Source organism: Lissotriton vulgaris, chromosome 3_1, assembly GCF_964263255.1.
Source record: "Lissotriton vulgaris chromosome 3_1, aLisVul1.2, whole genome shotgun sequence".
In the NCBI taxonomy this organism is placed as follows: Eukaryota; Metazoa; Chordata; class Amphibia; order Caudata; family Salamandridae; genus Lissotriton; species Lissotriton vulgaris.
In genome coordinates, this window is record NC_141689.1 from 482,576,593 (window position 1) to 482,648,681 (window position 72,089).

Here is a 72,089-nt window from a genome sequence, read left to right on the forward strand (position 1 = left end):
TCCTTTCAAGATCGGAATGTGAATTTGTTTCCATGCCTAATAGTTTGGCATAGGTGGGTGGAAAGAATGCTGATGGAACTCTCATCCCGTGAGCGACTTCCTACGATCGGTGTCTGAATTCCTATAAGAATATCTTAGGCGGATCTTTAGGAAGAAGGCATATAGTTCCATTTTAATATTGAAGGCATTAGGCTGATTAGTAGGCACAGAAGCTAGTCCTTTAGACAATAATTTTTGTTCATCCTCACTTAACTCATATGATGAAATATTCACCTCTGGATTATTGTTCTGGGACACCAGTGCGTTGTTATCGTGGCCTACCATCTGTAGACCTTCCGGCGGGTGGAAATTTCCCTGTGGTTCTAGGGTTGGAAGTGCACCTGCTTGGGTCTTGTTTTGATAGCATAGTTCTAGTTTCTTGACTTGTCGCGTGTCCATGGCGAGCTGCACTTACCCGAGCTGCGGACCTTTACACGTGTGATACCCTCACAATCTTAGCACTAATAGACGCTGGTACATTCTCACAGTACAAGATATGGAATTTCTTTTCCACTCCAGACTGAATGCTCATACTATTGCGATGCATGCCCAACGCCTGTGCCGGTCTGACTCACGCCCGCCACTAGCAATAGTTTTAATTCACCACTATTGGTTTTTACTACTAACCCCATGCCATTGCGGACATATGCACTAGCTGGTTTCTCCTTTCCACCTAGATTTATTCCAAGTGCTACCCTTTATTAATTCAGGCATGACAACTCTTCGATAGAATTTCGGGACTACCCTGCCCGCCAGAGAAGAAATCTTTTGATAGATTGGGACTTTGTACACTACATACGTACATTAAGTAAGTGTGTAGTGGTCCTTTCAAAATCGGAATGTGAATTTGTTTCCATGCCTAATAGTTTGGCTAACCGTCACCTTTAATACACAGGTGACATCTCACTCCTACCCTACAGTGTGCCTTGGAGAGCCACGGAGACCCCCTGCTCCACGATTGATTTGTGAGAGACCCTCCCACCCCAGCACTTATGGTAATATTAAGTAACCCTGACCACCATTTTGGGACTCTGTTTTATTTTTTCAGTTTGTAGTTAGGTAATGACACACCATGCTTCTCTCTTTAGGTGCCCCCAGCCCTTACCACTTTTCACTTGTCCTGAGGAAGACCCCGCAAGTAAGGTTTAAGATACCTACGGTAAAAGGGGTCGAAACGTCGACATTATAACACTTGCCAATACCCAATCAACAGTAATGAATAGACTGTGACCTCATGTGTTATATGGCAAATATGTATATAATATGTGTACTTTGACCATCCAGTATATGAACAATATATACCAGAATTGCTTGTGATACTTTGTCACCACCACAAACTTTCTCTCCCACCACCTACCATCTTTGCTTTTTCTCCCCCCTTCTCTGGGCACTTTTCATGTGAATTTTGTTACCTTGTTAGGTTTTCCCTATGATTTATTCTCTGCATAAAATGCATATTTCCAATGTGATTAAATAACATTGTTAGAATATTATTGTGTTTTTTCTCATTTAATACTTTGAATGTAATTTTTTGATGTGTTTATTTATCCCCTCCATGTGAAAGCCACCAATACACTGGGACCACTCTAATATATACTGTCTAACACCCAGGTACCAGTAACTCTGGGTTTACCCTTTTTCCTGTAACTCCCTGAAATAAGAGAACACGTGTCTTTGGTGACATTACCTGAAGATCCTATGAGCACAGCTGTTTGTCATGCAGAGGGAAATGGAACAGGCTTCGGTACCATACTTGCTCATTAAATAGGGGTACATTTCTGCTTAATGCAGTGTGGCTGGAGCCAGAACAGCAACAAACCACATGTGTACTTGGTGGTGCTTGGAAATGAAGTCGCAGCCCTTGCATACCGGGCTGAGGGTTAGAGTGTTGCTGCTCAGGATTAAATGAGCGACTCTAGTCCTGGAAGAGCTAATGCTGGGACTGTGAGTGATCACATGATTGTGGGAATGCATAAAACTCCAGAAGAACAAACTCCCACCAATTAGTAAAACGGCCCTTCAAAATACAAACACGGATAAAGGGAGGGAGGGCGAAGGTGGGGGGGGTAAAGAAGGTACGGACAACCGGAGGGTGGGCGGGGGTTAAAGAAGGCACGGGGTAAAGAAAGCACGTAGGGCCCGATTCACAGAATGAACTTAAGACTCAATCCTAAACTTACTACTATTTTGGTATTCACAGAATGCACTTACTACTTTTGGCATTCACAGAATGCACTTACTACTTTTGGTATTCACAGAATGAACTTACTACTTTTGGTATTCACAGAAGTTAGGATTTTGTCTTAAGTCTGTCTTAAGTCTGTCTTAAGTTTGTCTTAAGTCTGTCTTAAGTCTGTCTTAAGACAAACTTAAGACAAAATCCTAACTTCTGTGAATACCAAAAGTAGTAAGTTCATTCTGTGAATGCCAAAAGTAGTAAGTGCATTCTGTGAATGCCAAAAGTAGTAAGTGCATTCTGTGAATACCAAAATAGTAGTAAATGTAGGATTGAGTCTTAAGTTCATTCTGTGAATCGGGCCCCATGGGTGGGAGTTAGGGTGGGGGTGTAAAGAAGGCACCACGGACTGAATGGAAGCAAGGCACGTCGTGCCTGGAGAAAGGGAAACATGATAAAGAAAATGGTGCTTAAAGACTAAATAACAGGTACCGTGTAACAACCAAAGTAAATAAAGGCCAGTCGCCATGGGAGGTGACAAATGAAGACAAGGCTGCACTAAGGAGGGACTAACAAGCCTATTCATGAATCAGAACCAGCATTTAAGAAGGACAATGACACAAGCCAAGGTAAATATGGGCGGAGGGGGGGGGGGGTGTTTAGCAGGGCAGCTCGACCTAAAAAGCACACTTTCTGGAGCAAGAGGTTGCTTTCTGCCAAATTTGGTGCAATTCCGTGAAGCAGTTGGGGCTGTAGTCATGTTCAAAATCCCTACAGGAATTAACCTGAGCAAAACCCTTTTTCGGATGTCACCTTTTTCTCAACCTGGCTTGACAGATCACCCCGAAACTTTCTAAAAAGCAGTTGACGTGAGCTTCACACTTGTTTGGAAAATGTCATGAAGATTTGTCAAACACCTCCAAAGATATAGGTGACTGACAGTATATGCATTTATACATATACATGATATGGTTGGTTGAGTGATTACTAACCACCTGAAAATGTGCATATTTGTCTTTCTTTTCTTCCTCCCACAGAAGTGTTGACCTGTTCCTTTAGCTCCAGGATACCATTCAGGCTATGAGCAAGGATTATTAACAGAATTTATTTGGAAGTACAGTTGTTGAAAATCTTTATCTGAATGAATACATTGAGCACCATGTAAACAGTAAGTTTATTGTAACTTTCTTTTCTTAAATAGAATGTTCATTCTCATACTTCCATGGACCATACTGCATATCAGGGGCGTCATTCCACCACTAATTACTACGTGGTGCGCATGACCTTTTAAAGGAATTGCGTTTTATAACAGAATATTTCCTCTCTGTGGTAAACTGTGCTGCTCAAAAGACATAAAGAAATGTTTGCGGTTTACAGAGATTCTGTCAGCAGCTTTATTTTTAGACTTTGTGGTATGTGACCACTTCACCATAGTTAGTTGATTCCTCGGTTGAATGTGAAAAATGCATTTATCATAAAGGGAAGAGGAACAATGTGTGTGTATAAACTGTGTTTCCTTGTACGTTGCAGAAGTAAAACAAGAGAATGTCCGCTTAAAAACAAAAAGCAAATACATGTAACTTTATTTCGAAACCATTAGTAGCATAAAACACATATATTGGAACACTGTGCTGTGCACAGAGCGCGAGAACAAAGAAACCCCCTCTGCGGTTTGATCTAATGTCTCTGATTTGGGTCCTCTTGGAGAATTTTGGAGTGTTTTTGCTACAAGTTTCTGCAGTGTCTCTTTTCAAAGAAAATTGTGTATGAGAGGAGAGCATATTTCGAATCACACATTAATCCATGATGGCGAATCTGTGAAGATGAAACAAGGGACATAGAAACCAAGCAAATCATAAAAAATTAATTAAATGACTTTTCCTGTGTATCTTGCATAGTAGTACTAAGGTAAAATGGTTAAATCAGAATATTATTATAGTGGGATTATGACTTTTTAAGTTTTAATGAAGTTGGTGTGCTTGGGGTTTTAGGCCTTATGATACCTAGAAAGAGTTAACTTGTAAAATATTACGCTTGAAATCTGTGGCGGCTCCTCTGCCCAGGTGGAGGAGCATCGCCTCACTACCTTGAATCAGCAAAAGAAAGGAAAAAATAAAATGATAATAACTTAATGTTACTATCATTTTCTTTTGTTCTCCTGCTGTGCCAGCTTGCGCGAGGGGGCGGGGCTGCAGAGCAGGGGAGGAGTGGCCTAACAGTCATGCGCCCTTCCCTGTTCTCCATTCAGTCTGCATTACAGCCCGCGTGTAGAACATGCCCACCCTTCCAGCCTGTGGCTGTGCGCAGTGTCACTGTGCTCAGACCAATCACAATGCTGCATTGCAGCGTTGTGATTGGCTGTGTGGAATGTGGGAGCCCTGGAGCTTTCTGCTTCCTGTTTCTACCCAGAAGCCAGAAAGAAGATGCAGGAGAGGCAGCTGCGGCTGGCCAGCCCGGAAGAAAGTGTTAATCTGATCCCCCTATTCCACCCCCACCCGCCCCACTGCTGCTTCCAGGTAGCAGCCGTGACTGCGGAAAAGGCTGTTTCTGGAGGATTTTGAGTTTTCCAGGTCGGAATGAAAGATAATACCAATTATGGTATTACAAGCTTTGTGGAGCTAACCATAATTGGTGAATTTCAGGGAGGGGGTATTTTAACCATAACCGTGCTTTAACTGTTGTGTTTCCTAAGTGGAAAAATATATATCTTCCTATATTACAGAAGATAACGCCCATCTTTTGAAGAGTCAAACCTACAAACCTGGTGCTGGGAAGTGGACTGGTTCCCCCTAAGTACTGTGAAACTCTTCCTCACCCCCACAAAATTCAGCAGCACTTTGTCACTATGCAGGAACAATCCTTTTTTGCTCTTTCAGCGAGGTACGACTTGACATTATAAGTCAATACTTTTCAACCCTGCTAGGGCCTGTCTAGCGATCAAAAGTGAGTGTTTTGATTCGCCCTTAGGCTTCTTATGCTTACATTCATAAAAAAACACATACACACACTTCATTTGTCGCATAATCACAGAAAATTCTGGATGAATTATACATAATCATATTAATTATGTGACATGCAAAACAGTAATTTGGAAACTGTTCCATACATTGGGGGCTGCAGGTAATACTTGGCATGATAACTCATCTGCAAGTGGCAGTCAGCCCTACTGTTTTTTTCAAGGCTGCCCTGTCCCACCCAGGGAACCCAGCAACTCTGAAATCATCATTAAGGGCTGCGGGTGGAGGCCCAGTGTGCCTGCAGCCCTGTTGGCTACCCAGCCATCACTCATCCTGGGTGCTGACAGGAGCTGGTAATGCATTTTTTGTGGGTGCCCCTCTTCCACCTCTGGCACCCAAAAACATGCATATGTCATGCAGACTTACGTAGTGTAACACAATTGTCTAATTGCACCAGAAACCTATGATTAGTTCTAGCATCCACAAACAACAAAACAATTCCATCAATATATATAGAAAGTGGAAGAAAATTACTGCATAAACCATTTTCACCCATGAAGATTGTTTGTTTTTTAAAGTGAGTAAACATATGCGACAACAACATCTACAAAGAAGGAGGAAGGAAATGATTTATTTCCAGAGGATCAGCCTAAGACAGACTTAAGACAGACTTAAGACAAACTTAAGACAAACTTAGCACAGACTTAAGACAAATTCCTAACTTTACTACTACTAAATGCCTTCGGTGAATACCAAAAGTAGTAAATTTAGGATTTTGTATTAAGTTAATTCTGTGAATCGGGCCCAACGATCTCTTACATACCATGAAGACATTAGAAAGTGGTGAGGATTATATTCAGAATCCTCTAGAATGTGTGGCAGAGGAATTGATGTCATTAGATTGCATCAGTGGCAGCAACTTTAGACCTAAATCTAAGTTTGTGCCCCAAATACATAATGAGGCAATCGAAGTGTTCGAGAAAGGGCTAAAAACTGATTTTAAAAAAACTGGCGAAATCTGGGCAGCTCAAATGCAGCAATCTCACACTTAAACAACAGAAGACAGTCAAAGAACTGCAAGAAAACAAAAACATTATAGTTAAAAAATCTGATAAGGGTGGGAATGCTGTGGTTTGGCCAAGACAGATGTATTTAGATGAAGGCAAAAGGCAATTAAATGATGCAAACAGTTACATTGTTAACAATTGAGCTTGTTATAACACCAGTAATGAACAATACAGAATAAATCTTATAAAATGGAAAAATGAATGATTATTGACAGATGAGTTTAAATATCTCAACTGTGAACATCCCATATTGTCAGCAATGTATTTTTTGCCGAAAATACATAAAAATAACGTTAATCCCCCAGGGTGACCAATTGTATCATCCATAGGGAGCACCTATGAGAATACATCAAAATATATTGACTATTTTTTGCATCCATATATACAAGCTCTTCCCTCATATGTTCAAGATACCGGAGAATTCCTCAGATTGATTAATGACATAACATGGCGTGAAAACATGATATTAATGACTCTCGATGTGTACAGTCTGTACACATGCATACCTCACAATTTGGGTATGGACGCCAGTTGTAATTTTTTAAAAACATAACTTATCCTATTACATGCATACAAAAATTCTGCTTACCATGATGTACACATGCCTAGTAAATAATTATTTTCTATTTGATCATATAATCTATCGCCAAACCCAGGGAACGGCGATGAGAACTGGCTTTGCCCCCAGTTATGAGGATTTGTACCTAGACTGGTGGGAGGAGCAGGTGGCCAGAAACATCTTGGCATTTACCCAACACGTCATCCTCTGGTTTAGGTATATAGATGATATCTTCTGTATTTGGAGGGGTACTGAAGATGAAGCTACACAGTTTGTAGAAACATTGAATGCCAACCAATGTAATTTGAAAGTTACAAGCCCTGTAAATGCTGAAACTATTGAGTTTCTGGATGTAGAATTGAAAGTCAAGGACAACAAACTGGAAAGCAAACTGTTTCGTAAAGCTACTGCCGGGAACAGTTTTTTTCATGCATATAGCTGTCACCCGAAGAACCTGAAAAACAGTATACCCTATGGTGAGCTCCTCAGAGCGAGAAGAAATTGTAGCTCTGAACAAACATTTCAGGAGGAAGTGATTAACATGAAGAGTAGATTCACTGAAAGGGGCTCTTCCAATAAAGTGATATAGCAGGTATGTGACATAGTTATGGCTGTACAAAGATCAGACATGCTATTAGTAAAACAGAAAGATTTGAGTATAGATGAACCGGTTCAGTTCATAACCAAGTATAGTAATCAATCGTGGAAAGTTAGGAAATGTAAAAAAAAACTGGTATCTTCTGAATACAGATTAGACATTGAGGAAATATATAGGTGGGAATCTTATGATTAGGTTCAGAAAATGCACAGCATTAAATGACATACTATGTAATAGCACCATACAAACCACAAAATATCCCAATCCCATACAGGGCTTTTTTGTATGTGGTTCATGCAAAGCTTGCAAAAAGAGCATAAACCACAAAGAGGTCAAGCTTTCTAAAGATCAGAAACCATTCCTCATCACCAAACATTTAACATGTAAATCGGATTTTTGTGTGTAAACTTTGCGCTGTCCTTGTTCATTGAATTACATTGGTACCACTATTCATCCAGTGAAAAAACGGGTCCTGGAACACAAGCGGGCCATTGCCAATGAGGACAGGCAGTATCCAGTGGCCAGACACTTCAAGGAGTTCCATAACAAGAATAGCAGTCTTTTACAATTCTGTGCCTTAGATAGAATCACTGTATCTGAAAGAGGAGGCAAAAGAGTCAGAGAACTCAGACCTCTGACCAAGCTGCTCTTGCAAGGATTTGTGCTCATACACACAACTGTGCACAGAGACCTAGGACATGAGTGAATTGTGGTTACCAGAAACTCACCTCAGTACCTGTTTCAATCATACCTTGTGTTAAAAAGTGGGCTGATGTAGATAATGAGATGAGAGTCTTCATGTAGAATGAATAAAGGGTTTATTCAATTGAAGTAAGCAAGATAAATCAGCTCACCCAGCCAACTGTCACAAGTTCTCCCACGAGAACATAGGCTAAGTTCTACTCCCTCAGTTCTATTACAGAACATAACTACATCATAGACAGAGCTTGGCTAAGCAAGTAAATATATAAATAAACATATTGCTACAAGAAAATAACACAACATATCTCCCTCCTTAGTAGAAATAAAAACATAGAAAACAGACTGTACAAGTACTAAGAGATATAATCCCGTAAATAAGAAGGGCTGCGAGTAACTCTAGAAGATTTTCTTTCAGCAGGCGTATCCTTTTCATTAAGAACATTGGAAGATTAATTAGGAACAACACTTTTCACAGTTCAGATTCCAAATCCCATGGTCAGAGGATTTTACCGCATTTTTTAAAACTTTGATGACTTTACAGGGTGTTAAAAATTTAGAACCAGTAACAAAAAACCAGGTTTCTTTATCAAAATAACATCACCAACATTACCCTTGGTAGTTTTAACAGCGTGCCTTAAATCATAATACCTTTTGCTCTTTAAGCACTTCAAGTCTTCTTTCACTTTCCAAGAATCAGAGTCTAAAGTGTCATTACCTTGAGAAATAAACTTATTAAGCCACAAAGGATCAAGAAATGTGTCAGCTTGTCTCCCACGAAACAAAAGAAAAGGTGTCTTACCAATAATCGAGTGAGGTGTAAAACAATACACATGAACCCTTTTTGAAACCTCATCCTTCCAATCTTGCCCATTTTGTTTAGCCAAGGATATTATTTCCTTTAACACCCGATTAAATCTCTCTACTATGCCATTAGATTTTGGGTGATATAATGTACATTTTTTATGTACAATCCCATCATTTTCCAAACATTTCTCCATCTCATTTGACACTAGATGCGCACCATTATCTGTAAGCAACGTTTGAGGTATTCCTTCCCTTGAAAGGAGAGTTTTGAGAAACTCTATGACAGTAATAGTATTAAAATTCTTTGTAATCAAAACCTCTGGCCATGTAGAAAACAAATTCATTGTTACAATTACATAGGTATCAGAACCATCACCATGAATGGGTCCCAAAATATCCAGTGGAATGTCCTTCCAAGGACCAAAAGAACCACTCTTTACCATAGGTTGAGTCCGTATTTTGAAACTCTTCTCACTCAAGGAACATTGTATACATTCCCTAACCAATCTTTCAATTTGCAAGTAAAGCCCAGGCCACCAATAACTGGAGCAAATTCTCTCCTTGGTTTTCGAAATTCCTAAATGAACCTCGTGAGCTAAATCCAATAACTCTTGCCTCAATGACAAAGGAGGAAATAATTTATGTCCCCTTAAAAGTAACCCATCACAGCAAGAGAGTTGATCTCTAACACCCCAAAAATCTTTCAGGTCTGGATATTTCACATCTTTATAACCCCAACCAGAGTGAATGCATTTAAAAATTTCTTGAAAAACAGTGTCCTCACTACATGCATTAAGCCATCTCTTCTGAGAAATAACTTTGTAATCAATTTCACACACAAAATCATGAGAATCACTTGAAACTGCATCTGATGAAAAGTCTGAACCATCAATCAGAACCAAACTAGAGAATGTATTAGCTACAAAATTATCAGAAGCTGGAACATGCTTCACTGTGAAATCATATCCTTGTAAGCCAATAAACCATTTGGAAATTCAAAGAGAGATAGCGTCAATCCCTTTATTAACTAAGACCTCACATAGAGGTTTGTCGTCTGTTCTGATACTAAAAGAGGTTCCCCACAGAAATGTTTTATGTTTCTTGACAGCCCAATAGACGGCAAGAGCCTCCCTCTCAATCACAGAATATCTGGATTCAGCTCCCTTCAGTCTTCTTGAGATGAACATTATAGTGTTCTCAGGGGCAGTCCCCCCTTGATAAAAAACAGCTCCAAGCCCCTTTTCACTTGCGTCAGTAGAGACAATAGAACTTTTGGTGGGATCAAAGTTTCTCAAATTAAGTGCGTTTTTCAATTTACTTTTAATCTCTACAAACTCCTTTTCACATAACTCATCCATAAAAATGTATTACCCTTCTTCAACAAACTTCTCATGTGAATGGTTTCTTCTGCAAAGTTTTTTAAGGAATTTATTATAATACTCGGCATACCCAAGAAACGCCCTTTGAGAAGGGAGTATTTAAATTTGCAATAGTGTCAACCAACTCAAGTTGAGCTGTTATTGTATGACCCAAATAATCAATTCAGTTTAATCTAAATTTACATTTCTTGCACTTAATCGTGTGATTGTGAGATGTAAGTCTCCTCAAGACTTTTCTAACTCTGTCTCCATGTTCAATTTCATCACGACCATAAATTAAAATGTCATCTTGGTAGACAGAGACACCATCAATTCTAGCTAAAACCTTCTCCATTACTCTCTGAAAGACGGAGGCTGCAGAGACCAAACCAAACAGTAGCCTCACAAACCTATAAGTACCAAAGGGCGGGACAAATGCCGTCAAGTCTTTGGAAGATTCCTTTAACAAAATCTGGTGATATGCGGAGGTCAAGTCCATAGTGCTGAAAAGACTTGCACCCCGCACCATGCTCACAATCTCAGAGATATTAGGAAGGGGATATTTGTCTACCAAAACACATTTATTTAATTGTCTAAGGTCCACACAGAACCTCATGGACCCGTCAGCCTTTTTGGCTGCTACAACTGGAGCTAACCAAGAGGTCCCTTCAACCTCCTCAATTATTCTTTGAGATTTCAGTTTATCCAAATCTTTCAACATGTCATCCCTTACTGTAAAAGGAACATTTCGTACTTTACTTGAAACAGGAATCGACCCAGGCATTAACTTTATCTTATGACAGTAGCCCCTGAGACATCCTAATTTCTCACCAAAGACTCAAGGAAACTCCTTCATCAATTGTGTTTGTAATGACACTTGTTTATCTATAAGTAAAGGCTTGTATACTGATTCTACAGAATCATTAGAAGCATTTGGAGAACACCAAGATTCCTTCAGCATAATGGGTGGACTGCTATTAGGATCTAGCATGAAACCCAGATCTCTCTGATGCCACCAACTAATAATGCTATCACCCTTTTTGAAGACATAGATCTTGGAAGGAGCATAGCGTCCACCATATTCAATCAAACCCTGTAGGATCGCCACCATATGCAGTAGGGTTAATGTCAGGCTTCTTCAGTTTACTTTGAAGGAGAAATGATCACAAAAGATTTTTTTGGAAACAATGGTAATTTTAGCCCCAGAGTCAAAAAGAACTTTAGTCTTATAACCCTCTACAAAAGAAAGTCCAGAAGGACATCACCACCTGCTTGGACAACAATTTGTCCACACTCAAAATCATGTTGGGTATTCTCTTCATCATGAGAAATCTCACGGACACTCCCCTTTGAAGCCTTACTTCTACATGCACTTACAAAGTGACTTTTCTTATTGCAAAATGAACATGTGATATTTAAAGCTGGACAGTTCTTGTCATTGGCCCAATGTCAAGACGTGTTGCATCTGAAACATCTATACACTCTTTCGAATTTAATATTAGACTTATTAACAATCTTCTTCTTTGAAAAGTTTTTAACATGTGACTCTTTAGGTTTGGATGACATAACTGCATTAACTAAAGACACATCTTCAGATGCATCCTTATTCAAGTCTTTTTTGATTTCTTTAGCACATTCCAAAGAATGTTCAATCCTCTTGGCTATTACCAAAACCTCATCTAGAGTTGGTTCATCCTTAAGCCAAAGTTCATCCAGTATCTTTTCAGAAACACAACCAAGCATAAATTGATCGTGAATCCTCTCTTCAATTAATGTGTCAGATTTACAAGTAGAGGCAAGACGTCTAAGATCAGTGACATAGTTCTCAATGCTCTCACCCTCTTTTTGCATACGTCTACCAAAGTGATAAATCCCATCCCCTTCGCCAGTGTTAAAAAGTGGGTTGATGTAGATGAGATGAGAGTCTTCATGTAGAATGAATAAAGGGTTTATTCAATTAAAGTAAGCAAGTTACAACAGCTCACCCAGCCAACTGTCACAAGCTCTCCCAAGATATTACAATGAGAACATAGGCTGAGTTATATTCCCTCAGTTCTATTACAGAACATAACTACATCATAGACAGAGCTTGGCTAAGCAAGTAAATATATAAATAAACATATCGCTACAAGAAAATAACATAACAATATGAAAAAAAGCAGATTACAACACCTTGATATTCCAATTGTTCAAGGATCTCAGCAACGGAGGTTTTTGCTTCACTTCGCATGGGGTATTGGGGTTGAGGCTGTGGCATCAACTGCAAAGGAATCTCATGTTGAGGGGAAAATCTGTCCCATCCACAGTGAGTACGGTACAACGCCAGCGCAAGCGCCTTAGCCCAATCTTCTGCAAACTGCAGAGCCTGCTCCTTCGGCACTGTGTGCGTGAAAACGGGGAGGATCATCTCCTCCCCTTGTGGAGCAGCTAAGACAAATGGTGGGGGCCAGTCGACCTGTGCCAGCAAAATATCATAGGTAATTGTTAGATTTTCCCCCCAAAAAACTTTTATGGTACGTTCTATGTCACCTTCAATTACAATTACAATTTCATTAAGTCTGTCAGCCACTCTAGTGTCAGCTGTCTCAACTACAATGAAGGTATATGTATATATATATATATATATATATACATATACATATATATATATTTATTTATTTACTACCTACTGGCGGTCGCCAGTAGGTAGTTATACTTAGGACCTAGTTTCCATAGGAAATCCGCAACATTCTATTTGGAATAACTTTGGCGCCGGTGGACGAATCTTCGCGAATTTCTCCAAGAAAATGGCATGCTCCGCGCCGCTCCTTCCCTGAATGTTTGGGAGTGATCCGCGATGCAAGGGTCGAGAAAAAAGGGGGGTCCCAAAACATGTTTTCTCCAGGCAATTTTCTTAAAACCTTTAGCCAGGGCTACAGCCCGAACGGCTGAACGGAATTACACCAAATTTGGCAAAAAGGTACAGTTCGGTTCGCAGATCACGCTTTTTGTTAAATGGTGTAAATTCGTTCAGTAGTTCCTGAGAAAATCATAAGTAAAATCTTAAGTATATCTATAGGCGCTTAACGTATTCGTACTATCCGCGTACAGGTCCGCGTACCGTCCGCGTACGTATGCGTACCTTCCTGAGCATGAGCTGCATGCTGATTGGCTGTCAGCTATCTGTCAACACTCCAAACGAGAAAGTGTTGGCAGCCATCTTGTGCCTCGGTAGACTGAGGCACAAGAAAGCAGAAAAACGAATGTGTAGAACACAAAAAGGGGGCAGGGTAGAAACCCCCTAACCCCCTTGGCCTGCTCAGGGGGTCCCACAAGGTCCCTCAAGGCCCCCCCCAAATTATTTTTTTACAAAAAACCACGGGGTACGCGTACGTCCCCGTACGTGTACGTACGCGTACCTTTCCGAGCACGAGCTGCATGCTCATTGGGTGTAAACACTCACAACCAGGAAGTGTTGGCAGCCATCTTGTGCTCTGTAGACCGAGGCACAAGAAAGAAGAAAAACAAACGTGTCGAACGCGAAAAGGGGGCAGGGTAGAAACACCCTGACCCACTAGACCTGCTCATAGGGTCCAGCCATGGACCCCCAAGGCCCAAAAAATGTATATATTTTTTAAAAAATCACGGTGTACGCGTACGTACGCGTACGTAAGCATACCCGTACGATTACGTACACGTACCTTTCCGAGCACGAGCTGCATGCTCATTGGCTGTAAACACACCAAACCAGGACGTGTTGGCAGCCATCTTGTGCTCTGTAGACCAAAGCAGAAGAGATCAGAAAAACAAACATGTAGAACGCAAAAAGGGGGCAGGGTAGAAATACCCTGATCCTCTAGGCCTGCTCAGGTGGTCCCAAAAGGACCCCCAAGGCCAACATTTTTTTTTTTTAAACCCTGTCTGCTTTTGTTCAAACAACCGCCCAGGGGGACTAAATCCCGGGGGCATAGTGAAAAAGAAGTGTGGGGGGGCAATCCCCCCCATATTGCCTAGGGGACCGCCACCCCCCGGGGCAAAGCAACACAGCCTCCTGGCGCATACTGGAGGCTCCAGGTGGGCTAGTTGGCCCCCAGGGGCCTCCAGTATGCAAGGGGAATTAGTTCCCCCTCTGAAAAAGCACCAGGGGTCTGCATTGCAGAGAGGTGTAAAAAGGAGCGTGGCCTCATTACACCTCTCTGCAGTGCAGCCCCCTGGCGCATACTGGAGGTTCCTGGTGGGCTAGTTGGCCCCTATGGATCCCCAGTATGCAAGGAGAATTAGTTCCCCCTGTGCAAACGCGCCAGGGGTCTGCATTGCAGAGAGGTGTAAAAAGGGGCGTGGCCTCATTACACCTCTCTGCAATGCAGCCCCCATCCGCATACTGGAGGTTCCTAGTGGGCTAGTTGGCCCCCACAGTCATTCACTAACAGTTCTATATGGGCACTAAAACATGTACTCACTCATCATATGTACTCATACACCTATAGATCTTATTACACACCAACACTCATCTATAGAGTTACTCACACACATACTCACACATGTAAATAAAACATCCATTTACTTGCATCTACAGCTATACACCCACCACTGCACTTACTTCTACAGAATTGTACACATACTTACTCTCTTAAACAATCACTTATAGAAACACACACTTATTTATACAGGAACTCTTACAATCTCTCGCTCTCACACATACTCACTTATATACATCAATACTAACATATACTAGTTTATAACTTATGTAGTTACTATACTATTGAAACAGTGATTCACTCACTAACACACCCATACACATGCTCATCCACCCATACAGTCCTGCACACATGCTGTATTCAAAACACATACAAACAGTGAGTCACCCATTCATGCATCTATGCGGTAAGTAATACCCCCCACCGAACCATACAGACACTCAGACACTCATATTGATACTCAAAAAACCAACTAATAACCTATATAGACACTCATGTAGCTAGTCACCAACCCATGCAGCGACTTATACACAAAGTGAGACACTGATACACATATTTACATATTTAAACATTACGCACTAACCCATGTATTTACTAAGATCAATTAATCAGTCAGTTATACAATCAATTTTTTATTTACAAAAATAAATCATCCATTTAGACACGTACCCATTTATTCTTCCATCGACCTTGAGATATACATATATAAAACATATTTAATTTTCAGAAAAACACACATTCACTGGATGATGTCATCAGTGATGTCATCAGGGATGTCATTTGAGATGTCATGAGTGATGTCACTGACCATGTCATGAGTGATGTAGTATGTGACATCATCAGCAGTGCATTGCGGGTGTGCGAGTTATAGTTCGCTGAAATAACTATAACGGGGGGATTTCAACGGTTTTGTATGAGTGAAATGTCCAGCTAACTATACCATGTGTGAAACCTTTGTTTTTTTTGTGAATTTCTAAGGTTTTTTAAATGCTAATTCCTAACTATAACATGTGTGAAACCTATGTTTTTTCAGTGAATATATAGATATATATTCCCATATGTTCTCTTACGTTTGAGGATGCACACAAGGGCAAGCAAACAAAGCCTTCAAAGCAAGTTCTTTATTCGGACAAAACAGAAGCGCTCGCAGATATTATCTGCACCCTTCCCCAACGCGTTTCGGAGTTCCTTTGCTCCTTGCTCATGACGGATTCCGAGCAGATGCAAGAGGAGGTAGTCCCTTCTCTGGCTAATTATCGCCCTCCTATGGCACTACATTACCCTCAGCCTTTCGGAACCTGTAGTTCTAATGCTAAAATAATACCCTGATTGGGTTCTGCCTGAGAAGCAATTCAGTCAAATCATCCACAGGGCCTCCGGTCCCGTTGCCGTTTTGAAATAAATTCCAACTTGTCCTTCTGTTATACCGGTGTCCGTGTATACGACACCAACAGCCCATAATTGATTTCCTGGCGGTGCTGTCCTCCCGACCAAAGCCGGCCGGTATAGATTCCGAAATGTTCGCTTACGTTCGAGGTTGCACACAAGGGCAAGCAAAAAAAGCCTTCAAAGTCAAGTTCTTTATTCTGACAAAACAGCAGCGCTCACAGATATTTCCTCCACACTTACCCAAGCGTTTCGGAGCTCCTTTGCTCCTTGCTCACGGGGGCTTCCGAGCAGATGCAAGGGGAGGCAGTCCCTTCTTTGACTAATTATCGACCTCTTATGGCATTGCATTACCCTCAGCCTTTTTGGGCTTGTAGTCCTAATGCTAAAATAATACCCTGATTGGGTTCTGCCTGGGAAGCAACTCAGTCAAACCCTCCATAGGGCCTCCGGTCCCGTTGCCGTTTTGAAATAAATTCCAACCTGCCCTTCTGTTATACCGGTGTCTGTGTATTCAACACCAACAGTCCATAATTGATACCTGGAGGTGCTGTCCTCCCAACGCAAGCTGGCCGGTATAGATTCCTATATGTTCACTTACATTAGAGGACGCACACAAGGGCAAGCAAACAAAGCTGTCAAAGCCAAGTTCTTTATTCGGACAAAACAGCAGCGCTCGCAGATATTTCCTCCACCCTTCCCCAATGTGTTTCGGAGCTCCTTTGTTCCTTGCTCACGGGGGCTTCCGAGCAGATGCAAGAGGAGGAAGTCCCTTCTTTGGCTAATTATCACCCTCCTATGGATTTACATTACCCTCAGACTTTTGGGACTTGTAGTTCGAATGCTAAAATGATACCCTGATTGGGTTCTGCCTGGGAAGGAATTCAGTCAATCCCTCCATAGGGCCACCGGTCCCGTTGCCGTTTTGAAATAAAGTCCAACTTGCCCTTCTGTTATACCGGTGTATTTAAAAAGCAGCGAAAACTAGTGGTAGGACTGCCAATTCCAGGCATCTGATGCACTATATAAGCTACAAAAACAACACACCAGAAACAATCCAAAGTGTATAGCAACATGGATGCACAGGGACCGAGCGCAGAGGCCAACGCAAACCCCACAAGCCCCACAGACCACCAGCAAGGAACAACTGGGTCATGGAAGGCCAAGGAGAAGAGGGAGAGGAAGATGGGGTGCAGGCTGCTGGAAAACCAGATCAGCATCACGGAGGTGACAGAACAACACCATCAACTGACCCACAATTAGACTACCTTGAATGCAGTTGGAGTGTCGAGGAGGGCAGGAGGTGCTGGCATAATGTGAAAAGCCACACCAAGCACAAACCTGCTGCCAAAAAAGGATGGCAGCAATGGTGACAGGAGGTGGGAGTCCTGCGCCACAGGAGGAGCTGGAAGAAATGGAGGTGACAGTCATCAGTGGGGAGATGGTGCAAGGAGGTGGGAGTCCGGACACAGCTCAAGAGGACCAGACGCAACATCAACAGGGTGAGCAACGACCAGGGGCTGGGGGCATGGGTGGAGATGGGCACAATGACACACATGCACAATGATGTGTAGCACACTGCACACTCCCAATGACCCTGGATCATGTCTCTGATCCATGTGGCACACTGCAGCACAGCACACACACACATAGCAAGAATAGCACATCCCACGACAATTCTGTACAAAGTGCAACACCGACACTGCAGATCAGGGGACACAATTGAGGCCGCTCATGCACAGAAACAGGTCAAAAACATCGAACAGAGCAGGAACCTGTTAGATTCATACGTATGTGTACAACATCACAGCCATCATGTAGTCCAAAAGTCCACTGTCCTGCATCAATTTGGCAACACTGCCCAAACTGTCACAATGTACATTGCCATACAGTCTGCATGTCAACAAGAACACTGTGCAAACATACATGGCAACACAATGTCAACATTGCAGAGGGACAAACAGCACCTCCAGCAGACCAGGCCAGATGCTGGAGAGGACCACCACATCTATGACACCAACGCCCTACAACAGCTCATGGACATCCCAGGCAACCCATCACCAGGGAAGACAATCTACATAGAGGAGAACCAGGTCCCTGCTCAGACTACACAGCAGGAAGCACCTGCAAGCACATCTAGCACCCAACACGCCACTGAGGCACACATTGCATTCAAAGGCCAGGTGGCAGAATGACGAAAGGCCGAACAAGTGCGGGTGGGATCAGGGCTCGTGGAAGCCGAATAACATTACATACGGGGTCTCCAAGTCCCTTCAGGACAAACCTGCACCCTACAAAGGAGACTCACACTGCAACAGAGATACATGAATTTGCACATTTCCTGCACTGAACCATGCCCAGAGCAGCGGAATTACTATTCACACACCTACGATGGACCTCCGTACAACGGTCCAGTACACTCCCCTTACGTAATGAGTGGCTGACGACAAAGCTACACGTGCAAGCACTAACGCGCTGCCTGCGAGGACCTGGCTGTGTCCGCTGTACAAAGCACAATGTAATTTTGTAGGGCCCGGGGCCCTCATGCACGCATCATGTCCACACGGACACACGCACATAGTTTGTGGAACTGGCTTCGGGTACATATGCCTGCCCCTTTTTTGCCAGGGTCACATGTACAGTGAGGTCTGTGCTACATGTGTGTGGGGTGAGTGTAAACAAGCCCTCACGGAGTGGTTGGTGCTGGCAACAACTTGAACAGTGAACACTATGAAGACAGAAACATTAAACACCAGCTTTACAGAGACAACAAAGGTGCATTATGGTGGTAGCTGGAACAAGTAACTGAGGTCGGGGCACCAGAGCTGAGGGCGCTCATGCGAACAAAATGTCTAGGATTGGGTCTCTTCAGGATATTCCTGATGCAGCTGCAGTGGGGGGAGTCAGACCTGCATGGTCTTACCAATCATCGTCCCAGGTCTACCATACTGCCTGAGGAGACATTGCTACGTGCACTCGCCACAGCACATGACCAAATCAGTAATGGACAATGACTTGTGGTGAACTGGAGTGCTGAGCAGGGTATCAGGCAGAGGATGGCCTCCGCGACAGGTGTGAGCAACTCCGTTAGTCTGCCAGTACCACTGTTTTGATTTTGGCAGATGGCGGTTGGGGTTGGTCCTGGCGATGGTGGCATGTACCTTATGCCGTGATGCAACGTCCGGGCCGGTCAGGACTCGATTTGATGTGTGAGCCTTGTTGGGCCGCAGTTGAGGCCGGAGGCAGAGGATAGCGCAGGACCACATACACATGGCGTCGATTACCCCCAAGCCCATCATCTCAGAGGCCATCCATTATCTCAATAGAAAGGGTCCCTGACTTGACCAGCACAGAGTTAGTGGCCTCGGATGCACAGGGGCCGGCACAGGCACCCAATCAAGGGAAGGTGCCTTGCGGTGCACTGAGGCAGGACCACGCTGACAGAGCCGAGGTGAATGTGGTGGAGGGTTGCGGGGGACAGTGGAAGGTGTCCCCCAGGGCATGATGCAGAGGGCATAAGCCGACCGGAAGCAGCAAATGGAGGAGTGGAATGCTACAGCCTTGTTTCCACCAACATTTCAGAATCAGCTACAAGAGGATGAAGACAACCCCCAGTCTATTGACTCAGATGCCACCAAAGTTCAACCAGAGAGTGTCCATGAATGTCGGGGAACAAACTTAGTGGCACCAGGGCTGAGAGGGGATGCAGTCTGTGAGGATGCCGGTACAATGATATGAACTCAGCCATTGCTAAATTAACACTTAGTTCCAGATGTGTGACCTACTAGTCCTCTGTGTCAGCCGGTAGAGTTCGTAAATGGGAAAGGAGTACTGTGGGCCTTGCTTGTGGAGCCCGTGATGGTCGTAGCAGGTTGCCAGGGTCGCGGCCCTTAGGTTTGGAGCACGCACCACCACGTGGTGGGCCCTCTGAGACACACACCAGTGTTGGCAGGTGGGCATTGAGGCCTGGGTGTGCAGGGCCGGGTTCTAGGCCCAGCATCCCAGGGTGCAGCAGGTGCACAGGATCGCAGGCAACCCCACTCACAACAACAGCGTCAGCCTTGTAGCGGGTGAGAGGCGCTGCCCTTGCAGACACATTAGGAATTCTGGAAGAAGATCACGCCCAGAGTCACATGCCTTTTATTCACAGCCCTACGCTGGCCTGGCATACGCCGGGCCAGCCCACTGCAGTCATGCCTCCCAGGGATGTAACAAGCTACAGTTCTGTGATCCTCCCCACTGGCTGGGGTGACATGGTTGCGTCCAATGTCCACTGCACTCCTAACACCAGTGGTGTATGTCAACATGGATATGTGTGTGGTCTGCATACTGCAGTCTGGCCATCACATCCACGCCACCCATGGCATTGTGTACATTCTTATTCATGGGTCACTTGCCTCCTTCGCACATGACTTGTTCCAACCTCTCCCCACATTCTGCTATTGTGTGGCTGAGATGCCATGCGATTGATGGCTTGTGTGCATGGCTGGCCTAAGTTCCCACAGTGAGTTGTGCTGTTGTGTCTGGTGGGAGAGCATGTTGTTTGGCATGTTGTATGTGAGTTGGTTACGTGTGCATTCCCAGTGGTGTGCGTTGCATGATTGTGGAGTCGAGGTGTGTGGTGTATTCATTTGATACTTGCCAACAAGTAGTGCATTTCCTTAGGTGCCATTCTGGTAGCGCTGGTTGATGATGGACTGTCGGAAGATGTGGGAATCATGCACACTGCCTGGGTGGTTGGAGTCAACTTTGGTGGATCTTTCCAGGTGGTCCACTATTGCATGCACATTGATTGAATGTGTGTGCTTTCTGGTGCTGTATTTTGTGCAGTGTTGCCAGGGGGCACAAGTAGGACAAGTGTGCAGTCAATTGCCCCCTCTCACGTGCGGGAAGCAAGCAATGGCATAGTCGCCTTGCTTGGTCTCCAACTGTTCCTGCGCAGTGTGGGGAAAGTATAGATAGTGGGGTACCAAGCTGATGATGACACCCATGACAATTGTGTGAATCTTGTATTGGGCTGGCTGCGTGACTCCTCCAACTCTGGCGGTTGTTGGTTGGAGGGTACCAGGGGCCAACAGGTGCAGCACATCCATCAGCTTTGTCTGAGGTGGGATGTTGGTTGCCTGCTGTGTTGGTACCCTCAGCCTGTGGTCAATGGTGGTCAGGATACGGAGGATGATTGTCCCCTTGGGCCTGTAGTGGGCAATGGCATTTTCTAGAGTTGGGTGTGTGAGGTTGGTGCGTTTTCTGAGGGTCGCTATATTTGTCTGTGCTGCCTTGGTGTTGGTCCACGGGGGGTTCTGGGGGTGGTGACGGTGGGTGTTGTGGTGCTGTTGGGGCTCCCAGCTGCATGATCAGTGGCTCCACTGCATCTGTTGCCCTTCATGTGTGGCTCTGGCCTTGGCTCCCTATTCTGGTGCAGGCTGTCGTCCGACTTTACACCAGGTCAGAGGGGGTGTTAAATTCCTGCTGCTAACGCTCCTTATTGCCAGTTTTGGATTCTCATCGCTTATCTGGTTGGTCATTGAGAATGTTGTGGAGTGATGTTGTCGCAGCTTTTTGCACGGGAACGCCTACTCTGCATCTCATTAGCCATAGTTGCGGGGGTCATCTGTGGCATTTTTTTAAGCTGCTATCGCGGGTAATCTGGTGCTATGGGCTGTTAGCACCAGCTTGTGAATTGGGTGATAGATTTATCATTACTTTGGCTGCTATGAAGTGCTGATAACTCAGTGATAACTCCTTGAGAATATGCCCCTATATTTTTCTTCTGGTGGTGCTCGGTCCTCCACATGCCTCCTTCTTTGTGGACAGCCCAGAGAGTCACCTCTGGCTGCCCTACCAGCTTCTGAGTGGTTTCACGCCTCTGTGTGTGACTGCAGGAATTGGCAAATTCTCATGCCTGGGTTGGGATCTCTTCACTGGTGGCGGCTGCCCGCTTTCTTCTGAACTTCAAGGGTCATCCATGGGGTCCCAGACCCTTTCTTGGTATTTACAGCCTAAGGGTTGAAGTAGACGGACCAATGGAGAGTCTAAGGAGGGGTACCCGCGCATGTCCCCTCCTTGGATAAATTGAAGTGTTAATCCTGCATTTTCCAAGACTTTCCACTAGTTCATTGCACCCTATTCATTAATAATAGGTTGTTGTTGTTAATGTTATTAATGTTACTAGTTTGTTCTGCCATCTCGAGATGACATTAGCTAAAGCAATATGACGTTTCATAATATTTTGTTCTGATTTACTAAGAATATGATTTTTTGCTCACACCATGAGGATTCTATAGAATTAAAGTTAGTCCAGGAGAAGATTTCCTTTATAAATTCCTGATTTGGGGTTGAGCCAGAAGTCTTTTTGATGCTACTAGGGATGTTGTCTGTTTCGCTATTGATTTTGCTGGTCACTTGGGACCTAGAATTCTTCCTAATTTACACATTATTCTGCAATGCCATATTATAAGAGCCAGATGGCATTATCTTTATTATTTTGAAAATAATGTATTCTGTATCACAAATCTTTTAACTGTATTCCTGATCTAGAACTCAATCATTGAGTGTGCCCTTGCTTAATTGACTGCCTTTTTCATGTGTTGTGGGGTACGTTACCTTGGAGATACATTGCCTCAAGAAACCCCGGAAGCCGGAAAAAGAAGACCACAAATGTTTTTGAAATGTATTTCTAAAGAAAAACACCGGCAGGGAGCTCCCCAGGATAGTCCAAAGGTATTCTACAATGGCAGAATAATACGAGAGGGACTGTACATATAAAAAAAAAAGAAAAGTACTGTCTCATGTGCGATGATAAGATCTAACGTCTAGAGCTTGACCATAACACCACTAAAAGTCTCACAATCCATATAGGGATTGAGAATGAGTTGGTGAACTAACATCCAGTTTTGGAGTTGAGTAGTGAGAGATCATGAGAGGAAGACACCTTGAGGTAGATTTGGGTGTCATCAGCATAGAGATGGTAGAGGATTCCAGATTTGCTCAGGAGGTTTTCCATACTGGTTCCAGATAAAGATTAAACAGAGTGGGAGCAAGGATAGAACCTTGAGGGACGCCTTGACCAACCACCAGTAGAGACGAGAGACTGTTCGCAATCTTGATCATTTGGGTTCTGTCCGAGAGGAAAGAGGCAAACAATTTGAGTACTGTGCCTTCCACGCCCATTCTCTGTTGAAGAATGTTAAGGAGGGTGTTGTGATTAACAGTGTCAAAAGCTGCAGAGAGGTCAAGAAGAATCAGACGGCACGATTCCCCCGAATCGATCACTTGCAGCAGGGCTGTTTTGGTGCAGCAATTTTGAATAAAGCCCGACTGGAACATGTCGGGGAGATTATTGTCCATAATGTGTTGGGAAAGCTGTTTTGCAATGCATTTTCTGTGATCTTTGAAAGAAAAGGGAGATTGGTGATGGGGCGGAAGTTATTGTGGTCATTTGCATCTGCAGAGTATTTTTTAGAAGGAGGGTAATCTGTCCTGTTTTGAGGACAACTGGGAGGGATCCTTGACTGAGGAAGAGATTGACTAGCCTGTTCCAGTAGGAGAGAGTGTTAGTATAGAAATCAATGGAGATGCCACCTGGTATGGGGTATCGTGGGGTTTGGTTTCGTGGATGCATTTGAGGAGATCATCCTCTGAGATGGCGGCAAAGTTCTGCCAAGTGACTAAGGATTTTCGCTTCTGTTCCACCAGGGATTTTACCTTTTGATCGAAGAATATAGCAAACTCACTTGCTTTCTTTGAAGCATCCTCAGGCGGGCAGCTGCAGACTATCCGGAGTGAGACTGAAACCGAGAATAAAAAGCCAGGCAGACTCACCTATTCACGGTGGACCCCGCATCTCGGTGATGTCGAGAAATGCGGAAGTAAGAGGCGAACACATCTCAGGGGTGAAGTAGTGTGATGTTAAAAAAGACTAGACCGACGATTGAAGGAGCATAGCACCGGAAGTGTGGCACGTAGAGTGAATATCTCGAGTTGTATAGAAGAAAGACTAAGGACTTGCTAAATAGTTCATGATTACAAATAATAATGGATAAAAACTGTGTACTAAATGGATTAAACTGAAATCCATCATGTAGATAATCTGCATATGCATGGAAAATAAAGGATAAAAAATGGAAGGCCATAGAGTAATGAGAAAATCGGCCTGTACCAAAAGGAAGGATAATGTGACGAAAAATAAAATTGGTAATACAGGTAACTGTCCTGTAATGCAAGAGGACCTGATAAGAATCAAGTGTGTAAGCGGAAGAATCCCACAAGTATTTCTAGACATGCTTTCGATAAAAAAGCTTCCCCAAACGTATTCAGCTACATTGCACAAGAATAATATCTTGTCCTGTGAAAGCACACGACAGGTAAAAAAATCTAAAGAGGGTGCCCACAAGTTAGTGGCCCCATACTATGCCATCATTCGCAACTGTCAGGGGTAATTCAAAAAGACCTAAGTCCATGAAAGAAAGAGTAAGGTAGGAAAAGTGAAAAGGGATGCACCCATGTGAACGGTGCTCCTACTAAACATCCAATGATAGGTAGTATACAATGTTGGTGTACATATAAGAATTAGATTAACAATACAAAGTCACAAAAAGTACACCTTGAGAACAGGAAATAACGAAAATATTTCAGTTAGGGAAAGCAAAAATTACAAAATCATTAAGGAGTTTACAGCATATACTCCAAGTGTAAATATAGTGGAGAATCATCATGTATTTCCCGAATACGCTAACCCACATACTATTAAAGTAAAAGCATATGAGAGATCATGAATGTTTATATGCAGTTATGGAATTTAGCCAACTATGCGAGGGCAAGCCCCATACAACCCATAGCAGTTCACAACACATGATCAACCTACAAAGTTGTAAAATTACAGCAACATAGATAAAAATGCGTTGATCATCCAAAAGGCACAGATTAGCTGAAATGACAAAGCTGGACTAGTAGTTTCCTTTTTTTTGTTTAAATATTTTTATTAAGATTTCCCCCCCCACAATTTTTCTGATAAGTCCAGTACAACTTTACAGTACAGATTTTACATACATATAAAATTCGACAGTTATCACCCAAAAGAAGAATATAAAACACACAAAAGAAAAAAACAAAGTAACCCAGGAGGAAGCGAAAAAAGACACATTGTATACTTTTAACTCTCCCTATTCTTCCATTGCTCAACAGGTAACCAGATCCTACCCCCCAGTGCCCTTGACCTTCTACCTTTCCTATCATAGATAGCTTTCTCCAAATTATATGTGGAGAGTAGCCTTGCTATCCATGTCTGAAATGTCGGTGCCGATTTATCAATCCAGGCTCTTGCAATAATAATCCTAAAAACTGCCGTAGCCATAAACATAAATCCTGGATATACATTATTATCTCCTATACTAATACCTAACATTATCAACTCATCTGTTAATTTGGTCTTTAACCCCAGAGATCTCTCCAGAAATTCCTCTATTGCCAATTTTAAAGTGTAAAGCTGTGGGCATTGTGCAAACATATGAGTAATATTGGCGCTTGTTGAGTTGCAGCGTGGGCAAGTTATTCCAGTGCCCCCTCCCCACTGGGCAATTCTAGCAGGTGTATGGTACAACGAGTAGACTGTCTTATAGTGTTGAGTTTGTAGCGTTGCTGAGCACAAGGCAGTTCGGCCTAGGTCTAATGAGGCTTGAAGAGCTTCAGGATGGGCCCTTACTTGTTCCACCCATTTATTGCCATATTTTTCTCTATCATCTGTTTTATATTCCTGTAATTCTGCGTACAATTGTCTAATCGTACACTGTAGACTGCTCCCTAAATAGTCCATTATCCTACAATTTGTCAATCCTGCTGTCCCACCCCGTTTTATTTGATAGTAGCTCCTCACTTGTAAGTATTTAAAAAAATTATTCCCTGATATTTTAAATTTGTTTTGGATATCCTGGAACAGTAAGAACCCTCCTTTTGCATCCAACAAGTCTCCTAATTTCTTAATCCCCCTGCCATCCCACTCTTTCATGACTGCATCCCTGAAAATTTCTGCAGGAAGCTCGTTGTTCGTATACAGCCTCAGGTATCTATTATACCTCCCCAATCCTAGCTTTTTCTTAATTGCCCTCCAGATTTTATATACAGCGCTCAAAGTCTTGAACCTCGTGTGTTTAAAATAGACAAAATCCACTGTCGTTACTAAGGCATTCTCTGCCGCCTTTCCCAAGATTGCTTCGTAGACGTTCACTTGACACGATCTCTCACCCTGCTGGTCACTTCCTCCTAATAACTCTTTAGAATATTGGAGAGCTGCCGTCCAATAATAAAATCTAAAGTCCGGTGCCCCCAACCTCCCTTCTCTCTTGATAGTGTCAAAAATCGATATGCTCTGCGTGTCTTCCCCTGTGCCGAAATTAATCTATTCACTGTTGATTCTATTCTATTAAACCATGTGACATCAAAGTATAAGGGAATTGCTCTAAAAATATATAAAAATTTTGGAAAAGTAACCATTTTAATAAAATTAATACGTCCCATTAGTGTCAAATGTAGATTATTGACTCTCTCCATATTTCTTTTAACCTTCCCTAAAAGTGGTTCCATGTTAATCTCTATTAGGTTCTCTAAATCCGCAGTCACCCTGACTCCCAAGTACATTGCTTCTGAGACTACTCTTGTATCTTCAAATGTTGTATATCTATTCTGCACTACCTGTGTCTTTCCTCTATTTATTAGATACCCTGAGACCGCTCCGAAATTCCTTGCCTCTTGTTCTATTTCAGTGAGTGCCCCCTCCGGTGCTGGTGTTGTAATAGCCACGTCATCCGCGTAGGCGAATAATTTCTAATCCTTCTCATGCAGTCTGACTGGGGTGATCCTATTATTATGTGTAAGCCTTCTTAAAAACGGGTCCAGATATATGGCAAATAGTAAAGCCGAGGCTGGACAGCCCTGCCTAGTCCCTCGTCTAATCTGTACTGCCTTCGTATAGGATTTATTGATTCTTATCCTGGCTAAGGGTTGTTTATAAAGTGCCTGGATTGCTGTTATATATCCATTGCCTATACCTGCCCATTCCATGGCTTTCCAGAGATAGACCCAGGAGACCCTGTTGAAGGCCTTCTCGGCATCCAAAAAAATAGCCGCGACAGGGTCTCCTGCAGCCTCCGCTGCATCTAAGATGGTGATCATCTGCCTAGTATGTTGGGTAGTCCCTTTGCCTGGGATAAAGCCATGTTGCGCTGGGGATACCACCCCCTCTATAACCTTGCTCAACCTATTAGCCAGTGATTTAGAAAATATCTTTGCATCCGCATTTAGTAACGTTATTGGCCTATATGAGCCTTGTTCCGTTGGAGGTTTGTCCTTTTTAAGTATCACTATGATATCCGCACCGGCCCAAGATTGTGGGACTATTCTACCCCCCTGTGCCATACAGCAGATTGCCCACATGTCCTTAGCTAGCACATCCCAAAAGGTCTTATAGAACTCTGCAGGTATCTGATCTTGACCTGTTCCTTTGCCAGAGGGGAGGCTGAATGCCGCGTCCCTTACCTCCTGGACTGTTAGCTGCAAATCTAGCTTATCCCTCTCCTCTGTGCTTAACCCTACCTGTGGTACCTGTGACAGATATTCCATAATCCCTGTCTCTAGATTTGCGTTGTTTGTGTCTTGTTCGTATAAGATTTCGTAAAACCTTCTAAACACCTCCTGTACCTCCTCTACCTTATTAACAATTGTCCCTGTACTATCCTTAATTTCTTTTATCTCCCCTGCTGCTAGTGTTTGTCTGGTCTTAATTGCCAGGAGGTGTCCCACCCTCTCATTAAATTCGTAGCATTTTTCTTTTTTTGCTAGATAATTCCCTGCTGTTTTCTGCACCAATGTAGCGCCTGCATCTGCCTTCTGTACTTCCAAGGCCAGCAGGATCTGCTCAATAGGTTCTTGCCTACCTATTGCAGCCACTAGGCCCTCTTCTAGGTCCACCAGAGCTCTAATCTTCTCTTCCATCTTCTCCTTTTCCTTCTTACTTCTTAACAACGTATAACTTAATGTCTCCCCCCTCACTCCCGCTTTAAAAGTGTCCCATACCATATCCGCTGAAGCCGAGTACCTATTCATGTCCCAGAATTGTGTTATCCATTCCTTCTCCTTCAACAGCCCCCGTTCAAATGTCCATGTGGTCGTTGACCTATCCTTATTTTTAGCCACTGACATACTTAGAACCAGCGGATTATGGTCTGACACTGTTCTGGGAAGTCGTTCTATTGTGGCTCCACCTACAAGTAAACTAGATATAAAGAAGTAATCCAGTCTGGCAATCGTTTTATGTGGGGCTGAATAGAAAGTGCTTCCTGTACCTATTGGGTTTTTTCCGCCCAAATGTCCACCAGAGCATTATGTCGGACAAGATTTTGTACTGCTTTGTATGTCTTTTTTTTCCTCCCTCTGTATCTACCCCCACCCCTGTCAGTTAGGCCATCCAAACCATTAATGTTAAAATCCCCACAGCATACCACAGGTTCTGGCCACAGTGCTAATTCCCCATCCATAAATTCAATTAACTCAGGTTCTTCTTCAGTTGACCCATACAATGAAGTAAGTGTGAATCTTCCAGCCATAGTTTCCATATCCAGCACCACCCATCTCCCATCTCGATCCTCCTTTTTCTTTTTAATTTTTACAGTGCCTTTCCTAGCCAAGATCGCCACTCCCTTACTTCTCCCTTCCTGTCCTGTATAAGCAAGAACCTCAAATCCAATTTGATCCAGCATAAACTTGTCTTTGCCGGCCACATGCGTCTCCTGTTAACAAATTATGTCAATTCTCCAGAATCGAAGCAATGCAGCAAGCTTTGCCTTTTCTCTCCATTATTTAGACCACAAATGTTAATCGTGATTACCCTGACTGCCATTTACTCATGCTTAATTTTACCATCTTTCCAAATGCCATCTTGAAATTATCCAGCCGCTTTCTCTCTCCCTTATGCATTTTAAAAATCTGTACTGTATTTCTACACCAACCATCACCTGTGCCAATGCCACCCCCTCCACTCCCCCTTTGCCCCCCCTCCTCCCCCCTCCCACTCTGCTGTCCCACCCCCCCTGCTACAGGCAAATAGGTCACAACTGACCTATGCGTGACCACTGAGCGTTGTAGTGTCGCCCCCCTCTCCTTCCCTCAACTCTCCTTCACCCATTGTTACTCCCAAATACCAGGCTCATTAAGCTGATTATTTTTCTCCCATCAACCTTCTCTTTTTTCTCTCTTTATAATTTCCCTTTTATTTCTTCCTAGTTCCTCCTTGTTCTGTTAATTCTGCCAAAAAATTCCCCCGCCTTGATCTCTGAAAAGAACATTCTTGTTCGACCTGCAGAAATAACTTTTAGCTTTGCCGGGAACATTAAGTAAGCCTCTGCCCCTTGTCTCTGAAATGCTGTAATCAATTGCCTGAGGCTCCACCGCCTCTCAACTGTTACATGGCAGAAGTCTGGTCTAGCAAAAAATGTTATTCCTTCGACAGTCTTCCTAGAGTCTGGTCTGGCTTTCTCCATCAGTTCTTGTCTTGCTAGAAAGTTTCCAAAAAACACTAGCATGGCCCTTGGAAGCGCATCTGTGCCCCCTTCTTGCCTTTTCTTTATTGAAAGTGGAAACCTATGGGCTCTCTGTACCTCTTGCTCCCATTGCCATGGCACCTCCGGGAAGGCCCCTTTTAACAGCTTGATAACGAAACCTCTGGGATCTTGCCCCTCCACACCTTCCTCAATACCGAGGAGTCTGGCGTTATTACGCCTCTGGCGATTTTCCAAATCTTCCACCTTCCATTGTAGATCCTCCACAATCTTTGTCTGCTCCCCTCTAGATGTCTGCCAGTCTGTGACTTCATCCTCTAGTCTTCCAGTTCTCTGTTCAACTCCTATGACTCTCTCCTCAACTTCCTCAAATTTTTTGTTTATTTTCCTGATTGAGGCTTGAATTTTTTTGGTATCATGCCTAGCTCTCCGACTTTCAGCTCTGGCTTCTGTTTGCATCTGTTTTAATGTGGCAAACATTATATCCAATTTTCCTCCTTCACTTTGAACTTCTTGTCCATCCTCTTTATACATACTAGAGGTGGCAGAGTAGTCCCATAGCAGTTTCTTATGTGTGCTCAGGGGCGAGCCTGCCCTTCTAGATGCCGTCTTGCGCCTTTTTTGAGTGCCTCTCCCCCTAGAGCCTCCACTGTCTCCAGAACTCAAGCTTAAATCTGAGGTGTCTCTCTCTTCGTCGCTGCTTGCTATCATTGATTCAGACTCTTCAGGGACCGAGAAGAACCTGTCCCCCTCGGCCCCCTCCATGAAATCCGCCTCTGCCTGGTCTTTCTGTGATCTGAGTCTCGCTACACTCCCCCTCTTTGCGCCATTATTTCCTTGCAACTGGGCTTGCTCCTCGAGCATCTCTGCCTCCACCTCTTTGAGGGCGTCTAGCATCTGTCCAGTATTCAGTACCTCCGCCCCACCAGCGGCCTCTCTCACCTTTCTTTCGGCGTCATCCAACTCGCCTTGGCTCCCCTGCTCCAGCTCTTGCTCAGCGCCGTCCGTCGTTCTCACTGTCGGAAGCTCCGCGGGAAGCGTGAGGTCTGTGTACACCGGTTGCCTGGTGATGCTTCCGCTTGCGTCCTCGAGGACGTTGCCGCTTGTTCCATCGGACGGCAGGCTTGCCATGAGCGGCAGATTTGTCATGAATGATCCTGATGTACCCGGAGCTGTTTTCAAGCTGAAGACTTCTGAGACGGAAGGCTGCCTGTAAGTGGGGTCTTTCTCGCTCTTCCTCTTTTCTGGTAGATCCCGCATCAATTGATTACTGCCGCTTCGTGTGTCTTTAGCCAGCTTGAGCTCTTTCTCCTTCTCACTAGCTCTGTCCAGCTTGCGCTGCTGGGCTTTGGTTGCTGTTGATACGGCGGGTGTCGAGTGTTTGGCAGGAGGCGGCATTTTAGCTTTCAGTATGGTGCCCGATCTCCCGGCATCTTTCTGGCATGTCTCTTTATTTAAGCCGCTGGGCATGGGCTGCTGCTGTTTATCTTTACCTCGGAATGCCATCTCTCCCTCAAATCCGTTTGTGCGGAATGCCTTGAACAGGGAAACAGACAGTATCTTCGCTTTTTCCCATATGCGTGCGAGACTGCCAAGTACACCGTTGCGCCTCTTCCTCCCCGATCTGCTGTCTCCTCCTTGCTGACCCTTTGCCCAACATAAGATGAATTGCATACTACTTTTTGAAGTCCATCTAGCGCCTGGGACTGGTCTTGGGTCGGAGAGGGGTTGTGATGCGACTTTCTCCTACAGCGCTTCAGCGGCCATCTTGCCTCTCAGAGATGTCACCGGAGCTCTGGGCTAGTAGTTTCCTAAGAAATATTGCATTTCAGAATTACAATTCAACCCATGTTGTACAGATCGCTTGCGCATAATCCACATTTCCTCTGTTCGCCTAAAATGTAACACTCTATTGCCTCCTCTTGGGCTAGGGTCAATTCTTTCAATTCCAAAAAAAGTAATTTATGTGTCCCTTGTGCACCACATAAGGCTGCATGTAAGGCCACAGGGTATCTGGTGTCATATTGTTGCAATGCACTCACATGTTCAGAAATTCTTTCTTTCAAGGGCCTGATCGTGCTGCCCACATATTTTTTACCACATTTGCACTCAATAATATAGATTACAAATTTCGTCGCACAGTTGATGTTACTCCTGATCTCAAATGTTCTGTCGTTTGGACCAATAAATGTTTTCACCTTGTGTTGGGCCCACCTGCACACCCCACAGAAACAATATTTATAAAAGCCCTTGGTGCGGGGTGTAAGCCATGTCTCTGTGTGCGCCTCTTTCAGCACAGTAGGACTGAGTCTGGTGCGTAGTGTTCTGCCTCGTCTGAATATAATTTGGGGATGGCCTGTAATACTACCGGCCAATGTGCTGTCAGTAAGGAGTATGCTCCAATACTTATTCATACTCTTGCGTAAAGTGTGACTCAGACTGTTAAAATCTGTGATCATGTGTACTGTCTGGTCACTATTTGCCGTGATGGCTTTGGTCTTCAATGTGTCAACTCGTTTGGTCCCAGTGATTCTCTTTCTAGCCTTTCTCAAATGGGGGGCAGGATAGCCCCTTTTCCGGAATCTTACTTCCATGTCCTATATGCATTCCTGAAATTCCCTGTCATCACTACGATTCCGCCGGGCTCTGAGGTATTCGCCAAATGGAATTGATCTAATTTGGTGAATAGGATGACAGCTGTCCGCATGAAGGACCGAATTGCAGGAAGTGCCCTTACGATAGAGTGTTGAGTGTTGAGCTTGTCCTCATGTATGTACAATTCAATGTCTAAAAAACTCACTCTAGTAGTACTGTGTTCCATGGTGAATTGCATTCCATAGGCATTGGTGTTCAGGTCATCACAAAATTCTATAAGTTGCATCTCGGAGCCAGACCACAACAGAAGACAATCGTCAATGTACCTGCTCCAATCAAAATGATGTGACTGATTCAGGGTGCCCCCTCTCTGCCCCAAATCCAGTCAGTTTCCAAATAGCCCATGAACATGTTGGCAAACGAGGGTGAGAATTTGAAACCCATTGCAAGGCTAATCTTTGAAGTTTTCGGAAAGAGATATTGATTTTAGCATACTGCTACTCTATTTAGATTTAATTCAGTTCATTTTGATGAAAAGTACATCTTTGTGGAAATTTGATATATTGCAAGTCTCATTTGTATTTATTTTCTCATTTGATAATATTGTCAAAATAGTTCCTTTTAGTTAAAATTTGGATAGTCTGATTAGGCCAAATTCCACCATAAACATTTTAAAGGGAAAAAAAAACTATTTTAAAATATTGATGCCATTTTATCTATACCATAGGACAAATATTGATGTACGAGCGTAGTGCATGCTGTAGGGCCACTTTTCTTTAAGCTAGTAATGTTGGGGATTCTAAGAACTTTAGAACATTGAAGTGTAAGCCAATATTTTTTTAAAGATTACTGAAAATCAAATAAGGCTTGCAAACTGAATTTCTGTCGAGTGAAAGAAATACTATAAAGATCCTGCTCTAAATTAAATAGGTTCTTCTTTCAGATGTACTCGCCTTGCTATGAGCTCTTTAAAACCTCTATAAATACCAGTTGCAGAATATTATTCACTTCAAAGGCATGAAGCCATTGGTGCTTTAAAAGCTATTTATGCAATTTGTTCCCAAAAGTGATTTAAGTTCCCGAATAAGTGATGTGTACAAATGGCGCACAGCACAAAACCACATATGCTCTCAGTGTATGAATTGCCACATTCTTGGCTGCCTCGCCGCTCTGGTTTTTTCCCAGCATTAAATTAAATGAATCAAGACTTCCCTTCACCCGCACAGCTTGGAGTAAAAGGCCAAGGAAAGTATTGGTGTAAGCTGGTACTTCAAAGGTAGAAAAACTACTAGACTTTGGAGGGTATTCGGGATTTAGCCAGCCTTTGTGTTGTCACAACCTACATAGTGTATATATATCGAGCATTTTTGTGAAAGTGCTAAGGAGTTCACCTTCCTATACTAGGTTTTATGAACGTGTAAAATCCAAACATTTAAACCTTTTTCATACAATATATAAATATATGTTCTCTTTGCATTTTTAGAAGGAGATGGCGTACTTATTGCTGCCCAGACTTGTCTAGTTTTCTTTTGCAAGCAATATGGCATATATAATGCATACAGTAAGTGAAGCTGCATGAGCACAATTTCATAGTTTTCAGTGTTTCTTCATGCCTCAATTTGGTTAGGTCCCTATTTTGGGTGTAGTTTGAGATTTTGGTACTTTTATATTGCACACTATAATATAGACACTGTTAAAAATTGGATCTCTGGTTGACAGTTGGTATGCGCCCTGTCCAAATAGGGACCCTCACTCTAGTTAGGGTAAGGGAGTCATACAGCTAAGATAACTCCTGCTCACTTCCTTCATAGCTTGACATGAGCAGTCAGGGTTATCTCAAAGGCAATGTATGAAGCACTTGTACATATGTACACATCAGCACATTGAAAACTCTGCAAAAGGAGTCCACACCAGTTTAGAAAAATAACCAATATTTATCTGATTAGCACAAGACCAAAACGACAAAAACCCAACATACACAAGTGAAGATATCACTTTTAAAAAGGTTCAATAAGTCGTAATCCACAGAAATCAATTGATGTGGAAGTTTTAGCACAAAGTACCTGAGATGCATCTAACACAAAGATGATGCGGGCCGCTGGGGAGGTGAGGCGCCGGAAAACACAGCAATGCGTCCGTTCCTTACTATGCAGAAGAGATTATGCGTCGATTCCTTACTGGCAGAGGAGGTGATACGTCGGTACCATACTGCTAGGCGGTGAAGATGATGCGTCAATTCCTTGCTGACAGTTTCCTGCCGCTAAAGCGTCGATAATTTTAACGCCCATCTTGATAATATGTCCCAAAGTTTTTTTCCCTCTTTCACCTTTTTTACTTGTACGCAGATGACATGACTTTGTGTTAGATGCATCTCAGGTACTTTGTGCTAAAACTTTCACATCGATTGATTTCTGTGGATTACGACTTATTGAACCTTTTTAAAAGTGATATCTTCTATACGAGGATGGCTGAGCGGGCTTTGGTGTCTCGTTTTCAGATCAGATGAAAGATCTATGAGTAGAGTAGATGGACACTGACTGGTTCAGGATGAAGGTTGAAAGGGCCAATGTCTAATTCCTGGCATTATGGCTGACTAAGATGGGTACCTGCATCGCTCCCACAAAATCAAATATAAAAAACTATTTTTTTTCTATTGATGATTGCCTTTATCTCTCTTCCCACTTACTTTACTTACCAGAAAAGTCAGTTCAAACACCTTCAGGTCATCCTAAAATTTGTGACTACATGCTGATTCTGATATGCCACCCCTCTATTAAAAAATAAGACTGGCTGCCAGGGAAGCTATTTTTTTTCAAGCACTATCTTTGAAGCATAAAGCTTTGTATGGCATGACACCTTGCTTCTTGAATAAAACATCATGTTTCACTCATCCTCTCCACCCTTTTGTTCCACTAACCTGGACTTTCTTGATGTCAGTCAATTTTGATGAAGAACATTGGGTGTTTGTTCTTTTTCTTTTCTAGCCTCTGCCCTTTAGAACATTATGCCTTGCTCTGTGTAAAGTATCAGGAAATTGCTTTCTTTCTGTAAATATAATTTCACTTTTTAAAGATTCTTAGGCTGATCTTGCAAGCTGGCCTTGTGGCAGTGTCATTTCTGTTTGCACTATGAAACCCCACGGGGTGCTCTTGTGTTCTAGAAAAAACAAATAACTTATCATTACTAGAGCCTGGAGGCCCTACTTTTGAAACTCGCCACCTTCTATATACCGTAGGGTAATCAGCATTAACTTCTACTTGTGTATGAGTTTTATGTAAACTTGCATATTATAACATCTAGATGGGAGCAAGGAAGAGTCAAAAGGCCACACAGTACAAAAAGGCCTGTGGCTGACCTAGATGCATTGGTATCCATAGCAAAAAAGCAAAGGGCCCAATTCACAAAGGTATACGTAGGCTTCGGTCTAAACTTAAACTTCAGGTCTAAGTTTACCTTTGTGAATGGGTCCATACACTTCAGGTTTAAACTCAGAGTTCAGATCCAAACTTAGGGCCTGACTCCCAAAGGTAAACTTGAGCCTGAAGTCAACGTTTAGACCTGAATTCGAAGTTTATATCTCAAGTCTAACTTTAGACTTGAAATCTAAGTTTAGACCTGAACTCTAAGTTAAGACCTGAAGTCTAACTTTAGACCTGAAATCTAAGTTTAGACTTGAAGCTCTAAGTTTAGACCTGAAATCTACATTCAGATTTCAGACCTAAACTTAAACTACAAATCTAAACCTAGGGCCAATTCAACAAAGGTACATTTAGACATGAAATCTATGTTTAGACCTGAAGTCTGAGATGTGACCTGTAGTGTAACTTCAGAACTGAAATCTGAGTTTAGACCTGAGGCTTTAAGTTTATACCTGAACTCTAAGTTTAGAATTCAGGTCTAAAGTTAGACTTCACTTCTAAGTTTACCTTTGTGAATTGGGACCTTAGACTTCAGGGATAAGTTTACCTTTGTGAATTGGGCATTCAATGATGTGTTAAAAACTGCTGTTGCCTGAAGTACAACTCTTCTTCTTTTTATCTGTAACCTTCTCCAAAAGAGTGCTCAGGGTTTCTGATACATGCCCAAACTGTTTTGTAGTCTCCTATATCTCAAAAATAATAAGAATGAGACTCACCTCAAATGTCTTCCTCAAAATCGCATTGAAAAGCTTACATCCAGACAAAATGTTTGGGGCTTAAATCGGCTATAAAGTGTAATCCATCTGCTTCATCATCATTAAATTTAGGGTGCCTAACCATTGAGTCTGGTGTCAGGTTAGTCAGCTTCCATAGAGTCTAACATATCCAAAAGATTGTAAAATAATGGTTCTTTTTAACATGGCTAGATATATTAATTTATGCAGGGAATCTATAGGTATTTGAGGTAATGTGCTTCCTTAAAATCCAGGCAGGCTCTGCTTCCATATATCCTCAGGTTTTTCCAATGTTGTTTCTTCAACGTCAAGCAATAGATGGTATCACTGCGAAAGCCCCTTATTGTGACTTCACACTATTTGACTTGGAACTTTTTATTGTGGGGTGAGTGCTGACTTACATTTTTATCTTATTTAACCACCTAGTTGATTGATAATACTTACACGTAGGAAACTCATTGTCAGTCTTGCCAAATATTCCTGCCAAGTTTTTATGCTCCCCATCTTTATAATGATGAAACCTCCATAAGATAATGGGATACCGATCCTATCTGTTAAACTGAGCAGAGGGCCTGGTGTCTATGGAGGCTGATATAACCTGTAGTTCGGTATGCCCAAGCATTTTCTTACTTCGCTTCAAAATCGGATGCAGACTGTAGGCCTTTCAGTCTCACTGCTGAATATGTTGCAGCACGGTCCTCAAAACACATGTGCACCTCCAAATGATCAGTCACAGGCCATTATAGACATGCGTAGATCCAAATGCTGAGGCTCAACTGTCAAAGCCTGGAATAAATATGCAGATCCTTAAATGCTCAGGGTCAATAATAATATGGTCAGACATTGCTTAAAATTGAAATGCACAGTCAGGGGCAACAATTATATTGCCAGACATTGCTTAAAAGTGTAATGCACAGCCTTAAATAGAAGGTTTCATCCTCTAATGCCTGTGTATAGTCTTACCTAACCAGAAACATATGTATTAGTATAGTAACAGCCTTATATTGTTCACTCAACTTTTTTCTGCTGAACCTCCAAGCCTCTGGAGACATCACTACCCTGACGAACTGATGCAGGACATCTCTCTACCTCAGCGAAGGCAAAGAGAGCATTAGCTGATTGTCGAAATCAGGAAGTGTGCTAACATACTGATTTTGGGGCAACAATGTGGCTTTCCAACACCATGGTTGACCTCAGAAAATCAAAATGTTTAGACTCGAGATGAATGAGAACAAATAGGGAAAAAGAGAAGGGAATAACTTTGGGTCACGGCCGCTGCTTGTGGCGGAGATGCATCTATTTCAATACTTTATGTTCATCTAGGTGGAATGTCAGGACCAATTTAGGTATACCCTGTCAACCCTAGCTGTCACAGAAGCCTGCAACACCAAGTGCCTGTCCAAATAACCAGTACTGAAGCTCAAGACCACAGAGATACGGCAAAGCTATGGGGCAAGGAAAATGGGGCTATGACACAATGCAACAAACTCTGTAAATATTTACAAAAATACTATGACATCTATTGATGCAAGGTGAGCATCTCTTAAAAAATGTATATAAGTCCAGTGACCCACTACAGTATTAGTGAAAGGGCAGCAGACTAGTCTTTGCCGAGGCTTCAAGATTGGAACATTAATACTTTTCTCGAAAGGGTTCTGAAATTGAACAAGGGAAAGGAAAAGAACGGTCAAATGAGTCCTAAGGAAGGAGACCCAAAGGAACACAAAAAACAATAAAGGTGACAATGCAGTCGGACTGGGTGTGAACTGTGTGAACGGAGAGATAGCCTACAAAATAGAAAGTTGCCAATCAAAGTCTATGCAATATTATTTCTTGTATGTGCTGTCATGAGAGCTTTACTGGAAAGCAAAAGCAGCCCAGTCCTGTCAATAAGGTTCAAACCAGCTTAATAATTACCATTAAATGTTGAAAGCAATGTACTGGCTTTGTGGAAATGGATGTGAGGTTAGATTTTATTGATCTTTAGGACTTGGTGTCTTGCAATGATGGCTGCAAGTTAAGAAGGATTCCATCCTATGTGAGGATTCGGGTATACTTCAACATTCCTGGCTGATGACGTTGGAGTAAGAGTGATAAAGTGCAATGGAAGTGATATGAAGCAGTTAGCTTTCCTAAATAGACATTTCTTTCTGAGATGAGTTCAGCATTAGTGAGTGTAGCGCAATCAGGTATCAGATCTCGGTAATTAAGTTTGAGTTCACACAGAGATGACAGAAGAAACGAAAAGAGAATAAAGTTTTGAATCTGCTAAGGGATTTTTGAGGTCAAAAAATCTCAGATTGCAAAATCACAGTGCGGACAACTGCAAAATCCAATCTAGAGTAATAATGTACAAAAGGTACTTTGTGAGTTGAAAACGTCTTTCTTGCCCACAAAACACTCTTTGAGGTTCGTTGAGATTTGGAAGGTGTAGGAGCATGAAAGAGGTAGCTCCTCCTCCTTCAATGAATTAACGAGTTTTTTGCAACTACAATTGTAGTGACAAACCTTTAATCAAATACAGACCTGTCAAAGTAAGTGAAAGGGCCAGGCCCGTTAGATCTAGACCTTCTTTAAAGACACAATCTGATGGTTCTTTTTTGCAGAATGAAAGTGTGAAGGGGAGAAAATATTTAATACATAGTCAATTTGCCAATAACTTTACAATAATTCGCAGACAACTAGATACGTTTAGCAAGTTTATTACAAAGCGAAAAAATAATATAAAGACACCTCAACATGAGGGTATATAGAATTACAAAGGAGAAGTGTTGCTCACTGGTTAGAGCAGGCAGACCCTGAAGCAGAGGTCAGACCCGGGACCAGGGTTCAATTCCCGACGCGGCAGGGTCTTGAGCTCAAATGTCCATGGACTCGATAATTCTCGCTTCGGTGCCTGACCTAATCATGGGTTCACACTCTGCAACTCTGGGCATTAAGCTTGCTTAATCTCCACAACGGCCCCCCTGCGGCGGGATGCCTGGCTTTCACCTTGGAGATGCCCTGTAGGGGCTATCTCACAGGGAAAAGCCAGGACGGGTTCCCAAGGCAAGCGCGGAGATACCCCTTCGGGGGTCGATTCAGGCGCTATATAAGAAACATAATAATAATAATAATAATCAGTATGAAGCCAAATCTATGCATCCAATTTAGATGATGTAGCATGAATAAAACTATTAATTCAAGAAGTAGAATACAGAAAATCAAGATGCACCAGTCCAAGATTCCCTGTTTCAAGGGGAGTTGAGTGAAAAGCATTAATCTATCCCTACTCTAGCACTAAGGTGACATCCCTATTTAAGCATTTTCAGTGGAGGAGGAAAGGTGTCAGTGCGTGGAATCTTCCTAAGAAGTCTCTCCACTAACAATGCATCAAGTAGTGTAAAGCAACTATCGCAAGAATGAACTTGTTCTAAGATGCTCTCTCTCTGAAGGCAAGACAGAAGTGGGGGTCTTTCCCTAATTCCAAAAAACAGCTATCCACTGGTAGGCTTCCTCACAAAGCACAGCGTGCACACAGCTCACAATGGGCACAGTCATGCAAGTACTTTTCCACAATCTTCTCCATGTACATCTCTCGTAACAATGTGTTCTTGGTTCCCATGCCTTCTGTGTGAATCCGTATCCGTCTTTATTACCTCCAAACCATGTATGTGTAACTTCTTCTCTCCTTGACTTGCTACTAAAATAAAGACATTGCTTTTTCCCTCAGAATGCTTCTCCACCTTCAATGGAAACGTGAGAAAGATCAGATTCTACAGTGTACATGAAATTCAACTAGTAATTGTAAAGCGTGAGTTTTCAGGGACATGCATTTAAGGCCTACGACTTTAGCTAACATAAGAACGTCGCTTTAAGCATTACAGATTTACATAATCACTGTAGCGTTTCAACTAATGCATTTACCTACTAATAGAAATCATGGTTAATCACATTTAGTATATGAGTATTGTCAACTTCACAATACGAGTTTTACATGTTTACGTTTTCTGCTAGTTTCATTCATTTTCTATTTTAATTCTCCATGCTACTTGTCGATCATCTAAGATATGTCATGTAACAGCATAAATATATTTTACAATTCTAAAACTTCACATTAATACAACTGCAAGATTATATGTGGGTGCTCTCTACATGTGATCATAATGCAACCCTACAAATGAAATGAAATTTCCAGTCTATCACAAGTAATATGGATTTGCAAAGTGGAATATGTCAGTATCTGACAGATTTCACTTTGAAGATGACAGTTCCAGACATCAGGAGGAGCATGCTCTCTCTGATATTCCCGGAGATCATTCCATTACTTTTTTCTGAGTGCAATGTCTATCCCTGTCTATCCCTGTAAGTAACGGGGAAGCCACTCAAAGCAGATATTGGCAAAGTCAACAGGTTTACATTTTTTAAACAAGCATTGGAAAAGCCAAAAAGTCTGGCTTGTAAAGTAGAGTGCCAACCAGACTGACATGCTTTGCTAATTGTTGTTAGTAGAAATTCCTCCAATTAGCCATGAATCTTTGCTGTAACAAGCTGCAGTACCCTAAGTTGTTACTAGAGATTCTTGGACTTGGAGACAAATATATTTCTGCAGCAGGCTGTGGTAACGTGGGTCATTGCTAGAGCTTCCTGCTGTCTGTAGTAATTCTTTCTCAAGCAAGGTGTAGTACCTTCGACTGTTACTCGAGGTCCAGGAGTCTTAGGCTGTTACTAGATGTCCTGGTGTTAGACACCGGTCCTTGTTGTAATAGGCTGCGCTAAGTCATTACAAAAGGTACCATGAGTGGTGCCTATACCTTTGTTATAATCGGGCTGCAGTACCTTAGGTAGGTACTAGAAATCCCTGGAGTCAGAAACAAACATTTTCTAAAGCAGACTTCCAGGAGTCGGACACGAATCCTGTTCTGAAGCAGAGCGGGCACCACAGATTTTTAGAAGCCCCTGGAGTCAGACATATGTCCTCTCTGTAATCTGGCTGCAGTTCCTCACACTCAAGGTGCAACAGATGTCCCTGACTGCCTTTTCAGTCTAGGATACCAGAGGCTTCTGAATAGACTTGATAGCCTTAAATGTCTTTTGTTGAAAATGGGAAGAAATAGTGGTTAATTGTGCTTTTGTTTTCAGGAGGCTAAATTACAGAGAGTGCATGAATTCTACATAAATTTACGTATTATTTTTCAGACACATCTTAGTGTTATGCTCTGTGATGGCTGGTGCAGTTAAGAGCAGTGGGGTGGTCAGGTAGGGCGGGTGGGAAGGGGTGGGGGAGTCGTCAGACAGTGAGGGAAAATAAAATGTAAAAAAAGAAAACCACTTACCTTGCGCTCGCCGCATCAACGAGTCAGCGATGCTGCGAGACTTAAGGTAAGTGGTTTTCTTTCTTAAAATCTTTATTTTACCTTGTCATTGTCTATTAACTCCCCCCCACCCCCCACCACCCCACCCCTACCCGCCCCACAGTTCTTAGCTGCATCTAGGTGGATTGTCAGGACCAATTTAGGTATACCCTGTCAACCCTAGCTGTCACAGAAGCCTGCAACACCAAGTGCCTGTCCAAATAACCAGTACTGAAGCTCAAGACCACAGAGATACGGCAAAGCTATGGGGCAAGGAAAATGGGGCTATGACACAATGCAACAAACTCTGTAAATATTTACAAAAATACTATGACATCTATTGATGCAAGGTGAGCATCTCTTAAAAAATGTATATAAGTCCAGTGACCCACTACAGTATTAGTGAAAGGGCAGCAGACTAGTCTTTGCCGAGGCTTCAAGATTGGAACATTAATACTTTTCTCGAAAGGGTTCTGAAATTGAACAAGGGAAAGGAAAAGAACGGTTAAATGAGTCCTAAGGAAGGAGACCCAAAGGAACACAAAAAACAATAAAGGTGACAATGCAGTCGGACTGGGTGTGAACTGTGTGAACGGAGAGATAGCCTACAAAATAGAAAGTTGCCAATCAAAGTCTATGCAATATTATTTCTTGTATGTGCTGTCATGAGAGCTTTACTGGAAAGCAAAAGCAGCCCAGTCCTGTCAATAAGGTTCAAACCAGCTTAATAATTACCATTAAATGTTGAAAGCAATGTACTGGCTTTGTGGAAATGGATGTGAGGTTAGATTTTATTGATCTTTAGGACTTGGTGTCTTGCAATGATGGCTGCAAGTTAAGAAGGATTCCATCCTATGTGAGGATTCGGGTATACTTCAACATTCCTGGCTGATGACGTTGGAGTAAGAGTGATAAAGTGCAATGGAAGTGATATGAAGCAGTTAGCTTTCCTAAATAGACATTTCTTTCTGAGATGAGTTCAGCATTAGTGAGTGTAGCGCAATCAGGTATCAGATCTCGGTAATTAAGTTTGAGTTCACACAGAGATGACAGAAGAAACGAAAAGAGAATAAAGTTTTGAATCTGCTAAGGGATTTTTGAGGTCAAAAAATCTCAGATTGCAAAATCACAGTGCGGACAACTGCAAAATCCAATCTAGAGTAATAATGTACAAAAGGTACTTTGTGAGTTGAAAACGTCTTTCTTGCCCACAAAACACTCTTTGAGGTTCGTTGAGATTTGGAAGGTGTAGGAGCATGAAAGAGGTAGCTCCTCCTCCTTCAATGAATTAACGAGTTTTTTGCAACTACAATTGTAGTGACAAACCTTTAATCAAATACAGACCTGTCAAAGTAAGTGAAAGGGCCAGGCCCGTTAGATCTAGACCTTCTTTAAAGACACAATCTGATGGTTCTTTTTTGCAGAATGTAAGTGTGAAGGGGAGAAAATATTTAATACATAGTCAATTTGCCAATAACTTTACAATAATTCGCAGACAACTAGATACGTTTAGCAAGTTTATTACAAAGCGAAAAAAGAATATAAAGACACCTCAACATGAGGGTATATAGAATTACAAAGGAATCAGTATGAAGCCAAATCTATGCATCCAATTTAGATGATGTAGCATGAATAAAACTATTAATTCAAGAAGTAGAATATAGAAAATCAGGATGCACCAGTCCAAGATTCCCTGTTTCAAGGGGAGTTGAGTGAAAAGCATTAATCTATCCCTACTCTAGCACTAAGGTGACATCCCTATTTAAGCATTTTCAGTGGAGGAGGAAAGGTGTCAGTGCGTGGAATCTTCCTAAGAAGTCTCTCCACTAACAATGCATCAAGTAGTGTAAAGCAACTATCGCAAGAATGAACTTGTTCTAAGATGCTCTCTCTCTGAAGGCAAGACAGAAGTGGGGGTCTTTCCCTAATTCCAAAAAACAGCTATCCACTGGTAGGCTTCCTCACAAAGCACAGCGTGCACACAGCTCACAATGGGCACAGTCATGCAAGTACTTTTCCACAATCTTCTCCATGTACATCTCTCGTAACAATTTGTTCTTGGTTCCCATGCCTTCTGTGTGAATCCGTATCCGTCTTTATTACCTCCAAACCATGTATGTGTAACTTCTTCTCTCCTTGACTTGCTACTAAAATAAAGACATTGCTTTTTCCCTCAGAATGCTTCTCCACCTTCAATGGAAACGTGAGAAAGATCAGATTCTACAGTGTACATGAAATTCAACTAGTAATTGTAAAGCGTGAGTTTTCAGGGACATGCATTTAAGGCCTACGACTTTAGCTAACATAAGAACGTCGCTTTAAGCATTACAGATTTACATAATCACTGTAGCGTTTCAACTAATGCATTTACCTACTAATAGAAATCATGGTTAATCACATTTAGTATATGAGTATTGTCAACTTCACAATACGAGTTTTACATGTTTACGTTTTCTGCTAGTTTCATTAATTTTCTATTTTAATTCTCCATGCTACTTGTCGATCATCTAAGATATGTCATGTAACAGCATAAATATATTTTACAATTCTAAAACTTCACATTAATACAACTGCAAGATTATATGTGGGTGCTCTCTACATGTGATCATAATGCAACCCTACAAATGAAATGAAATTTCCAGTCTATCACAAGTAATATGGATTTGCAAAGTGGAATATGTCAGTATCTGACAGATTTCACTTTGAAGATGACAGTTCCAGACATCAGGAGGAGCATGCTCTCTCTGATATTCCCGGAGATCATTCCATTACTTTTTTCTGAGTGCAATGTCTATCCCTGTCTATCCCTGTAAGTAACGGGGAAGCCACTCAAAGCAGATATTGGCAAAGTCAACAGGTTTACATTTTTTAAACAAGCATTGGAAAAGCCAAAAAGTCTGGCTTGTAAAGTAGAGTGCCAACCAGACTGACATGCTTTGCTAATTGTTGTTAGTAGAAATTCCTCCAATTAGCCATGAATCTTTGCTGTAACAAGCTGCAGTACCCTAAGTTGTTACTAGAGATTCTTGGACTTGGAGACAAATATATTTCTGCAGCAGGCTGTGGTAACGTGGGTCATTGCTAGAGCTTCCTGCTGTCAGTAGTAATTCTTTCTCAAGCAAGGTGTAGTACCTTCGACTGTTACTCGAGGTCCAGGAGTCTTAGGCTGTTACTAGATGTCCTGGTGTTAGACACCGGTCCTTGTTGTAATAGGCTGCGCTAAGTCATTACAAAAGGTACCATGAGTGGTGCCTATACCTTTGTTATAATCGGGCTGCAGTACCTTAGGTAGGTACTAGAAATCCCTGGAGTCAGAAACAAACATTTTCTAAAGCAGACTTCCAGGAGTCGGACACGAATCCTGTTCTGAAGCAGAGCGGGCACCACAGATTTTTAGAAGCCCCTGGAGTCAGACATATGTCCTCTCTGTAATCTGGCTGCAGTTCCTCACACTCAAGGTGCAACAGATGTCCCTGACTGCCTTTTCAGTCTAGGATACCAGAGGCTTCTGAATAGACTTGATAGCCTTAAATGTCTTTTGTTGAAAATGGGAAGAAATAGTGGTTAATTGTGCTTTTGTTTTCAGAAGGCTAAATTACAGAGAGTGCATGAATTCTACATAAATTTACGTATTATTTTTCAGACACATCTTAGTGTTATGCTCTGTGATGGCTGGTGCAGTTAAGAGCAGTGGGGTGGTCAGGTAGGGCGGGTGGGAAGGGGTGGGGGAGTCGTCAGACAGTGAGGGAAAATAAAATGTAAAAAAAGAAAACCACTTACCTTGCGCTCGCCGCATCAACGAGTCAGCGATGCTGCGAGACTTAAGGTAAGTGGTTTTCTTTCTTAAAATCTTTATTTTACCTTGTCATTGTCTATTAACTCCCACCCCACCCCTACCCGCCCCACAGTTCTTAGCTGCACCGGCTGTCACTGGTATGCTAATGCTGAACTGATAATAATAATTATTAATGATCAATTAATTCTTAGCTGATTTTAGCCACTTATTTGTAGAAAGCAACAAACTTCCATGTCTGCAACAGAACGTTTTCTTGTGTTTTAATATAAAATATGGTTTTGAATCAACCACTTCTAGAGGGAACAACCATGGCCAAGACAAAGCTTGTAACCGAAGCCTGAAAAAAGGGAAATGGTTCTTTGACATCAGTTAACGATACAATAAATCCAATCAAAATACTTTAAGACTGAAATATTTCAAGGCAGGGCAAACACAAGAATGACAAGAAAAGGCATCAAATCAGAGATCTACAATTGACAACAAGGAAATCCAATAGTGACTGGGGAGCTGACAGAAACCCATTCTACCTCTTACATTATTGGAAACAGTAGGACTGCAACTTACTGTCTGGAATGAGACCTAAAAAAAGATATTTTGCAAATATGAAGGCACAGTTGGGGGTTTGCTGCCATGCTCAGGCCTGCATTCCTGCACTTACAGATATGAAGTAGGATGTTGTAAGTTTTAGCAAATGGGCCATTTGTGCGCCATAGGGTTGTACGTCCACTGCACCCCAAAATGAAAGTGGGTCCGAGAAACAGTCACAAAATGCCAACTGAAGATGGCCCAAAACTGAAGTTTGTGAGATGGCAACAGGCAAGGTAGTTGATCTTTGACATGGAGATTTCAAATCTCTCTCTCTCTCCCCTCCTAATCCCTGAGGAGCTGGGGACAGAGGCAGAGGTAGTCGACCTTTAAAAAGCCCCCAGGAAAATGCCCGATCAATAAAAGGCCACTCTAGACCTGCGGTAGAATAAAATGCCGTTCAGATAGTGGTTTTATGCAAATAGAACTCAGAGTGAAGCGAGGAAATTGCAGTTTTCTTTCTTCTTCCTCACTATTCAAAAGTAACTTTAAACATTTTAAAATATCCACTTTAGAAATATAAGGATAAACCAAATGAGAGTATTAAAAAATACTGCATAATACCTTGCATAACAATGGTAAAAAGAACCTTTGGAGAACGATTCAAACACGTGGCTAGAACGGTTTGTGTGATTGTCATATGAAAGCATTAAAAAGTTGGTCCCATGGCCGCAGTATAGTTTCTCCCATTCTTTCCATTTCTGTGTTGTATATAAATTCCTGACGTCGGTGCACAGACATAATGCTTGTCTTTATTTTTTTTTCTCCAACAAAATGGCTAATTGTATCATTTTGATCAGCGTCATCTATAGAGAGATGGGCACGTAAATCGAGCCCCTGGGAACAGTTCCGTTTCCTCTTGTCTGTGGTGTGTTCATTCCAGTAAGTTATTTTGTTTTCACTTTTTAAATAGTAAAGCATCCCAAGCAAAGTAAGCCCACATACCCTGTTCAATTTGAGACTCTTAGGGGCAGATTTACAATAACTGGCGCATCTCCAGGGATGCGCCAGATATTGTGCGCCGAAGCTCCGCCACCCATGGTGCGCCGCATTTACAATGCGGCGCACCATGGGGCAAAAACGGCACAGATGCGTGACGCATCTGTGCCGTAAAGGTGGCGCATTGCTGGAGTTGCGGCGCAAGCGCGACGCAGCTCCAGATAGGCTCGGGGGTGCCCTATCTGTCCAATGCTGTGTCAAGCCTTACTTCTGCTTCAAGCAGGCGCAGGGTTTTGACGCAGCATTTGCCTAAAAGTGACTGGGTGAAATCTTGTAGATTTCACTCAGCCACTTTTGCGAGGCGCACCTGCCCCGGAACGCCCACCCTGCGCCGGAACGCCCACATGGCGCAGGGCTTTACAACGTGACGCATCTGCCTAGATACGTCACGTTGTAAATGGGTCGCAGGGATGCGCCACGTTTACGCCGCCGTTGCGTGACGCAACTGCGGCGCAAGTCCGACATAAATCTGCCCCATAAAGCTTTTTTCTTTTTTTTATCATTGTTAAAACAAGGACGATTTTATAACCTTTTTGTACATAGCTGTTACATGTAGACCAAATCTGTCTGAGTCGGGTTGAATTGCCAGAAATCAATATTTTAGTTGGTTTTCCTCTTTCAAGTCCAGTGTCTTGTTGTTTAAATAAACTTTTTGTTTAAAAAAATAAAGTTGGTTCAAATTCACTTCCTCTTACTGAGTGCAGCACACAATGTAAATTCAAAGGGGCATATGTACAAGCCCCTATTGCCACCACACCGTCACTTTTTACCAACGTTGTGGTGGCGATAGGGGCTGTGCCTTATGTACAAGGCAGCATTAAGCTACTAAATGTGGCTTAAAGCCGCCTTGCACATAAGGCCCCCTTTCATGCTATGGTTAGCTTGAAAGGGGTGGGCAGTGGGTGCTGCAGTGGGTGTTCCACTACAACACCCATTCATTTTGACGCTGCCCCCTATGTACAAGGGTAGCGCACAAAGGAGGCAGTGCCAAAATGAAGACCAGGGAAATCCTGGTCTCAAGTTGGCGAAATAAGGAGAAATGCATTATTTGTCAGCGTTTTTGCTTTTTCCATGTGTGCTGCCTTGTGCAGCACACATCCTTGTACATATCCCCCAAAGTTTGACGGTGTTTGTGCCCAATTTTGTACATTGCACCGAAATCTGGGCCTGGTTTATTATTTTAGTCTAATGATCTGTGACAGGGGCTGAAACTCGAGTGTCTCCAGGGAGCCCCCGGAGCCTCTTCCAGGCAGCGTGTCTCAGTCTGGTCTGCTAAAGTATTTAGTGGTGTTGTCTCGCATTTCGTCTTCTATCGGTCCGGAGTCTGGAATTCCCCATCTGCGTATAGATGCCCCCTCTCTGCCAGGCCCCCCTTGTGTAATGTCTCCTCTCCTCGGCCTTCGCCCGTGAGAGGCAGTGATAAGTACTGGATTCTACGATCAGGATGAGCTTGTATTACCGCACTAACAGCTGCAGTGACCGCTTGTTTACCACCGTCCTCAGTGCATGGGACATACTCACCACCAGGTGCTGAAACCGCCCCCAGCCTCTGCGGTAACTGTATTCCAAAGCAGTGTTTCTGGGAACGAGCCAGTGGTTCTTTCTTCGTCCCTCTGCCATCTTTTATTCTCAGCCTTTGTATTATATTCAAGGCCTCATCTCACCAGCCAGCAGCTACATGTGAGCAGCTGTCTCTGCAGAAGTCCTCTATCTCGTCTTACTCTCCCCTCCAGGCACAGTCTAACGCAGACACTTCAAACCCCCACAGGCCACGGGGTCGAGGCTCCCAGCTGGGGCGCACCTTCATGTTATCACAGCCGCTATCACAACTACAGAAGACGTATTGCTGCCCCTCTTTGAAGTGGACCTGCTAGGGAAGCAGACATACATGTGTATGCCCTCCTGACAAAATATTTTACTCAGTTGTATTATGATGAAGTCAAACTGAAAACTGCTTCGTCGGCCTTTCCGCACATGCTGTTTTACTACTGTCACAAAAGAATCACAGCGTTTACTAATACTATCCTTGTGTTCACTGTTTCCTTGCAATTTTTTTATATTTCTATTGCAAGGACATAACAGTATTTAGCTATAATTTCTAATCAAGGGGCATATGTATGAAAGTCCCGAATTGCGATTCTGAAATTGCGATTTTTACCGAATCGCACATTCAGAATCGCAAATCGGTATGTATGAATGAAATCGCTAATAAATAGCGATTCCTTAAAAATCGCTATTTATTTGCGATTATCCCAAATGCGATTCCTTAACCAGTAGGAATCGCATAATTGTACAAATCGCACCTGGAAATCGCAATAATAGCGAAAAATCGCAAATCGCAGGAAAAAAATTGCAATTTTGCGATTTTCTCAAATGATCCAATCAGGAATTCTGGTGCAGGATGATGACATCACAACCAGGAAGTGAGCGACTTCCCATTCTGCACCTGACTTCCTGAATCTGAGGCAGAGTGAAGGAGTGTTTGGAACTGAGCAGTGTGCACCTTGAGAAACATGGCTGAGAGTGGAGCCACGCCCAGGCAGGATTCACAGCAGCATTAGACAGAGAGCTCTAGGAAGAGAAGAAATAAGTTTTCAGAGGCAGAATTGGAGGCTCTCATACATGAAATTGTGGTAAACCATGAACTTCTTTTTGGAAGAAAATCCAGGCAGGTGCCAGAGAGCCGCAAAAGGAGGATCTGGGAGGAAATCCAGCACAAGGTCAATGCTGTGGGTGTGACACCCCGGAGTATAGAGGATCTCCGCAAGCGATGGTACGACCTGCGCCTGCGCTCTAAGGAGAAACTTGCTTCAAGGCTGGAACAGTCCAGGATAACAGGTGGTGGGACCTCATCTGTTCCTGATTCTACACCCCTGGAGGAAGTGGTTGAGGGGACCCTGCAACCAGAGAGTGTGGGAGGAGTGGCTGATTTCGACAGCTCTGACCAGCCAGCAGCAGGAAAAGGTAAGATTCATGCCCTCACAACCCTCACACCCCCTCACACCCCCCAGCAGTGAGCCAGGGTTGGGAAACAAGATAGGTAGTCCAGAGCAATGCATAATGGGAGATGTAGTCACATGTAATTCAAAGTGTCCAAATTGCAGCAAAATTGGGCTACCACATAATCTGCTGTTCCTGACAGTGAAACAAGAGCCCAATGTAAAATAAATATTTGTAAAGAATTTATTTACACAGTGCAAGTTAGTGAAGTAAATTAATGTGTGCTGTTCTATTCAGAGCACCATCTACATCATAGCCCTCAGGCAGTGGGACAGTGGCTGAGAGTCACGAGTCAGAAGATGGCGGACAAGATGTCGACACAGATGGGGATGAGAGCCCAGTGACCACCCGCAGACATGGGAGGAGACAGATTGTCAGGCCTCTGGCACCAATCCAGGATGAGGCTGATGTGATTGGTGACAATTACAACAATGTCGACACACTGCCAGAGCCAGAGGGACCTGCAACACACCAGCACGTCCCACGTAGTGCAACCAGGCGCAGACGACGTGCAGCCAATCCATTTGAAGGGCGAGGGGATGAATCTGTGTTTGCAGGACTGGAACTGAACATGTTGCAGGTGCAGCGCCTGCAGGCAAAAAATATAAAACTCTTACAAAGGGAGAGGAGGGAGGGCTTCCGTGGACTCAGGAAGGACCTGCAGGATGGCCTACAGGCCGTGTGTGATCAAATGCGCCGAGGTACTCAAAGACAAGACAGATGCACCAGGGCCATCAACCACTTGGCGGCTATGTTCAGCATCCAGGCCAGGCGCAGCATCGAGATGCAGCGCCAGTTTACTCATGCTGCGCAAGACATTGCCAACGCACTTTTGCAGGTGACCACTGCGGTAGATGAGTTGCGCCAAATACGTGCAACAGGGCCGGGAGTGCTGACTCCCAGTCTGTTAGGAGCAGCACCACACCACCACCAACCCTAGAGAGACGCCGTAGTGCCAGGACCACTAGGGCTGCACCTACAAATGAACAATAGGCTGTGCAGCGTTTGACTCTTGCTTCATTCATTTTTGTTTTTGAGGGCACTGTGAATTTAAAATGTGCAACAGATTCATATTACACTACTGTACGTTTTCACGTAATGCGTTTCCTGCCATTAAGGAATTAAAGTTAATTTTCACACTTGCATTACTTGGCATTGTGTTGGTTTTTTCTTACCTAAAAATAGTTTTGCATTATCTCATCACGCCTCTGTCGGCCAGCTGCTGCTACCGCTCTACCAGCTACCATACATCCAGGTCCATGCCCCTCTACATCAGAGGGTCCAGAGTCACTCACTTCCAGTGGTGTCCCTTTTCTTGTGGCAATGTTATGGAGCATAGCACAAGCCACCACTATTTTGCAACACGTATTGGGGCTTTATTGGAGTGCACCTCCACTCTTATGGAGGCACCGGAATCTGCTTTTCAGGATACCAAATGTCCGTTCAATGGTGCCTCTGGTAGCAATGTGCACCCTGTTGTATCTGCGTTCACTTGCATTGTTGGGATTGAGGTAGGGAGTCAAGATGAAATCACGAACAGCATAAGCACTGTCACCTGTGGGTTAGACAAAAACATGTGACATGCACATGGTAGTTTGTACTAATGACCCCTATGTTTGAAGGTATTTACCGAGTAGGTATCCCTCGCCAAACTCCCCTCTTGAGAGTCTACGATATATCCCACTGTGTCTGAAGATGAAAGCATCATGTGTGCTGCCAGTGTACTTTGCTACAATGTCAGTTATGATGTGTTTGGCATCACACACCACCTGAATTTTCAGTGAGTGGTAGCATTTCCGATTTCTGAAGATGTATTCATTGTGTGAGGGGGGGATATTGCAACATGTGTGCCATCAATACATCCTATGACGTGTGGAAAATGCGCAATTTGATAGAAGTACTGCTTTGTCAGTGCAATTGCCTGAGGAGTGCTGGGGAAGTAAATATGATGTTGCATCCTCCGGACCATGGCATCTAGGAAGGCATGGAAGAATCGCGAAAGGGAACTTTGTGACACCCCATCTGCTGACGCTATCACCCCCTGGAAACTCCCAGAGGCCAAGAGGTGTAGTGAACACAGGACCTGTATCTCAGTGGGAATTGCATTTGTCCTGCGGGTGGGGTGTTCAAGGTAGGGTCTGAGTCCTGCTATTAAATCATTTATGCTGTCTTCATCAAGCCTGTAATGGGTGTAGAGCTCCTCCTCAAGGCGCTGGGAGATGCTGATGTGCAAACGGAATACCCTCCCCTGCCGCAGCCTCCTCTGTGCAGCAGCTCTCAGTCGCATCCTCCTTGCTATGATGTAAAGCCCCGCCATTATGGTAAACAGTTTTTTGAATTCTGTTGCTGCTTAAATAGTTTGCACCTGGTTACCACCTGCTCCTACTTGGTGGTAATTGCGATTCTGTATTTTGCGAATTTGCAAAAATCGCTAATTGCTATTTTTTCATACATATCATTGCGATTCTGTATATTGCAAAAATTGCCATTCTGCGATTTTTATGCGATTTTGTACAATTGCGATTTTCATTTCGCGATTTTCGCAAACGGGAAAATCGCACAAAAAGGCAATATCGCAATTTTTTCGCAGAATGCCTGTTTTCGCATTCTACAGAATCGCAGTTTTAGCGATTCCCTATTTTCCATGGCTTCAACGTTCATACATCCAGTTCTGCCCATTCGCATTCACAAAGGCCGAAATTCGGCAAATTTCGGCCTTTGCGAATGCGAATTTGCTTGATACATATGCCCCTATATGTCTTAAGAGATATTTACTGTAAGGTAATTCGGTAAAACAAGCATGGAAGACGACTTGCATATCTCCACAGGGAATTCTTCATTTGTTTAACTCACAGATAGACATGTTTGGTAGTTCTTGCAGTCGACGCGAGGTCTTTTACTTGTTTTATTTCGTTTATTTAGTATATATTTTATTTATTTAGATTCCAGGTTAGTTCGGGCATCTCCAGATGGGCAGAGAGGACGCGGGACAAGCGGTATGCGAGTTAAAAGTGGACTTTTGACTGTGAGTAGCACATTAGTGTCCATCTGGGCCTACAGTATGGTTTCGGTGGAAGAAGAAGAAGAAGAAGAAGAAGAAGAAGAAGAAGAAGAAGAAGAAGAAGAAGAAGAAGAAGCAGCAGCAGCAGCTACAGGCTCTGATTCACCCAATGGCTATTATGAATTTAAACTGTGGTTGTTGGCAAATATTTGGTCTAATACTATTAACCTAGACCAATAGTTCATCTTGCAATACTTTCCAAGGCTATGCAGAAAACTTATGAAGGTATTAAAGCATCCCTTTGATGTGTTTGTGTGGTTATGGGTATTACCCTTACAAATAGTGAATAACCATTGGGCGATTGGTGCAAGCTGTAGTTTATAATTAAGGCCCTCTGTTTTCCGTTTTTACTGATTTTTACAGATAAATACGGACATAAAACATGCATTTTCTTGTCTATACTTGTTTTTAGATGTGGATAAAAACAGAAATTCGGTTGCTTTTTGAGTAATTCTAAATACTGTCTGCCATGACTGCCAGGCCAATAGATGTGTGCATTGATAGATAATGGGGTTAAAAGAGAAAGGGATTTAATGAGAAGAGGATTTAACAGCAGTAGATATGCGCAAGGTTAATACTAACATTTGCATAATTTCATATTAGTGCACTGATTTATCTTCTGTGGGTGTTCACAGTACTGAAACCTGGCAGGCATTCACGCATGAGTACATATTTATTGGTTAAATAAATGTGGAAATATGCAAATTTCATCTTACTTCTTCCACTAAACCCCAAATAAATAATGATAAATACAGATACAATTGGCAAAAAATGAAGACAGACGAAATGGCAAAAAAATAAATCCCATAAAACTCAGAGCCCTCTTCATAATGCTTACACCTATGTAAAAGGTCTGCATAGTTGCAGCAGTGAAATGTTTGAAAAATCTTTATTTTTATAGGGTCTTGAGGCCATAAGACAGTGTCACCTTTTTGTTCTTACCCCAAAGAGATGTTATTATTTTATTCTTACTGATTCTGTTCTCTCTGCATAGAGGCTCGAACCACACATTAAGTCTATCATAAGGGATTCTTTCCAAGGTAATATAAATGAGTCGTAGGGAAAAGCACTAGAAATGACGCAGATTGGGGTTTGTGAAAATAAGTGGATTTGGGGGAAACTTTGTCCTCCACACCTATTTGTTTTGATCAAAAATCCAGGTTCACATAACAGAAACAAAGTCTCAGTAGCTCCAATAGGGTCTAATACAGAGAGAAGCCGAGGCCCAGAAAGATGGGTTGCTCCAAATGAAAGTTACCAGCATCAACTGTAGCACAGCGCAGCGCAACTCGACACAGGACTTCCAATGGCATCCCTCAAAGGTCCTCATCAGAAATGATGCAACTCGAAGGACATAGGGTACAAATCTCAGTGGGACTAACCTGGTCCCTGTACCTGGTCCGAACTCCATTGCAGTCGGTCTGAATTTGTAACTTTGTCCTGACTGGCACGGCCAGATAACCTCAGACTCTACACATACCTTAAGCATTGAAATTGAATATCTCCTATTTAACTGATTGGAGTTTTGTTGTTTTGGTGCCAAATGATGTTCTCAATTTTACTCAATTTTTCTAAATTGTAATGTGATTTTTCTTAATTTGTTTTCTCACGTTATTGCTCTTGAACCTGCAATGTTCCTGTCTCCCTGATGTGTACCACGGGGCTAACAATTGGGCAGGTGCCCGGATGGTCTTGCATTGGACTTGGGGCTTATTGCGTGGGACGGACTCCTACCTCTGGCTGCTGGGGAGCCTCGGCTGTACTGACTATCGGTGCTGGAGGGAGAGTGCTGCAGTCTACTCTGTACTGGTGGTAACAATGTTCTGAAGCCGCTCGCTATGTTCTGAAGCGGGATGGAGACCTCGTTTGACCGGCACTGTGCAGACCTAAGCGGGAAACAACCCATCACCGGTAAGAAGAACGGCTGGAGTGACTTGAATCCCTCCTCTGGGCTCCCTAATCCCGGGGCCCTGCACAACGTTTCCCCGGCCGGCTCCAGCCCAGGTCCTTGATTGTTTACAGACTCCAAGAAGCCCACGGATATATGTGGGGAGCCACGGGGGTGGGGTGTTCTGACGCTCCTCCTGGAACCAAGGGAGGCGCTGAACACGTTGCAGCCATCTTGGGCCCAGGGTGAACTGTGGTTGGATGCTGCAAGGTAGTGCTGAGCACTGTTGCTTCTGCGGCCCAGTGGATGACCGGGCTGCATTGGTGATATGCCCGGATAGCCTTACAGCATCGCGATCGTAGTGACACCTGATGCCCTGAGTTGTGCTGCCTGATCTGTTTCGGGGGCCCGGGTAATTGCGTATTTGACTTGCGCTGTTTAATCAGGCTCTGTCGGACGCGGTTCGAGTGGCGCCTCCAATGGATCCTTACCTGTACCAGACGGCCTTGCCCTCTTTCCCCTGGGGTCCACGCTGGTAGAACCGGCTATACAATGGTGGGGAGTCGCAACTCCAAAGCAGCAATTCAAGCTAAATTGAACAAATGCGCAAGGGATGGTGGCTCCGTTGCAAGCCCGTAGGAGGATCCTGCTGTGCCAAAAAAGCTAAAGTCTGGTGGAAAAAAGAAAGAGTCGACATTACAGGACATTCTTGAAGCCATTACGACTGTGCGCACGTCGCGGGAATCGCGCATTGACTCTGTGTCCTCGGAGGTATCCCTTATCCGGGAGGTCATGCGCTCGATGAACTTGCGCTAAAATTATGTTGAGATCAAAAAGAGTTCTCTGGTCGAAGATACCTCTGAACTGCATCACAGGACGGACGACATGCAGACTCATACTGCAAAATTGGAGGCGCAGCTGGACGACTACGAGGGGCCATCGATGGATCTCTTTGTGGAGGATTTGATCACCATCCATCTCAAGCCGAAAGGTCTCTCCAACTTCTTTTCCGTCGAAAGGGAGCACCGAGTGCTGGGCGAGCGACCGAAGCCCATGGCTCCCGCGGCCCTTGCTAGCTAGAATTTTAAACTCACATTCCCGTCTCACTGCACCACAAGAAATAGCCAACGGGTTTGGCCACTATTACCAGTCGCTTTACCGTACCACACAACATATACTGAGGAGGAGGCTGCCTCTCTCCTACATGAAATTTTTATGCAACTTCTTACTGAGCAGGAATGCTCAGATCTCGATCTTGATATTACAGAGGCGGAAATTGAAAAAGCCATACACGACCTGCGCGGGTGGTGAAGGTGTCGGGCCCCAACAGTATCCTATAGAATTGTTCAAACTCACAGCAAGCAAGACTGCGCCCTTTCTCACCGTAATGTACCATGAAAGTCAGAAGAAGGGGATCGGTGAATAGCCAACATTGTTGTCATTCATAAAATGGGCAAGCTAGCCAACAAAAGTTTGTCCTATACACCCATTTCACTGCTCCACTGTGAACCGAAAATTCTTGAGGAGGTTCTTGCCACTCGTCTGCTCAGGGTCTTAACCCATCTGGTCCAGTCAGACCAATCAGGGTTCATGCCTGCGAGAAATATCTCCCTCAACCTGTGCAGGCTTCATGGAGTACTGTGCTGGGTGGACACCATCAGGGAAGATGCAGTCGTGGTGTCCCTGGATGTTGCATCAGCTTTCGATAGCATCGAATGGCCCTACATGTTTGCTGTACCCTGCAAATTGGGTTTTGGGCCTGAATTTACCAACTGGGTGTGACTTCTGTACCACCAACCACTTGCACAAGTAATTGTTAACAATAGTAAATCCCCCACTTTTATTCTCGGCAGATGCACCAGACAGGGCTGTCCTTTGTCACTGCTTCTTTTTGCTCTGGAACCTTCGGTGACGTGGTTCCAACAAGACCCACCATCAGGGGCATTAGGTGGACGTTGGGACGGCATTTTGCTGTATGTGGATGACATCCTGCTTTATCTGGCCTCACCGGCGGCATCCCTCAATGTAGTCCTGGACATATTCTGAGTGTTTGGTAGTTTTGCAGGATATACGGTAAACTGGTATAACTCAGTGCTCTATGTCCTTTATGGCAAGCGGCCCTCACTCCCTTGGGGTCGCCAACTAGCAGAGGCTGCTGATGGCTTCAAATACTTTGTGAATCAGGGTTTCTATCTAGATTTTATGACAATAATCTCCTGCCGCCTTTAGTGTGTCTCAAATCAGACGTTCACCATTGGAAGTCGCTCCTGATGACTCTTTTGGGGTGCACAGCCCTATTCAAGATGATGACCCTTCCTAGAATTTTATATCCGCTACAGAACACCCCACTCCCAGTTGCTGCCTCCTACTTCAGGGACCTCAATGGTATTGTCCGAGATCTGCTGTGGGAGGGCAAACCCCCCGTATCGCAACACACAAACTCACGCTGGGATGGTTTGATTTGGGTATCGGGCTCCCAGATATCAAAGAGGTATTACTGGGCTTTCGCAACTTGCAACAATTAACCAATGCACATATAGACCACAGGAGTACACAGCCTTTCGAATCAACAGGTGACTCCTTCTTGGGGGTGACTTCGAGGGTGCGTTATACGCACAAGCTTTGAGGCCTGCTTTGACGGGAAACATCCTTTACGACGCAACTTTTACAATGCAGTGCCTTTACAACACAGTATTTACAATGAAACCCATTTCAACGCATTGCGCTGGGGGGCGCTCTAGGATAGGGAATAAGTTTAATTTACTATCCAACACCTTCCCTAGTGTCCACGGGGACTGGAGTTGGAATAGTAAATTAAACTATTCACTATCCAGCACCCCAAAGCACTATGCGTTGTAAAGGTATTTGTTGTAAATACCGCGTTGTAAAGGCATGCGCGGTAAAAGTATGCTTTGTAACGTCATACATCCGTTTTGACAGGCCCGACCGGGCACGCAGTGCATATATGGAGGGTGGCTACTAAGAGTCTGGGCTGGGAGGGTAAACTCACGCAAGCGATGCCACTTTGGCACTGTGAACAATAAGGTAGACTGATCCGTTCGAAGGGCTTCGATAGAAGGGACCTTATAGGCATCTCTAGGGTAGGTGATCTTTGGAAATCGGGTGAGGTGGTTCCCTTTTCCCGACTGCAGCAAGAGTACAAACTTGCCCAGTCAGAATATTTTAGATATCTTCAAATTAGACACAGTTAGGACTCACAGTGGTCCCTAGGGGTGACGCCCTCCCTGAATCCTCCCCACTTGTAAACAGGATACTAGATGGCGACCTCGGGAAAAATCATATTCCTTTTTTATAAAAAGCACATCAATAATATGGGGGATCCCCTGACTCGCTTAGGAAATAAATGGGATTATGATGTTGCGAGTCTAGATGATGAGGAGTGGCGGGCGGCGGTTGCTTCCCCTCATGAGGTGGCCATCTCCTCTCAGCTCCGCCTGGTCCAGTTAAAACTTCTTCATAGATCCTACTTGTCAGGGCTTTTGCTGGTTAACATGGGTTACACTCAGGATGGTGGCTGTGTATGACAATGTGGGCAGGAGGGCACATTTATTCACATTCTCTGAGAGTGCGCTGTGATCCAGCGATACTGGGAATGGGTGGTACACCAAATAGAGGTAGCTCTGGGGCAATAGATCCACTATAATATTAAGTTAGCATTGTTGAACATCTGGGATCCTACTAATTTGAACTCCAGGGAGAGAATATGGGTCACACTAGGGCTTATGGCTGCAAAAAGGAATATGCGCAAATGTGGAGGGCTCCAAACCCACCAAAAATAGCAGATTGGGCCAATGATATGGACTGGTGTATGGTGACAGAAAAATCCATCTATGAAGCCAGGAGGTGCCTGTATAAATGGATGCGACTACGGGGGAAATGGAACATTTACAGGGGGGAGATTTGTGAACCACCAAGTGTAGGAGAAGATATCACAGGGGGGACTTGACAGTGCACTATGATTATTGTCAACCATATGTCGGGCTGTATGCACCACTAGGAACCATTTAATGTATGACCTATAATGCTAATTTGCTGATCAGTGTCTTACCTATGCAACATGCAAAGAGTTAATAAAAAAAAGAAAAAATCTTGACCCTGTTCCTCATGGGAACAGACCTGCATCAGATCCTTCTTTAGTAAGACATCATTGAGTAGAGTCTATCCTGGTCTGAAGTGAATCAATGCCTATATATCTGTACTTTTTACAGTGTATCTCTCCTGTACAACTGTAATAGAAGGACGTTCTTTCACTATTATCTCCAGTGGGACTTCTGCCATGTCAGAGGTAATCTGTGACAGTAAGCATTTCTTCACCGTGCTGGATAATTTCTCTGTAAAACGCAATTGTCTCAGGGGTTTTGAATGAGATGTGATGATCACATCACATCTCTAACCTCTAATGTGATATGCGCATGACTAAATTACAGTTTGATTAATTGTAAATTCAACAGCCAAGCAGTGAGGATATGTGGTGGTGTGACCTTAACTTCCATAGGACCACAATGAGTAAGGCTCCCCGCTTCCCTTCCCTGCCAATGTCCTGAAAAAGTCCATCAACTATCATCTCATGGATTAATTTGAGAACAACAATCTTCTGGAGGCATCCTAATCTGGATTCCACTCAGTCCACAGATCCAAAACCGCCCTGATTGCAGTTGTTGACAACATCAGAACCCTCATAGACCGGGGAGAAGCGGCCGGGAGAAGCGGCCGGGAGAAGCAACTGCCATGATCCTCCTCAACCTCTAAGCAGCCTTCGATACTGTGGCCCACATACCCTGATCAGGCGGTTTCATCAGATCAAAATCTAAGAGGAAGCCCTCAAATGAATTGCATCCTTCCTGATTGGAAGAACACAGAGAATCTGCTGCCGCCTTTCACCTCTGAGCCCAAGAACATCATCCACAAAGTTCATCCCTCAGCCCTTCTCTGTTCAACACCTACATGACTCCTCTGGCCATCATCATCAGAAACCACAGACTGAACATGATCTCCTATGCAGACTACACCCAGCTCATCCCCTCTCTTTCCCAAAACCCATCCACCGCGAGGGCCAGCTTGCACCTGTACATGATCAACATCGCCGATTGGATGCAAAACATCTGCCTCAATCTCAACACAGACAAGATTGAAGTACAAATTGTTTAGAACAATACCTCCCTGTGGGATGACTCCAGGTAAGCTCCCACTCCTCCAGACCATGCCCGGGACCTCAGCATTTTCTTAAAGAGCTAACTTACTGTGAAGAATTAGATGAACATACTCTTTTCCAGCTGTTTCCTCACTCTGCGCATGCTCCAAAAGATTTTTATATGGCTCCCAGTCTTCACCGGATGCATCATCACTCAAGCCCTAGTCACCAGCTGCTTGGACTACAGCAGTGCACTTTATGCAGGGCTCTCAGCTCACCTATTCAACAGACTACAGACCATTCAGAATGCAATGTCCAGACTCATCCTCGACCTCCCCAGAATAGCCCACATCACCCCACACCTGATGAAATTCCACAGGCTTCCCATTCACAAGAGATACCTAGGCACAATTCTGACTCAAACCTACAAAGCTCTCCACAACAAAGGACCAGCATACATCAACCACTGACTGAGCTTTCACCAGCCCACCAGACTCCTGCGATCATGTGCCTTTCCCTAGCTCACACCCCTCGCATCCACCGAAGCAATAAGTGGAGGGCGCTCCTTCTCCCACCTCATGGCAAAGTCCTTGTATTGCTTCGACTTCCATATCTGGATGTCTCCATCTCTTCAGGAGTTCATAAAAGGACTCAAGCTCTGGCTGTTCAACTGATGCACTGAGCAGCTTGGACCTCAGAACCTAGATACCCTCGTTGGTGATTAGTTGTGCTTTAAACATCTGTCTTGATTGATTGATGTCAGCCCTGTATGGAGAGAGGTCCACTTGGACTTGTGAGCGTGCAGACCCTTTAATGATGTAGGTTGTGATAGATCAACAAGCAGCTGTGTCGAAGAAAGGTTATGTCCTGGTTCTTCCCTCAAACGTAATAACACTATGATAATCACACAGTATAGTTCAAGAGCATTAACTCAGCACTGTCAAGTAATGGTTCAACAAAGCATCTGGATTAATGCAACCTTGGCAAGGAGTGTTGTATGGATTTCTGCTCATACACAGAACTGTGCACAGAGACCTAGGACATTAGTGAATTGTGGTGTACTAGGAACTCACCTCAGTACCTAGAAACCCCAACCAGCTAGCAATTAGTGTCATATTAGCTCTCCGCCCTATAGCAAAGTAAACAATGATTAGACAACCTAGAACATGCAGGAATGGTGGGAAGTGAGAACACTCTTTTGTTATACTCTCATACCAGTCCACAACAGGAGTAAACAAGAGACATGGTAAGGCTAAAATATTTCTTTTAACAACGTTATCTCATGGGCAGTATTTTAGTCAAAATAAGCAGACATATGATTAAAAATAATATGGTCAGCATGGTTACAAATCCATAAAATACAAAAGGAGCAATCGTATTACAATGATAGTACAAATAGGTGATATAGCGCCTCGTTTTAACACCCTCCCTATATAGGAACTATGTATTATAAACTAAAGAAGGTCTCTTGAGCTTGTTTTGGGGGGCCCCATTACTTTTCAACTCAGTAAGTGTAAATTACATCTGGATCAGCAAGGCTCTCTGCATCCCCGGAATCTTCCAAGCGTGTGAAATTATGGCAAGGGTGCCATGATAAAGGCACCAGAATCTGGCTTAGCTCGCAGCTGCCAAAATGTTGTGTCTAGAATGTGTTACACAGACATGCTGATAAACAGGCTCACATGTTATGATAAACTTGCCGGCTCAGCACTCACTGTACAGACTGGGGGCACGATGTATGTCTAGAGATGTCGAAAAACAAACCTTTTCTCATGTATAGACCTTCGTGAAAGCTAACTTTCAAAAACAACAATGCAGTGTTGTGTGCAAAAAGCAGCAAAATGTAAAATGGTGTTTAAACTTCTAATAAGCCATGCTAACATAACATGAACGCAAAAGGAGGCACTAAACCATACTCCACCCTCCCTTGTTCAGGGAACGCACAGTACCCGGGGCAGACTTCATAGAACTCAGAGGTTTGAAAAATGACCTTAAACATTTAGGAAAAATCAAGAGATTAAAAGAAAAAAATATTCACGAGTCAGTACGTGTTTCCAAACCTCATTGCAAGCAGCATATAGTCATCTTTTCGATCGGCCTGCTGCAGGACCTTTAACAAAATCATTTAAGTCAACTGTGTCAGTGAGTTTAGATAAATGTAGGTTAACAGACACTAAGGATGAATGTCTGAGCCAACTGTGGCAATTTGCCTACAGAATAGGTGGTTACTGAATGTTGAGTCTGAAAGCGGGGATCAACTCTAACCTCTGTATAGCCAGGGGCCAGACCCAGAAAACGGTGCTGGCAGGAATCTGCACTTTTTTGCCATAGCAACCAGCATTCGGGATTAATGCTGGAAACATTAAAAGAAGAATTTTTTAACAGGGCTTGTAAGTCACTCAGGGAAGTACGCCTATAATTATTCCAATGGGGAAATTCACCCAAATCAGGAAACAAAGGACCATTTAATTTTTTAGAAGTAGCCAATCCAAAGCAGGTGGTTTGTGAAATCGGGTCATTCAGAAACAACACATGGTTTGGGATGACACATGCATGATGCAATGCCTCAGTGCCTTGCACTTGCCAACTTTTAGAACCCCAAACAGATGTAAGATCAATAGTATATTTCCACAGTTCATAGCCCCCAACAGACAATTGGTCAATAAAGGACTTTGAATACAGTAATTTAGGGCCAGATGTATCAAGATTCCGTTTGGCGAATTCTAAATAGCGATTTTTTGTCAATCGCTATTTAGAATTCGCAAAATGGAATGTATGTACAAAATCGCTATTTATTAGCGATTCCTTATTATTCTTTATTTGCGAATTCGCAAATAAAGAATACTTTTCAATGCATTCCTATGGGCCAGAAGGCCCATAGGAATGATAGTGCAATAATTCTCAAATTGCAAATTCGCAATTTGCTAATCGCAATTTGAGAATTATTTCAAGGGTGCAGAGATGTCTCAAAGACACCCTGCTGCACCCCTGAAATTTACATGTGTGTGCATGTGGTACACATACATGCCCTATGGGCATGTATGTGTGTCACATGCCACCCTCACAAATGCCAAATAGGGCAATTTTAAAAGAAATCGCAAATTACCACCAACCACAAGTTGGTGGTAATTTGCGATTTCTCAACACAAATTCGCAATTACAAAATGTTACATACATATCATTTAAGGAATCACAAAAATTGCGATTCCTTAAATGCTATGGCAAAATAAGGAATCGCAATTTTTTGCGATTCCTTAAATTGCAATTATTTAATACATACCAAAAATGCTAAAAGGCCGTTTGCGAGTCGCAAAAGCCTTGATAAATCTGGCCCTTAGTGTGGATAAGTCTAACCTTGGAAGAGTACTTCTCAGGCATTTTAAAATAAAATGCATTAGGGTTTGTTTGATCAAAATCAGTCAAATAGAAAAACTTTTTCAAAAGTGTTTTCGAGCTGCCTTCCACTGGTGCGGTTCAGTGCTCCCACTGTGTGTAGCTAACCACATTTCTAAAAGAATTTGTCTTATGCAGAAAGTAATTGCCAAAATGCTGGTAACAGTACAAATCACCATAATTCGTAGATTCCAAATATAAATCTTCAGCATCTAAAGCAGCATAGTATTTCAAACCCAAAAATAAAGCTTCTACAGCTTTAATATCCTAATCATCAGAGCGAATATTTTCTTTAACCACATCATCCATAGAAACACGGAGTACATTGGGAACATTAATAACCTCTGTGGGGGCATGTATCTGGAACTTTACAGCATCCCATACAATCCCATCTAAAATGGGCCAAGCAGTTATATTCACAAATGTCTGGTCCCTCTTCATGATGTGTGAAGAGGAGTGGGGAGCCAAGTTCCATCAATCGGTCAAATTCAAGTTCTCTCTTGAACGTAGTGTCCATCAATAAAACTGAAAAAATACACCACAAATCCTATGGACATGAACATAAAAATTGCAATAAGCATCTGCCAAATGTAAGTCCAAGGAGGAATCAAAAAATCTTTTTAAAACAAGGTACCAAAACACAAAACTTTTGAAAGGAACTTGGATGTGAAAGAGCCAGTGTCAAAGGAAAAACTAGATTGATTAGCCACACGGGTCTCCAAATCAGGCATAGACAAGTCAGTGGGGTAAGTATATTCAGTGTCATTAAGAGGATCACCAGCAGGTAGATTCAATAAAGGATTCGTAAGTGGACTCATTTCAATGAAAACATCAGGCCCGATGGCAGGATCCAGGGCCAAAACAGAGTGTCGCACCAATGCTGGACACAGAACTGCAGGCGTCATACTATGGAGTATCAGCCACACTGTGTGGTTTGACATTGTCAATGGATATGTACCTGTTCCCCTTTCGCCCAGGATTAGGGGTAAAATGACTGTTCTTGCACACAAAGCACGGCAACTGGAGCTCGATAGGAAGGACCAAATTGTTTCCTGTTGTCGTTCTTCTCTCGGACCAGTTCTCTAACTTGGGGTAGCCAGCCGACTACCGGAATCTGCAACGCAGCTTCAGACGTGGAGGGCAAGTGTTCCTTTGCAAGACTGTCTCTGGTCTTTTGTATGTCCTGCAAAACATTAGAATGTTCATCTAAAACAAAGTATGGGGCTCCCGCCGGAACCTTCTAGGGAGATTATTTAGTGCACGTTGAACGCTATTAAGATGGGTTAGCCAGTCTCTGCCAGCACCTAAAACTTTTGCTGTCAAGGATTGCTTTAAGTCACGGTTCATCCGCTCCACAACACTATTTCCCTCAGTCTGGTATGCAGACGAAAATTTGACCTGGACCCCCAGTGAAGCCATGGCATCCTTGTACGCCTTAGAGGCAAACGCTGGACCCGGGTCCGAAGAGAAGGTACCACACGCAAAAATTCCCACAAAGACACGCAAATACCTTATGACAGTTCTAGAATCAGTGCTCCTTTGATGCCACGCCCACACAAAGCGCGTGCCAGAGTCAACTGCTACTAAGATGTACTTATACGCAGTATCAGAGGAGAAAGGACTGCAGTAATCTAAATAAACACATACAAGTGGTTTATTAGATATGTACAACTGAGTTTGGGGCGGGTGTGCAGCAGAGGATGGTTCAATTTGCTGACAAATGCCACATTGAAGGACAAAATCACGTGTCTGTTTGTACAAACTCCGCCACCAGTATCGCTGCTGGAGAAGAGACACAGTAGCTGACACGCCACGTGGGCTGCTGTAATCAAAGCCTGTCTGCGGTCCGCGTTGCGAATCAACCTGTCACCAACGTCGTTAATTCTTACTTAAGGAACTTTATCAGGACTTAAATGATAAGAGTATTTAGAAGGAAAACCCTTAGGGTAATTACCTCCCTTTTCTGTTGCGGCAATAGCTGCCAAGCTGTCATCATCAATCTTACTTTTGGAACGTGTAACCGCTGCCACTGCAAATTTTGCAACTACTGTCTTTGCAGCCTCGTCCGCGAGACAGTTGCCAACAGCGTGAACTCCAACAAGCTGATGACCCAGAGTATGAATTACAAAGACGTGTGGGAGTCGTTCTGTGAGCTCAGCCACTCAAACCCAGATCATTTTATGTTTTATTGTGCGACCCTTGGAGTCACACGATAATCATTTTGAGTCTAAAAGGGCAGATTGTCATTGAATGACTGAACACAGTAGTAAAAGTCATTCACAATAAGAGTAGTCACACTGGGATCGGCATACTCCAACGCAAGCATCAGAACACGAAGTTCTACCAATTGGGCGGTACAGTCCCCTAATGTCTGTGTATGCACAACATCGGACTTGAATTCACCATCCACCATAGTACCAACCACAATTGCGCAGGCCGAAAAATACGTGTGTTTGAATCCGTAGCTGCTTGCGCACTTCCATCAGTTTAAATGATACAGCCGAAATCCTCAACTGGGCGCATAGTCAGAGGAGAAGGATGAACAAATTCATACTGCAAGTACTCCTGAGTCTGCAGGGAGGAATCAAAAATAAACGTGACATCCGGGGATGTCAACGATGTAGCCCACTGTATCCACAGAGGGTGCAAAACTTTCGAATTTGGTACACTGGCTTTCGTCACTGCCTCTAAGGCAGGATACGGGGTAACAACCAAAATGCTTTTTCCCTGCGACAGTGCGCGTTCCTTAATAATCGTCAATTGCACTGCTGTCAAAACCTTTTCCACAGTGGAAAACCGCAACTCAGCTGAAATGTACAAGTGTGACTTGTAAGCGATAGTGACTGTGTTACCCTCATTAAAAGTGAGGTACGTGAAACCCACCGCCCTTGGTACGATTCTTATCACCAGGTCGGTGTGGTTATCACGAGTCGACAAGAATTTAGATTCAAGAAGATCAGCCTGCAAAGATTGCAAGATGGCTGAATGTTCTGGCAGCCAGCATGATTTGGAAACATTTTGTTGCATCAACGCATAAAGAGGCTTGATACCATATTCAGGAATGTAGGTACGACCAAAATTCAAAAAGCCCAGTAAAGATTGTAGCTTTTTCAGTGTTGTCGAAGCTCGCAAAAGTGCGTATTTCTCCAGGAAGTGAGGATCTAAACCTCGACCTTCATTGTTGAGCTCGTAGCCCAGGAACAACACTCTGTACTCTGCAATGTGTGATTTAGCAAAGTTACATTTATAGCCTATGTCCGCAAGACATTCTTAGAGCAAACTACACGCTGGGAAACCGTAACGATATAAGGAATACCAGCATGCATACCACAACAATCCTCATTATTTAACTAGAAATAACTACAGTTTGCAAGCAATGTGAATGTTGGTGTAATGGCCGGGACTGGAGTGCCCTTTAAAACACAGGCAAGGTTTGGTGCAAGTATATTACAAGAACAGTGCAAATGCAGATTTCTGCACACTAATGAGGGATCTGGTGTGGTGGTGCAATCTTCGCCATTCAAATAAACTTCCTTTACTTCCCTCAAACACCTGTATGTGAACCGGAGATTCCAAACTTCATGAAGATAAGCAACACCCAGGGGTTCAAATCTACCTATTGCATAGTGTTTCATGCAGGACTCAAATTTGAAAAGGGGAAAAGGTAGAGTTTTCAACCCATGGATGAGCCAAACTGCCCAATTGGACTCTGCTACTGAAAAAGGTAAAGGTTCTAACTTTTCAATATGCAACAGTGAAAACATGGCATCCTTCATTGACATAAATTGCTGTTTAACAGTCAAATTGAAAGGCAGAAATAATCAACTCGTGTTCATGTAATCCCATGGCACTCAGCCATTTTTCAACGTTTGTAGTGTCCATGCAAACTGCATAACAGAATGCAATTGATCATGCCAATGATACAGTACAGTATATGGTTAGTGGTGCCAGCAAGGGACTTTGTTTCAGTCAACTAGCTTTCAGTATATGATTCTGTATTATAATAATTACAGAATCCTATTGATCAAATCAATAACTGCTGCAGTTTATCATCAGTTTAAATAAAGTGACCAAAGCATTCACATCAAATGATCAAAAAAATATAGAGATGGGAAAAAAACACGGAAAAATTATTCTTTAGTAATAGTCACCAATGCAAATTTAGTTGAATTAATTCTCAAGACCAGAACATCGACTATACAGTCCTTTTCTTTGTTTATGATTAATTTGCATTAGTGACTATCTTATTGTGGTAGAATAGATGTCATCTAATTATTCGATCTAGGATTGGACTTTTTCTCAAATGAAATATAGGCTGATTTTACAATTTCCTTGTTCATTTGTTAAGTATTATGATCAACAACTACTGTTGATATGTACCCTATGAGTTAAGAAACAGTATAAAGACAACATTTTGCTAAAGAACAATTTTTCCGTGTTTTTTTCCCATCTCTATATTTTTTTGATCATTTGTTGTGAATGCTTTGGTCACTTTATTTAAACTGATGATAAACTGCAGCAGTTATTAATTTGATCAATAGGATTCTGTAATTATCATGTTACAGAATCATAAACTGAAAGCCAGTTGACTGAAACAAAGTCCCTTGCTGGCATCACTAACCGTATACTGTCTATATTTGCCCAAGCTCGCAAGGGTTTATTGGGTTTTCCCACCCCTTTTACTTCCATGATACAGTATGGCAACATCTTCTTGTACAGTATCAACCACAGATGACACAATATTATCTAGAGTGTAAATTCGGGAAGGAAGGGTGCTAATGCTATTATCTACAATGGCAAGCACTTTTTCTAAATTGGCCTGATCAATAGCTCTAAGCCTAGAAGCAGCTTCAATTTGCGACAGTTTCCAAACCTCATTGCAAGCAGCATATAGTCATCTTTTCGATCGGCCTGCTGCAGGACCTTTAACAAAATCATTTAAGTCAACTGTGTCAGTGAGTTTAGATAAATGTAGGTTAACAGACACTAAGGATGAATGTCTGAGCCAACTGTGGCAATTTGCCTACAGAATAGGTGGTTACTGAATGTTGAGTCTGAAAGCGGGGATCAACTCTAACCTCTGTATAGCCAGGGGCCAGACCCAGAAAACGGTGCTGGCAGGAATCTGCACTTTTTTGCCATAGCAACCAGCATTCGGGATTAATGCTGGAAACATTAAAAGAAGAATTTTTTAACAGGGCTTGTAAGTCACTCAGGGAAGTACGCCTATAATTATTCCAATGGGGAAATTCACCCAAATCAGGAAACAAAGGACCATTTAATTTTTTAGAAGTAGCCAATCCAAAGCAGGTGGTTTGTGAAATCGGGTCATTCAGAAACAACACATGGTTTGGGATGACACATGCATGATGCAATGCCTCAGTGCCTTGCACTTGCCAACTTTTAGAACCCCAAACAGATGTAAGATCAATAGTATATTTCCACAGTTCATAGCCCCCAACAGCCAATTGGTCAATAAAGGACTTTGAATACAGTAATTTAGGGCCAGATGTATCAAGATTCCGTTTGGCGAATTCTAAATAGCGATTTTTTGTCAATCGCTATTTAGAATTCGCAAAATGGAATGTATGTACAAAATCGCTATTTATTAGCGATTCCTTATTATTCTTTATTTGCGAATTCGCAAATAAAGAATACTTTTCAATGCATTCCTATGGGCCAGAAGGCCCATAGGAATGATAGTGCAATAATTCTCAAATTGCAAATTCGCAATTTGCTAATCGCAATTTGAGAATTATTTCAAGGGTGCAGAGATGTCTCAAAGACACCCTTCTGCACCCCTGAAATTTACATGTGTGTGCATGTGGTACACATACATGCCCTATGGGCATGTATGTGTGTCACATGCCACCCTCACAAATGCCAAATAGGGCATTTTTAAAAGAAATCGCAAATTACCACCAACCACAAGTAGGTGGTAATTTGCGATTTCTCAACACAAATTCGCAATTACAAAATGTTACATACATATCATTTAAGGAATCACAAAAATTGCGATTCCTTAAATGCTATGGCAAAATAAGGAATCGCAATTTTTTGCGATTCCTTAAATTGCAATTATTTAATACATACCAAAAATGCTAAAAGGCCGTTTGCGAGTCGCAAAAGCCTTGACAAATCTGGCCCTTAGTGTGGATAAGTCTAACCTTGGAAGAGTACTTCTCAGGCATTTTAAAATAAAATGCATTAGGGTTTGTTTGATCGAAATCAGTCAAATAGAAAAACTTTTTCAAAAGTGTTTTCGAGCTGCCTTTCACTGGTGTGGTCCAGTGCTCCCACTGTGTGTAGCTAACCACATTTCTAAAAGAATTTGTCTTATGCAGAAAGTAATTGCCAAAATGCTGGTAACAGTACAAATCACCATAATTCGTAGATTCCAAATATAAATCTTCAGCATCTAAAGCAACATAGTATTTCAAACCCAAAAATAAAGCTTCTACAGCTTTAATATCCTAATCATCAGAGCGAATATTTTCTTTAACCACATCATCCATAGAAACACGGAGTACATTGGGAACATTAACACCTTGGCTGCTAAGGGTTTTCCCGCTGGGCGCTGATCCTTTATGATCCCCATTGTTTGTGACAAGGTCAACTCGTCATAAGCGCAGGGCAGGTAAAGCCCATGACGAGTTGACCTTGTCATTAGCATGGAAGTGGTTAATAACCTCTGTGGGGGCATGTATCTGGAACTTTACAGCATCCCATACAATCCCATCTAAAATGGGCCAAGCAGTTATATTCACAAATGTCTGGTCCCTCTTCATGATGTGTGAAGAGGAGTGGGGAGCCAAGTTCCATCAATCGGTCAAATTCAAGTTCTCTCTTGAACGTAGTGTCCATCAATAAAACTGAAAAAATACACCACAAATCCTATGGACATGAACATAAAAATTGCAATAAGCATCTGCCAAATGTAAGTCCAAGGAGGAATCAAAAAATCTTTTTAAAACAAGGTACCAAAACACGAAACTTTTGAAAGGAACTTGGATGTGAAAGAGCCAGTGTCAAAGGAAAAACTAGATTGATTAGCCACACGGGTCTCCAAATCAGGCATAGACAAGTCAGTGGGGTAAGTATATTCAGTGTCATTAAGAGGATCACCAGCAGGTAGATTCAATAAAGGATTCGTAAGTGGACTCATTTCAATGAAAACATCAGGCCCGATGGCAGGATCCAGGGCCAAAACAGAGTGTCGCACCAATGCTGGACACAGAACTGCAGGCGTCATACTATGGAGTATCAGCCACACTGTGTGGTTTGACATTGTCAATGGATATGTACCTGTTCCCCTTTCGCCCAGGATTAGGGGGTAAAATGACTGTTCTTGCACACAAAGCACGGCAACTGGAGCTCGATAGGAAGGACCAAATTGTTTCCTGTTGTCGTTCTTCTCTCGGACCAGTTCTCTAACTTGGGGTAGCCAGCCGACTACCGGAATCTGCAACGCAGCTTCAGACGTGGAGGGCAAGTGTTCCTTTGCAAGACTGTCTCTGGTCTTTTGTATGTCCTGCAAAACATTAGAATGTTCATCTAAAACAAAGTATGGGGCTCCCGCCGGAACCTTCTAGGGAGATTATTTAGTGCACGTTGAACGCTATTAAGATGGGTTAGCCAGTCTCTGCCAGCACCTAAAACTTTTGCTGTCAAGGATTGCTTTAAGTCACGGTTCATCCGCTCCACAACACTATTTCCCTCAGTCTGGTATGCAGACGAAAATTTGACCTGGACCCCCAGTGAAGCCATGGCATCCTTGTACGCCTTAGAGGCAAACGCTGGACCCTGGTCCGAAGAGAAGGTACCACAAGCAAAAATTCCCACAAAGACACGCAAATACCTTATGACAGTTCTAGAATCAGTGCTCCTTTGATGCCACGCCCACACAAAGCGCGTGCCAGAGTCAACTGCTACTAAGATGTACTTATACGCAGTATCAGAGGAGAAAGGACTGCAGTAATCTAAATAAACACATACAAGTGGTTTATTAGATATGTACAACTGAGTTTGGGGCGGGTGTGCAGCAGAGGATGGTTCAATTTGCTGACAAATGCCACATTGAAGGACAAAATCACGTGTCTGTTTGTACAAACTCCGCCACCAGTATCGCTGCTGGAGAAGAGACACAGTAGCTGACACGCCGCGTGGGCTGCTGTAATCAAAGCCTGTCTGCGGTCCGCGTTGCGAATCAACCTGTCACCAACGTCGTTAATTCTTACTTAAGGAACTTTATCAGGACTTAAATGATAAGAGTATTTAGAAGGAAAACCCTTAGGGTAATTACCTCCCTTTTCTGTTGCGGCAATAGCTGCCAAGCTGTCATCATCAATCTTACTTTTGGAACGTGTAACCGCTGCCACTGCAAATTTTGCAACTACTGTCTGTGCAGCCTCGTCCGCGAGACAGTTGCCAACAGCGTGAACTCCAACAAGCTGATGACCCAGAGTATGAATTACAAAGACGTGT